The sequence below is a fragment of the Haliotis asinina genome, chromosome 1, assembly GCF_037392515.1.
Source record: "Haliotis asinina isolate JCU_RB_2024 chromosome 1, JCU_Hal_asi_v2, whole genome shotgun sequence".
NCBI lineage: Eukaryota > Metazoa > Mollusca > Gastropoda > Lepetellida > Haliotidae > Haliotis > Haliotis asinina.
This window is the reverse complement of record NC_090280.1, coordinates 89767210-89839298: the sequence shown is the minus strand read 5'-3', so window position 1 is coordinate 89839298 and position 72089 is coordinate 89767210. Positions and strand designations below refer to the sequence as shown.

Genomic DNA, 72089 nt, shown 5'->3' with positions numbered 1-72089 from the left:
TCCTGACGCGGCTGAAAGGTTTCTAAAGTGCTTGCAGGAGGAAGAAAAAATTATTAGGAATGTATTGTATAAAATCGCTCCAATGCGTATGACCAGAGCCGACATGCTAGCTCACGCCAGTAGCACTAACTGTCACGTGTGCGACTCACCACTTAACGGTGATTCGGTGAGAGATCACTGCCACATAACTGGTAAGTATAGAGGCGCCGCTCACAACGCGTGCAACCTCAAGCTTAAAATCAATCCTAAGACAATAAACATCCCCGTTGTCTTTCACAACTTGAGAGGATACGACTCTCACTTGATCATGCAGGCCATCGCGAAAATCGATGGTAATATATCGTGCATCCCAAACAACATGGAGAGATACATCTCCTTCAGCTTAAACGGACTTAGGTTCATTGACTCGTTTCAATTCCTCATGTCGTCACTCGACAGTCTGGTCAAGGCCAACAATACCTTCCCTATCACAGATCGATACACAGACGCCGAGACTAGACACCTGCTCATGAGGAAGGGCGTATACCCATATGAGTACATGGATAGCTGGGCTAAGTTCACAGAGACCAGACTACCTCCTATCGACTGTTTTTATAGCAAGCTGAATGAGGCGTCCGTCTCACGAGACGATTACTCGCACGCGATTAACGTATGGAATAAACTTGATTGTAAGAACCTTGGTGATTATCACGACCTGTACTTGAGGACAGATGTACTGCTGTTAGCCGACGTGTTCGAGACGTTTCGGCAAACATGTTTCAAGCAGTATAAACTCGACCCCGCATGGTATTACACCAGCCCAGGTCTGTCGTGGGACGCCTTACTTAAAAAGACAGGAGTTAATTTAGAATTGCTCACAGATTACGACATGCACCTATTCATTGAGAAAGGCTTGCGAGGTGGGATTTCCATGGTATCCAAACGATACGCGAAAGCAAATAATCAATACGTGAAAGGTTACGATCCTAACAAACCAACCAATCACATTCTCTACCTCGACGCAAATAACCTGTACGGCTGGGCCATGAGCCAGTATCTACCTACAGGAGGATTCGAATGGGTACCAAACATTGATATTATGAGCATTGCACCAGATTCGAACAAAGGGTATATCCTCGAAGTTGACTTAGAGTATCCCAAGGAATTACACACATCGCACAACAGCTATCCCCTTGCACCCGAACGTATGAAGGTTAACACAGACTGGATGTCTGAGTACCAACATAACTTATCAGGTGGTCGTGTGGCGGACGTTGAGAAACTCGTGCCTAACTTAATGAATAAGACCAAGTACATCGTTCACTATCGCAACCTACAGCTGTACCTGTCATTGGGTATGAGGCTGACCAAAATACACAGGGTGCTCATGTTCGACCAGAGCCCATGGATGGAGCCCTACATCAGAATGAACACAGACCTACGAAAAAAAGCCACCAGTGATTTTGAAAAAAATCTCTACAAGCTCATGAACAACTCGGTGTTTGGTAAGACTATGGAAAACCTGAGGAAACGCGTAACCGTGAAACTGGTTAGATCTAGTGAGGAAGACAAGCTCAGGAAATTGATAGCCAGTCCGGCATTCAACCGTAATAAAATATTCACAGATGACCTAGTTGCCATACACATGAAGAAAAGTCACATAAAATTCAACCGACCTGTTTACGTTGGGATGAGTATCCTCGATTTATCCAAACACCTGATGTACGACTTTTACTACAACGAGCTCAAGAAACAGTACGGCGACAGGTGCGAAGTGTTGTACACTGACACGGATTCCCTGCTGATGGAGATTCGAACCGAGGACGTGTACGAGGACATGAAAAAACACATCGATTTATACGACACCAGCGACTATCCTAAGACCCATACTATACACAGCACGGTAAATAAAAAGGTCCTAGGTAAGATGAAGGACGAGTGTGCTGGCACGCCAATAGCCGAGTACATAGGTTTGAGACCTAAGATGTACTCCATACTGAAAGCCGACAATAGTGAGATCCGGAAGGCTAAGGGGGTTAAGAAGTATGTGGTGAAACAACACATCAAACACACCAGATTCAAGGAGGCTCTGTTCAAGACCCGTACCTTTAGGCATAAGATGAACACGCTTAGAAGTGATGGGCATAAGATATACGGACTGACTATAAACAAGACGTCCCTATCGCCTATGGACACGAAACGTTGGATAGCTATTGATGGTATAAACACATACGCGTATGGACATGAAAAAATTTGAGGCTATTTATTACAGCCCGCGTGGATATTGGAAAGGAGCTAGCGCAGTAGATAAGCTATCTAAAATGGCACGAGTATCACCAGAGAAAGCCAAAGCGTGGCTTGAAAAACAAGCCCTGTGGCAGATCTATTTGCCGGCGCCACGCTACGTACCTAGAAGGAGTTTCGGAATTAACATACCTAATAGCATTCACCAGGCAGACCTACTGTTCCTACCTCATGATAAGAGGTACAAGTATGCCTTAACCGTAGTGGACGTAGCCAGTCGTTACAAGGAAGCCGAACCCTTGACCACGAAAGATTCAGCCAAAGTAGCCAAAGGATTAGAACGTATATACAAACGCAGTCCGCTGACGTGGCCAACAGAGCTGCAAGTTGACCCCGGACGGGAGTTCATGGGTGCCGTGTCACAACTGCTAGCCAAACACGATACGAAGGTCAGGCGTGGCACGGCCGGAGCCCATCGCAGCCAAGCCATAGTTGAGAGATTTAATAGGACTTTGGCTGAGCGCTTGTTCGGCTGTCAGTATGCTAGGGAGATGACCACCCCTGGAAAACGATCGACTGAATGGGTCACGAGGTTACCCAAGGTGGTGTCGGCAATCAACCATGAAGTCACCCGTCTCACCGGTAAGAAACCGGCAGACGCTATCAAACTAAAATCAATAGTTGCAGAGTCGGCCGCTCCATTGCGTGGGAAGGAGAAACAAATACCAGATAGGGCCCTAGTGAGGTATCTATACCAGCCGGGGGAACACGAGGGCGATAGCCGTAAGCGAGCCACCGATCCTATATGGTCAGTCAAAACTTACAACATAGATAAAGTGGATATGAAAGCCGACGAACCTAACTTGTACTACTTGAGGGGTGGGCCGGGTAGGGGGTTTGTAAGAGAAGAATTATTGATCGTACCGTACGGCACAGTGTTACCGCCTGCCAAGTCACGGTAAACGTGATGGCGTGGCTTTGTAGTAGGGGCAATAATAGCAAGAGCTAATAGTCCCACCAAAGCCTCATTTAGTAAATGAGGCTTTTTAGAGGGGGTTTTGAAAAGTGTTTTCGGACTATCATTCCCTATACTACTAGAGCTGTTTTGGCATTACTTGTCTAGTATAGTCAAGACTAGGCATTCCTTCGCAATGGTGCTTCATATTTGACATCATCATAGTCTGCCTACAGTGTCCATTCATCTGATCCACCATTTCATTTTTGTTTTTGGTTTTTGTTCTCCCAGCTAGTCAGATAGGCAGGACACAAGACCACACACCTCTACTTCACAGGTCCATTGATATGATTTTCAGAGCTGTTTCAGCATTACTTGTTCCAGTACGGTCAAGACTAGGCTTTCTTTTGGTAATCACCATAGCCTCCCTACAGTGTCCATTCATCTGATCCACCATTTCATTTTTGTTTTGGTTTTTTGTTTTTGGTTTTTGTCCTCCCAGCAAGTCAGATAGTCAGGATATATTCTAGATGTTCCAGGTGCATTAACAGAATAAAATAACATTTGAAACATATCTTTAGTGTTGTGTTTATATTCAAATCAAGGAACTGACAAACTCTGTCAAACACTCCATGATCAGAGAAAAGCGAAGGATAAAAAATGTCACGGATACACCTAAACAAGAATTACAGATCAGAGTACACAAATTTCAACTGCAGATGACACATATTCTGTCATTACTCACAAAAATTGATAAAATGCAACCTACATCTTACAAATTATCACAGAATGCACAGTACACAACAACATAAAACATTTAAGGTGAAGTCTATTGCAAAAAAAAAGACTGTTCATGTGTGTATATATTTACAAACAACACCGCACTACTTTTTTTAGGCATTTTAGAAGTTGTAAAGTGTCAAATAATTTCAACACTAAAATGTTACACACAATGTGATCAAGAACTTGACTATCCACAGCCTTTGTTTTTCCAAAATTGTACCCATTGTACAGCTGCAATACTGCCGATTCAAATATACTGGACAAAAATACTTAGGGATCTTTTTAATTTTGAAATTATGAATAATGATGTATTTATTCATTGACATATTGTGGAAGCTGTCAAAACCAGCGTCTGTCCAATCTGGTAAGTTGTCAACACAGGCGTAAAATCTCAGTCCCATTTGTGGCTTTCACATTTATCATCAGCTCTCCAATCTGGCACGTTGTCTAAAATGGATGATTTATTCAGACCCAATGAGTACCGGTTTAGATGGCTTCCACTGTACTGATATAATATGTCATAAAAATACCAACATCCTTAACTTATTTTGACCAGTATATACTCATGACATAGTCACAACAATACAATTCAAAATTTAGATGTGTAAAGGGTTTTGTCACTTCTATTTGGATATCATCATGATAATGTTATACAGACAATTAGTTTGGTATGGATATGTCTTTACAAGGGCCATGACACTTTTGATATGTGGAACTGGGAGGGTTGCAAATATTTTTTACAAAATCAAGACAAAATCCATTGTCTGGAGGTCTTTTTCCTGTAACACGTTTCATTTTATAACTCTCCAGTAGTCACTGCCCACTAAAAGCAGACAGTTAATCTAAGTGCCAATTCCTTCATATAAAATCACAAAAACATTTATGTAAATCATTGTAATACTGCTTTAAGAATTTGGAAGCAGCCAAGAGTTTTTCCCAAAAACATGACATAAGTTTTAAAGTCTGAAAAAAACAAACTGCCACATAAAATGGGACAGAACACTTGAACTTTCTTTACCAATTATTTACTCAATTACTTTGAACATTACAACTGAAGGGGGAATTAAGATTTTATGCTATTTCTAGCAATATTCCTACAACATCATGGCAAAGGACACTAGAAATGGATTTGAAACGGGGAATCAAACCTGGGTTTCATTGAGGCAATCAAACACTTTAACCACTAGACTACCCTTACGGCACTGAGGGGCCCAAACAGTAACCTATAACAATTCAGGTACCATACTTCCTCTAATAAGCACTAGTTCTGCGCACTTATTAGAGGAAATATGGTACATTGTATTATGTACCGGTTTATGTATAATAATACACTGTGTAAACCTCCACCAGGTCTTCTGTGTGAACTGACATACATACTGAAGTGTGACTGTTTACATAACATTATCCAATTTAAACTGTATAATGGGCAACTATGGTAACACTGATCAACTACAGCATTTATAAGTACTTACTGTACATGTCAAGACATGCTACAATGTTGCACAGTTCACAACAAACCATCTGATGATTTCACACACCTTTGATTTCCTGGTCCATCAAAATATTTTTCTCAAATGCTTCACATGAATTCCTATTCTGTATCACCTGTATCACCATCCAGTTTTTCAGAAGATTCTTCAGATTATTGTTTCACAAATTCGTGAAAGTTACATAGGTAACCCGTAAGTCAGGAAGATGGTTCATGGACTTCATCCAACTTCACCTTACATGTAAGTCTTGTTTAATTTTGTAATTCTAAGCAATGATGTACCCACAAGGGATATTGAAATCTGCTTTGACAAACTGGTAAGTTCAAACAAAACAGTATTTCCTAGAAGTGATGCAAGGCAAGAACAGTTAAGAACCAGTTCATCAAAGATGGTTTCAGTCTTACATAACAATACAACAATGTACCAGTGGTTAACAAGGTTTGGTGAGCATAAAACAGTGTATGAAATGACCAATCTGACAGCCTGTAACCAGGTAACTTTTGATCTGGGCTGGCAGCTTTTGGAGGTTTTTGTTTAATTGTGCAATTTGGTTAGACAAGTTATTACTAGTTATTGGTCTGGCTATTTTCCAAACATATTTCATACACTGCATTAGCATGCTTTTACATCATATCATCAAACATGTATATGAAATATTTCTGTCTGAGCACCATAAAAATATAAAAGAAACACCTACTCGACTACAAATGCAATTTCTGGTTTTACACATATCAGCTATAATAAACACCATATAGCACCAACTAAAACAGCTATAGCAATACACTTGTCTGACATATGGCTGAACCATTGATATAACATACTACAATACATGGCCATACAGCATTTTATCTTGCCTCACATATACATTTTGTCATGACACTGAACAACTTAAAGAATCATCATAATAATTACAAACAAACAATGTAAACAAAAATGCATAACTGCATATTAATTATTGACCTCTTCTCACTTAATCAAAATTGAGTATCGACTAATATTTTTCATTTTAGTTTTGGCCAACAACTTCTTTCAGCATGTAACACAACTGATGAAAAAACAATATGTAACACAATTGATGTGAAATGGCACATAACACATCTAAAACGATAGGAAATGCTGCTGATGTAAAACGGCACGTAAAACAATTGATGTAAAATGGTACGAAATGGAACGGATGTAAAGCGATATGTAACACAACTGACCTAAAAGAGCACATGACAAAACATATGTAAAAAAGGCACCTAACACAACTGACTTAAAATGGCACATAACACAACTGGTGAGTGAGTCTGGATATACGCAATTTAGCAATAATTCAGCAATGTCATGGGGGGGCACACCACAAATGTGCTTCACATCTTGTAACCACGTGGGGAATTGAACCCATCGTCCTACAACTGGTGTAAAATGGTATGTAACACAACTAATGTAAAACAATATGTAATACTGGGTACATATAGAATTTCAAGAGGCTTTTTCAAGACTTGCCTGGGCAAAATAAAGGCCAATAACACAAGCAATTATATATGGCGAGCGACTGATTGTAATGTAAAACAGCATATAACAGAACTGATTTAAAGGTATACTGGATACACACTGGACAAAACAATGGACAGGAGAACTGGTATTCAGTACATATATTTTGGTAACAAATTCAAATGAACGTTGAAAGTATAAAGCTGACCAAGATTTTGGCAGATTTTGGTGGGAATCATTGACTATTGGTGATATCAACATCACACATCTTTGGTAGGTGTTATACTCAAACATGATTGAACAGTGAGTGAGTTTAGTTTTATGTTGCTTTTAACAATATTCTATTGAAGGACACCAGAAACGGGCTTCACACATTTTACCCATGTTGGGAATCAAACCTGGGTCTTAGGCATGATGAGTGAATGCAATAACCACTCAGCTGCTCCACTGCCCCTCACACACTTCCAAACAAGTCATACATTTTGATAATGAAAATATAAAGGTTGAACTATATAGACTAGTGGAAAAGAACGTATAAATGTATACATACAAATTCATGTCGAAATACACTCCCCCTAATGAGCTTAATTTCAAGAATGACAAATAAATCACACTACATCTATGAATTCCCATTACACATTTGCACATCTACATATTTAAACAAGACAACTATGTATTTCCACTCTATGTAGTTCCTTCTGTTTTGTTTGTTTGTTATTTAATGCCACACTTAGCAGTATTACAGCTACATGGCGCTGGTGTGTAGATAATCAAGTCTGGACCTGACAATCCAGTTATCAACACCACTGATCTTCAGTAATTAGGAAACTGTCACGTATGTGTCAACCAAGTTAGCAAGCCTGACCACCCGATCCTGGTAGTCACTTCCTATGATAAGCATGGTTCATGACGATTAATTCTAAACTGGATCCTCGTGCGTTTAAAAGTGCATGTAAACTACAAGCAAACCACACAAGAATAAGATTGTAGCCTATACAGTTTTCCCAGAAATTATTGAGAAAATCGTTGTTTCCTACTACTAAGGGAATTTTAAAATAAGTGTAATAATGTACTCAGTATGGGAGACAACTCTTGTCAGCATGAGAATGAGCCTACTACATCAAAAGTTATCTCCCCTGGTTCAAGATGGCTTTGAAAGGGGTGTCACTGATGAGTTAGTGGGGAGACATGACATTCCCGTCTACAGTACACTGAACTGAATATTCAGTCAGGAGTTGGGACTGAGCACAAGACAAGGGCGGGGAGGCCAAAGATGTTCAGTACTATGGATCGTAGGCGACATGGTTAGACTGTGAGTATGCAGAAAGAGAAAAGCGTTGCGAATATCAGAAATGAGATGATTAACAAAGTCCTCAGGTTTGTAATAAAACCATGAGACAAGAATTACAAAACCTTAACTGGGTGCACAAAATAAATGACGATTAAACTTGAGTAGGGTTCATGAAAATCAAGATTACGATAATGTTTTCTTTTCAGATGAAAGCTGTGTCTAACTTTTCTCAACTTGTGAAAATTTGGACAAAAGATACTGTGAAATCTATCTACCAACGCCTAACAAATGTAGCCCAGAATTTCACGTCATCACATGGGTTGGTGCTGTTGTGTATTATCACTGGACATTTGGTGAATGAACGATTCATGACATCTTAAATGATCACCTTCTTCCATGTATGTATGAAGACATTTGGATTTTCCAGCATGGAAATGACCCAAAAGTCAGATGAAAGTGTTCAAGTTTTAGACTGACTCAGCTACAGCCCAGATCTTAATCCTGTTCAGAATGTGTGAGGCTGATGAAGACTACACTAAACCAAAAAGGACATCGAAATATTGAGTATAAATAGAAACAAATGGCCGAATATTGGGATATGCTGTCACACAATTTTCTAAAACTGATTGTGTATTGTAGGTCCTCACAAAGTACAGAAAAGACTATATGAGAAACCTATGTCAACACATTCATCTAAGTAAAACATTTGTAGTTTGTGTAAATGTCTTAGATATTTGTTGAAACAACTTTCTCAATAATTCCTGGGGCACCTAAAAGCATTCCCCATACATTATACAAGCATCAAACTGACCTCAAAAGGAACATACACTTTAACTCATAATAGCCCTAGTTCAATTTTACAAAAATATACAGTAACAGGTCTGGACAAAAATTGAATCAACATTTATATCTGCTGGTTCACTATTAACCATTCGCTGTAAAAACAGTGCACTATACAAAGGTTATAAACTAGTGTTTTGAAATAATACCAGTCTAGAGTAGATACATCTGTATTTCAAAACAGAATTGAGGGTTTTTGTACAGAGTTAAGATTGATAGTCACACTGGCAATATTTCAGAACGTGACTTGTTCTATCAATGAACCAAACATGATGTCACAAAGTGGAATCAGATGTAACAATGAAAATACAAAAATGCCTCTAAGTGAAAGATCACTTTGACAAATGGTTGTCAATAGACTACACTTCTCATATATTTTGTGAACATACATATTCAACATTGCACAGTAGTGAATAGGGGAGGAGCACAACACCTAAAAATACTCTTTAAAAAAGTAGGGGAACTTCCTTTTTAATTCATGAAAATATGGAGATATATCAGAGTCAGTCAATGTGGAGATGACAATAAGGAACGTCTTGAAGTGCATCAACATATGTACTTCCTTATAAACATAGTAATCACTTGTGAAAGATGATTGGTGTATGAAGTGATATATGCATGTGTATGATTTTCATTTTCAAACAAACAAAAAACGAGAGAATATACCAGATGACTGCCAATATTAATGGTCTGCAATGATTTATCAACCTTATCGATCAAGAGAGCATGTGAATGCAGCCTCTACATTGTGCATTTTATCCTGTGGATAGTGATTAGGGGTGGTGAAAGGTTTGTTAACACTTATACTTCCTATCCAAACTGAAAGTTCAGGTTCCCCTACTCATTTTAGAGCATATAACATGGAATGATCATAATAACAATATAAAAATGGGCACAGCATCCACTGTCTGACAGATGACTGTTGTCAGATAACGGGCTGGCTATCGATATACCACTGAGAAATTAATAATCATGACCTATATATCAATCAATGGTCAAAATTAAAAAAATAGAGCAAAAATGGAAAAAACATCCACAAGAAAACAAGATATTTCACATCACAGATGAGTGGGAAAACATATGTAGGGATTATAAACATCCTTAACACACCTTAGAAGCAGTCTTTGAATATAAACATGACCTTGTGTATCATTTGTGTAACACTGTAAGTTACAAGTATATTTATTTCATCTCAGTAGTTTAAGTATGACATTATCGATGACACAATTTTCATATCAATAATTAACAGTGTATGAAATAAGTCAAAATCCCAGCCAGAAATCAGGGCTAGTAATTTCAAAATGTTACCAGCCCAAAATATATATAACCAGACCAGACACCAAGAATTTACACAGATGTATGGAAAATCTACATATTTTACCAGAGTATCTGGCTGAAAAATCTAGACCATCCATCAGAAATCTAGCCTGCGGCTGGACAGGCCTATTTCATACACTGTAATTATTAATTATTCTTTCCACTGACAATATTTCCGGTTATTCATCCCAGTAGCCAGCACTAGTCAGAAGTAAACGATGAGTGTAATCAGGTGTAATTATACACCACAAGATAATAAAACATAATAACCTTCACAGTATTCACTGTTTTCATTGAATATAACTCACATATAATAAAACTGACCTCCGCTGAGGCCATGACCTCATACATATTCTTCAGAACCTTTTCAGATCAAGCTCCTCAAGAAAGACATACCAAGCCTCATGATAAATGCCTAGTTAGTGACCATGTGAAAAAAACATATCCTACATTTGGGATGACACTTTCCAGTAAAGTACATATCTTCAGCCATTTAGTCTCATCCAGGAGTCAAACCCATATTCTCAGAGTATACGGTACCAAATCGCCAGGACACAAAGTCAGCAATCTAACCGACTCAGCCACTGCAGCTTCCACAAAATAACTGGATTCAACTGGTAGTGATAACTGGTAGTGATCATCACATACTCCCCTGACCAGAGTACATTGTCACAGTTCCCATGGCCAAAAGCTATAAAAACACTTTACGGAGAAAGAGCAATCCAAAAGTAACAGGGTGCATCTGTCCACGTGTTTACATAAACAATTTACTCAGACTTTAGGATGCCTATTGATACAGATCACTGAAAAGTCAGATTTCAAGCGCACCTAAGGAGATGTAAGGGTTAAAAAATTACATCGCCCGATGCCCAGGACAAGTCAGTTTTCATTTCGGCAATCAAATAATGCTATCTTACTTGTCCCTGGACAACTAGATAATTTCCACTTATGGTTTGAAACTGCAATTAATCTTGGATTTAATTTCATACCTGCTCATAATGAAGCTATTAAAGTTCGCAATAATTATAAAGTAGAGGTAGTAGAGAGTGAAATTATTACTCTCTGACAAACAGTAGAGTAAACATTAACATCACAAATTGTGTCATAAAATCAGGGCAAGTGGAAAATTAGACAGGACAAGTTATATGAAGTCACTTGCCCTGTGCCAAGTGGCTTTTCAACATATTTTTGAACCCCTAAGTTGTGCATAATATAATAACCCTAAGATTTCCAAGCATCCCTTTCAAAACAAAGCCTCAAAATCACTTAGGCCATAGCATAATTCAGCAGTGAAACCTACATTATCTCAAATACACAGTGAATTTAGAAGATTGCGTCATTGTTGGCCCAATGTTACTGGGCCCTTAGTTCAGATAACTTTGGTTTCTCTGCTATGACCTTATTTTTTTTGACTGAATGTTGATTAAATACCTGATCTGCAGTACCTTGTTCTTATTAAACGATCACAGCTGATGTCTTGATGCCAGTTCCAAACTGAAGCAGACTCCCCAAGACATGTCCATGACTCCCACTCATGAGACCAGGGAGTCATGATGACTCCTACATTTTCATGCCTGGGGCAAACACTTATTCAGCCAGTCATTTCCAGCTCGGAAAATCTTGCACAGGAAATATTTTTTTCCCTTGGATTATAAAATCAACACATCACAAAAGAGATTCCTATCGCATTAAAGGCATGAGTTTGCTTAAGCACTAACTAGTTTCATATCATATATATGTGGTGTAGGTGGGAGTTTGGAAGTAAAATATTTGTTAAAGAACACAACACTTCTGACAAACAGATAGATAAATAGTTGACTAATAAATGGGAAGACATACGCTTTCAATACCTTCATGTAATATAATGTTCAATCAGATCTTGAGCAAGACATGTTTGATTCAACTCATGTCCATTAGACTGACTCAAACCATCATATAAAATATTGTAAAAATACATTCTAAAAAACAGCACCTGTTCCACTTTCTAAGGTAGAAAAAATTGTAGACTACCAAACACCAGAAAAGCTAGTATCTGAAACTTCGAACAGCTCATAATCAAAATAATAATATTGTCTGCATTTCATTTACGTTTGAATGCAGCATTCAGCAATATTCCGAGAGCATTCTGTAAATAATTAAGTCTGGAGCAGACAATCAAGTGATAGATGCAGTGAAGAACCCTATCAACAGTGTCTGAAGACAGATTCAGCCAAGTCTGAATTGCAGTTCATTTGGTCACCTAACATGGTCTACCATCATGGTTGTTTGGGAGCGACATTCTAACTCAGAATCCACAGAAGCGATGACGGTGTGGTCTAGCACGTCTTGTTGTTCTGAAAATCACTCCAGATCACACGGATATCCTCTGCCGTGTTGGAGTGACCTGATATGGCATCTTTATATGCACATCCACTCACATCCCGCTTGAAGAAGGTGAACCCTGGATTATTAACAAGCTTTGCATTTATTCGCTTTGCACATATTCCTGTAATGTATATATCCTCCAGCCAAAACATCCTGGTATGAAGAGCCATGTGATATAATTCATATACAACATCACCAGATATCACATAGGCAGTGCCACTTGTATAATCTGGATATTTACTCATAGGGAAGGCTGCTACTGGAGTATACCATTTAGACTTTGGATCCTGTATGGGCACAGCACCACTAACCACACTTCCTAGAACTGTCCTTTCATACTTCTCTTTCACAAGCAGGTTTATCAAATTGGGAATGTGAATAAACATATCATCATCACTTTTCAAAAAATACTTGGCTTCATGACAGAAACTGGACACCCAACGTAAAGCAGCGACAGACTTGATTGACAAATTTTGATATGAGTCTACAAAAGTTTCTTGGACGATATCATTATACTTCCGACTCTCCTCGCCTATTTTCACCTGTGTGATATTGTCTGCAAGTCCCAAAATGAAAACCAGGCGGATATCCGGATACTGTGACACCCAAGATCCCCATGTTTCACGGATTGCCTGTCTCTCTGGAAACTTCGCAGGGGCTGATTCTACAACCACTGTTAAAAAAATCGATTGATTTTTTCTTTCATTTCTGCATGCTGTCTGTGCTGTGAAAATGTAGTGATAGTTGTGTGTGTGATTGTAATCAAAGAAGCCACTCTCGAACAAGTTCAAGGTCACTCTGTTCCTGCTGATGATGTTAACCAGGCTATAGAGGACAACTGATGCGGAGATGATCAGACACAACAGACACAGAGGTTTGCGTCGTGATAAGCCACACAGCATAACTGGCCTGGAAGTTTCCACCTTGCTGTCCAGTCCTGAAATCATCAACACCAGTCAGTTAGCATATCAGCTTTGGCAAATATAGTCTGTGTTATAACTGCATCGGTGCCACACAAGTATAACAGGTAATACAGAAAACTGTTCTTTTGTTGGGCTGAAATAATATACAGCAGTGTATTCATACCACAAACATCAGAATTCACTTTAAAAATATGTACGTTCGGTTGGCATGTATCAAAAAAAATCATCTTCCTCACCTTATACCTTATGCACACTAATTTCGCAATGTCAACACAGAAGTTCCATGTAATTTAACTTCAGATGACATCTTCATGTAGCTACCATTTCTGTGCTGTTATTGTCTACAACTCATGCTAATTCAACTGGATGAATGAAATCATGTAAATGCACTTTCATTTGGGTCGAAATTCCAAGAAGATTTCTTCTCAATACTTCAACCAAGCTGACAGTACCTTTCCATGAAAACGTTTATCCTATCGAATTTTATTGTTAATGAATGGAACTAAAATGTACCAAACCGAGAGCTGTGTAAAGTAATATGTACCAAACCATGGCATGGAGTACTATTGCACTCCTATTGGTTTGTTTGTTGTTTAATGCCGCATTCAGCAATTTGCTAGCTATATAGCAGCATTCAGTAAAAAATAGAATCTAAACAAGACAATGATGTGATCAATAGCATTGATTTGTGAGGTAACACTGTTTCTCAGCATTCTAACAAAATACATCACGGATGATGAATACCGTAAACAAACTCAATGAAACGCGAACAGATCACTAAATATTGTTATGTTACAAACATACATAGCTGTACACAATTCAAATTATTTTGGGACAAAAATCACAGCTGGCTATTAGATATTATCGTGTTTCTAATGTTAATATAATTTCTTAAGTCAGCTGCATTATAACAGAAATACGCAAGAAATATTACTTCATGATCATCAGACATAAAATATATGTTGGACTCAGTCAAGCACAAAACACAACAGGATTCAATGTAGTAATTATATCCTAAAATATTGTTATTTCTTGGTTAGACCAGACCACGTTTATTTCATGTTTTTATGATCTGTCGGTTGTATATTTTCAAGAACAAGAAAAAATGTAAAAATGAATTGTTCTTGCCCCCAAAATAAAATCCTAATGGGTTTCATTTGGCCAAAAAAGAAACCTTACAAGAAAATTCTATTTTGGTTTGCTTTTTGATATGAAATGAAATGAAATCCAAGTTTATTTACAGTTTGAAAGCATAAGTGGACATGGTGGAAATTATCTAGTAGTCCATGGACAAGTAAGATAACATTATTTGATTGCCCGAAATGAAAACTGACTTGTCCCGGGTGTCGGGCAATGGGATTTTTTAACCCCTGCTAAATGTGTTTTGTATCAATGCACATGTATGGCACAAACGAAGATGCAACCAATGCTAATATCAATGAATCATTACACCATATTCACATACAGCACCTATATAGGGAATCGAGCCCAGATGTTCAGTGTGATAACCAAACGCTTTACCCACTAAGTTGCATCATTCCTGTAAGAGCTATAATAAAACATTCAGAATACCATGACAGGTTGGATCATCATGGCCGCCATTATGATGAGTAATCAAAGCTGACTATAAAACATAGTTAACCATTCCAGATATCATTTAAATTCATGAATGTTTAAAGGTTGGAGGACTGCCAGTGTACTACCATGAATAATGCATAAACAAAAATCTGCGTCTCACTTTTTAAAAATTCAAACATGTACGTATCTGTTTGAATTCTCACCAGCATGAAGCACAAACGGTCAAACCTTTCTTGACCCACGACAGGTTTATTATATGAGTTTACAAAACACATGGCAGAAGGAGGATGCGGCTGACCTGGATAAAAAATGACATACGATATTCCTAACAACTACCGGATCTGTGGTGTTCTGATTATCTGAAATAAACGAAGATTGGTGGCAGTGACCAAACGACCAGGTAATTGTTCACATTTTTTCATTATCGAAACTCAAGCTATTTTAGAACTAGTGTTTCAGTGTTGGAAACACTTGACAATGGAACACATCTTAGAAGTTGTCAGAGCCAGATAATGTATTTAATTCTTAGGAAGCTCGCTTCACTTACTAAAAAATCTTGACTGAATATTTCTGGAAGACTCCAGGAAGGTTATCATCATGAATGAAGTCATCTCTTGAACAATGTTTAAGTAGCAAGTTCCATCATAATACACTGGACATGAAATATACAAATGCAATTTGCACAGTTTCTAAATAGAACAAAACCAACAACAGAGAACTATATCATATTTATATGCAATAACAATCTAAATAGGAAAATCTGCAAAAATGACACTAACCAATTTTTTCTCTGATGATTGCTCATTGGTAATGAACCAATTATCAACTGTGAGATGTTCACCAGCAAAACTTGTGTGACAATGCTGCTCATGAATTTAAAGGTATTGAAATTCTGTATCACAATTTAAAGGTATTGAAATTCCGTATCACCTTAAACAATATTTACTTTGGGGTAAAACACCCAATCCGATAGAATGGACCCAAGTGTGAGTGAGTGAGTTTAGTTTTACGCCGCACTCAGCAATATTACAGCTATATGGCGGCGGTCTGTAAATAATCGAGTCTGGACCAGACAATCCAGTGATCAACAACATGAGCATCGATCAGCGCAATTGGGAACCGATGACATGTGTCAACCAAGTCAGCGAGCCTGACCACCCGATCCCGTTAGTCGCCTCTTACGACAAGCTGAGTTGCCTTTTATGGCAAGCATGGGTTGCTGAAGGCCTATTCTACCCCGGGACCTTCACGGGTCAATAGGCCAAAGATTCATACATTATACATATATACTAAAAGAAAGCTGTGAATAATCGTTGTGTATGTTCACTCACGGTAACAACTCAGCGGCTCAAAACACATTACAGGGGTTCACAATCCCATCATCTGACACCCAGGACAAGTGGGTATTCATTTCGGAGAATAAAATAATGGTATCTTACTTGTCAGAGGACTACTAGATAACTTCCATTTATGGTTTCAAACTACAAATAATCTTGCAACGTATGTCATATTTGGAATTTCACTTTCTTAGTAAAATACGAATTCTAGTACTTTTTTGGTTGAGTCCCATCCGGGATTCGAACCTGCTCCCTCAGAGTCAGGCACCTAATCGCCAGCACATAAAGTCAGCCGCCAAGCCCACTCTAAATGGCATTGTGTAATCATACAAATAATCTTGGATTTCATTTCATATCTGCTCATATCTGCAAGTGGCTTTCAAAATATTCTTGAACCCCTGCATTATCTCTAGACCTTTACATGCATACAAGCTCCTGATTTCCATGTATTACACTTAAGTTGTCCACTGGTCATGAGGGGAACATTGATTGTTGATGTATCCTCGATGTTTGAATATGTTTCCCGAGCCTGAACCCATGGGCCATCAAACCACAGGCCCAAAGGAATCAGTGAACAACATATTCATCTCACTGAACACCTCAATGTTAGTTTTGAATTGTTCACAGCACAGGTACAAAAGCTTTTGTAGTTATTGCAAGATTTTTCAGAAAAAAAAATTATTTAGAGTTATCTCCCTTCCATGGATTTGCAAAACATCAGTAATTTCCATACATCATATTTGAATCAATGTTATGCAAGATAAAATATTACTATCATGAAGTACCAATACTTAAATTAACAAGTTCATCATTCCCAGCAGGCTTCATAGAATATGTTACTTGCTCGTAAGTGGGGTTGAAAACATACTCTTCCAAAAAGGTAGGGGAAATGTACTTTCAGTGTACGATTGTCAAAACTGGAAGAGATATGGGATTGAATCAATGTTGAGGCAACAGAAATGGATGTTTTGAGAATGCATCACCACATGGATTTCATTCAAAGCAATGCTGTTTGTTCAGTTATCCCCCTTGTTCGGTGACTGGAGTATAACATGAAAATTTCAGGTTTACAATTTTCAGTCAGTTGTGAGTGATTTGACCCTGAAAACCCTGACCATGAACAGCTGCAAGAAAACTATCAGAAAAAATGATCTAGAGTGATTTATCCGCCTGTCTGAAAAACGTCAAGATTCTGTAATGACACCCCATGCACATGTAGGAGGCTCCCATGTTGTGTATGTACTTTCCATGCATTGTCTTTGCGTGTTGTGATAACATGAAATGATGCTGCATACACAAGATGAATGTCACTGTAACGTTCCTTAATGGGTTTTCTTTCTACCATACTTCAAAGTTCAGGTTCCCCTACTTTTTTTAAAGAGTATAGTAGAGGAGCACTCAGCCTATCAGAAAACGACATTTAAGTGTGAGACAAGAGAATTCCTCCTGCAATCTTTGCTTAAAGCGGCACTGATCCAGAGCAATTTCTGTGGACAGGTTGTTGCTTTTTCTACTATTTGTGACTGTTTCGTGACCTCTGCTGCACGACCAGCATGTGCTAAAAATAATCAGGCCAAACCGTAGATACATCCAAGATATAGTGGAGACTTATAATTTTGTTTACGATTGGGTGCATTCAGTATATGTTATTAAGTCTACACATATAGACACTACTTTTTGACAAATCCGTTGTGGAAGGTAAAAGTAATTAATCAACCAACGTGTTATGGGTTAAACCTTTGATCAATAGTTGTTTTTACACTCAGCTGATAATTCCTCTTGCTGCACTGCCAAATGAGAACCTTTGTCAGCTAATCTGAATAGTTCTACCACTAATTATACCAGTTATAAATTCATTAACTGACCATAAAGTAAATGATGACAAATAACATTTGTAGGCTTTTAGTAAAATTTTCTTCCAAACACAGGTTACAGCAAGGGAGAAGTAATCAATGTATTGCATGTATTCCAGTTAACCAGAAAACATTTATAGGTTGACACTGCATTGAGCATAAGCACGGAACTTCATTGTTAGTATGTTACATACGAAATATATATCAGAATCTGCTGTGTACATAGGAAAATAGGCATAATCAGTTTTTAACCTTAGAGTATTTTCAGATTTGTCCAGCAATGGCAAAGTGGTTGCTATTAGTATACTGATACACATAAATTAAATGTGCATTTTATTATCACAGGCAAAAGTCTGAGGCGCAACTACCATGATGAAAAAAGCCTGGGGATACACATGATTTTTGCAATGAAAGTTGGGCCAACCCTCAGTACTACCCAAATATAAAACTTTGCAATCTATCAGACTTAAACAAAACAAATGGCTTGTTACGTGCCTGTAGACATCAAATGTTCAGTTGACATGATTACATATCATGGTAAAAGCACAGAAATAGGATCAAACTGGATCAGTCACTATACCATCCAACCATTAGAACATCTGAATAAGCTTACACTGTTGGAGTACTTTGTTATAATCCAACAAGAAAATTACCAGGGATATTTTCAAATAATGGTATGTGATGGGCAACCACCCTTCTAATCATGTTAATGTACCACTGTTTAGGTTGAAGAAAGCATTGTGGCATGTTTTTAATATTTGTGGTGCTGTATTCTAAAGGTCTGCTAGGTCAAGAAATTTATGTTACCTTAAGAAATTATCAGAATTTACAATGTCTGAGCAACCAGCTCGTTATTGTCAAAACACTGTCGTTCAAGAACATGATACGTCAAAACATGACATTGTGGAATCTGTTGAAAGTTAGACTTAAAAAACTAAAAGTACATAATATCACAAACGATAACATTTTACATATACCTTGGTCTCATCCGGGATGATTGTATCACATTGCGGTCATGTTAGGAGAGAAAATGTGTGATGAATCCGAGAGCAGTATTGGCATTGGTAAAGGCTGAATATTTGAAATCTACGAACACCAGCACCGCCTATGTCAGGTTGTGTATATCCGTTTAATGGTGTTTCTGGATTATTTTTGCAGGTCAAACGTGACCAAAGTTCGAAAAGCCTCAATGGCTCAGTATGGCCTGCTCATGTCACATGTTGTGAAACGCAGCGATTGTTTATGACAGAATTTCAGAAAACGATCGATTGATTCGCGGGATGAGACTGAGCCAGACGACTTGTCTATCAGCTTAGAAAAATATATGCGACCGATTTCATGCTAATGCTGCAGTTAACACTTCGTGGTGTAACAGTTTGGGCAAATGTTGCTCGAGGATTGAAATTTACCATAAGAAATTGCTTTTGACATGCCGAGAGGGATTCATCAGGACCGGATACGCTTGGAGATTTTATCAAGGGCAGATAACTCTAAGGGGACAATATCAATGAACGACAGGTGAGACAGACGTTTAGTGGTTTATGACTGTTGTTTACGACTAGCTACGTGACAGTATCAAAGGTCGACACGGCAGTGGAAATTTGTCTCAGCTGATGTCGTTCTACACATGTCATATAGGTTTATCGTGACTCTGACAGTTAATGAGCTACTGCCGCGTACCAGTTATCGCCAACAGTGAGCAACTGTGACCTGGCTGTCGCCGTGTCGGCTGTAACGCTTGCGCAAGCTTGACTTGTTCGTTTCGTAGTATTTCACTACATAACTTCAATAGCAAAATGTGTTAGTTTTTCTTTTCAAATCCCCGTGGAACCATCATGTTTATGCAAACAACCTACTTAACCCACTTAAACTGGCCGTTATATCAAGGGCTGTTATATTTTTCTAGAGAGTATCTCGATGAAACCCTGATGAATTGTTTACTCTGTCAACTTCTTTCAGTTGATAACAACTAATTTTGTTTTAAAAAATATCACACTCATGAAATACAAGAAGTTGTTATCCACAAAGTGTGTCAATTTCAGACCTCTTCGGAAGTGCCCGTATGCTCATTTGATTCTATCCACGAGTGTTTCTTTACATTAATAAAATAATTTTGTTTTTGAATTAAATGTGGTATATGTAGCCACAGCAGTCCAAGTAAACTTAACCCCAGTGTTATTTGTTACATTCCTACACTGGATCTAACAAAACCAAGTAAGAGATCGCGTCAGGTACCCTTTGAGCGACCTATGACCGACCAGTCAAATGAGGCTACTGTTTAGGGTCACTGACAATGATCTCTCAACAAACGAAAATCTGAATTTACCACTGAAATTTGACCTGCAGTATATTCGCTTTTTGATTTCTGTTGACATGGTTACCAGTAGCTAATACTTTCCCAAACTGACATCCTTAAATATTGCCAAAAATGCTCAGACTTGATTAGTTACAGACTGCCTCCATATTGCTGGAATATTGCTGAAGTTGGCATAAAACTAAGCTCAATTAATCACTATTAGTAAAACACCTAAATATTATATTTATTTTACAAATTCACTGTAGGTAACATCCATCACTTGTTTATCATGATAACAATCCCAGACATCTTGTTAAAGACATGTTCAAGACCAGCCAGAAAATGAATATTCTGAATTTCAGATAAATCCAAAACAAGTCAAGCAGTACTTCGACAGTACAAAATGTATAAATTTAGTTTTGGGTAAAAAAGAAATTGTTAATTTTTGGTCATCGGGACATACTACTCTCTTCACAAAAGAAACTTGACATGCTATTTTGGAATTTACTTGCTTGGTGCATATAACTGATTTACGCATGACATCATTGCTCATTCTGTTACAATAAAATGATCACTTTACAAATTTCCAAAGCATGATTATCCAGAAAGTGTTTGGTAAAACTACAGAGGAATATGAAAGCCACATGCTCAGCGTATACTGTGAGTGTGTGATGTGATCACCAGGGGCATCAATAACAGCTTGGCAGCGGTGACCCATAGAAGAAAGGAGATGCCATATGCTGTCTTGAAGAATGTTTCGACTCTGTCCTGTGTGCAGTTCTTGTAGTGTCTGAGGTGGCAGATTATACTGTCGCAAGCGTCGATCAAGAGTATCCATATATGTTCAATGGGGCATAAATGGGGTGATGGAGAAGGCCAAGGTAACACCTGAACATCACTTTGATATAGGAAGTCCTGTCAAACGTGCAACCTGAGGTTGAACATTGTCATGCTCCAAAGATCGACTGTTGACGTTGATGAAATGAATGGCGTGATGTTCAACTGGTCTTCTGTCAGAAAGTCTGGCTTCTGATAACCATTTGCACACTGTCTGGACAGAGATTCGGTGCAGTCCATGGATTTGATGTGGCTTTGGTGTTTGAACGAAGATGTCTCAACCTGATGTGTAGTTATCCTGAGTGGAGATGGTAACTCTACTGGGTGGAGATGGTAACTCTACTGGGTGGAGATGGTAACTCTACTGAGCAGAGATGGTAACTCTACTGGGTGGAGATGGTAACTCTACTGGGTGGAGATGGTAACTCTACTGAGCAGAGATGGTAACTCTACTGGGTGGAGATGGTAACTCTACTGAGCAGAGATGGTAACTCTACTGGGTGGAGATGGTAACTCTACTGGGTGGAGATGGTAACTCTACTGAGCAGAGATGGTAACTCTACTGGGTGGAGATGGTAACTCTACTGGGTGGAGATGGTAACTCTACTGGGCGGAGATGGTAACTCTACTGGGCGGAGATGGTAACTCTACTGGGCGGAGATGGTAACTCTACTGGGCGGAGATGGTTACTCTACTGGGCGGAGATGGTAACTCTACTGGGCGGAGATGGTAACTCTACTGGGCGGAGATGGTAACTCTACTGGGCGGAGATGGTTACTCTACTGGGCGGAGATGGTAACTCTACTGGGTGGAGATGGTACCTCTACTGGGCGGAGATGGTAACTCTACTGGGCGGAGATGGTAACTCTACTGGGCGGAGATGGTAACTCTACTGGGTGGAGATGGTAACTCTACTGGGTGGAGATGGTAACTCTACTGGGCGGAGATGGTAACTCTACTGGGTGGAAACTCTACTGGGTGGAGATGGTAACTCTACTGGGTGGAGATGGTAACTCTACTGGGCGGAGATGGTAACTCTACTGGGCGGAGATGGTAACTCTACTGGGCGGAGATGGTAACTCTACTGGGTGGAGATGGTAACTCTACTGGGTGGAGATGATAACTCTACTGGGTGGAGATGGTAACTCTACTGGGCGGAGATGGTAACTCTACTGGGCGGAGATGGTAACTCTACTGGGTGGAGATGGTAACTCTACTGGGCGGAGATGGTAACTCTACTGGGTGGAGATGGTAACTCTACTGGGCCCAGTAGAAGATGGTAACTCTACTGGGTGGAGATGGTAACTCTCCTGGGTGGAGATGGTAACTCTACTGGGCGGAGATGGTAACTCTACTGGGCGGAGATGGTAACTCTACTGGGCGGAGATGGTAACTCTACTGGGCGGAGATGGTTACTCTACTGGGCGGAGATGGTAACTCTACTGGGCGGAGATGGTAACTCTACTGGGCGGAGATGGTAACTCTACTGGGCGGAGATGGTAACTCTACTGGGTGGAGATGGTACCTCTACTGGGCGGAGATGGTAACTCTACTGGGCGGAGATGGTAACTCTACTGGGTGGAGATGGTAACTCTACTGGGTGGAGATGGTAACTCTACTGGGTGGAGATGGTAACTCTACTGGGCGGAGATGGTAACTCTACTGGGTGGAAACTCTACTGGGTGGAGATGGTAACTCTACTGGGTGGAGATGGTAACTCTACTGGGCGGAGATGGTAACTCTACTGGGCGGAGATGGTAACTCTACTGGGCGGAGATGGTAACTCTACTGGGTGGAGATGATAACTCTACTGGGTGGAGATGGTAACTCTACTGGGCGGAGATGGTAACTCTACTGGGCGGAGATGGTAACTCTACTGGGCGGAGATGGTAACTCTACTGGGCGGAGATGGTAACTCTACTGGGCGGAGATGGTAACTCTACTGGGTGGAGATGGTAACTCTACTGGGCCCAGTAGAAGATGGTAACTCTACTGGGTGGAGATGGTAACTCTACTGGGCGGAGATGGTAACTCTACTGGGCGGAGATGGTAACTCTACTGGGTGGAGATGGTAACTCTACTGGGCGGAGATGGTAACTCTACTGGGCGGAGATGGTAACTCTACTGGGCGGAGATGGTAACTCTACTGGGCGGAGATGGTAACTCTACTGGGCGGAGATGGTAACTCTACTGGGTGGAGATGGTAACTCTACTGGGCGGAGATGGTAACTCTACTGGGTGGAGATGGTAACTCTACTGGGCGGAGATGGTAACTCTACTGGGCAGAGATGGTAACTCTACTGGGTGGAGATGGTAACTCTACTGGGCCCAGTAGAAGATGGTAACTCTACTGGGTGGAGATGGTAACTCTCCTAGGTGGAGATGGTAACTCTACTGGGCGGAGATGGTAACTCTACTGGGTGGAGATGGTAACTCTACTGGGCGGAGATGGTAACTCTACTGGGCGGAGATGGTAACTCTACTGGGCGGAGACGGAGATGGTAACTCTACTGGGCGGAGATGGTAACTCTACTGGGTGGAGATGGTAACTCTACTGGGCGGAGATGGTTACTCTACTGGGCGGAGATGGTAACTCTACTGGGTGGAGATGGTAACTCTACTAGGCGGAGATGGTAACTCTACTGGGCGGAGATGGTTACTCTACTGGGTGGAGATGGTAACTCTACTGGGTGGAGATGGTAACTCTACTGGGCGGAGATGGTAACTCTACTGGGTGGAGATGGTAACTCTCCTGGGCGGAGATTGTAACTCTATGTTGACCTGACCTGAGTCAGTCATTAGCATTCCCAGTCTTGTTGTGTTGGGTCCATAGGTTTGAGATGGTCTGACTGGACATGCTGAAGTGCCTTGCCACTTCGTGCCACAATGCCCAGCCTTATAAGCGACCGATGATGTTGTATTGTTGTACTTCTGTCAGTGACTTTCGTTCTCTTGTTGTCCATAGTGGCTTAATGCAATGCATGTGCAGTACTATTGATGAGGCTTTTTAAAGCCTACAGTCATAGTTTGTACACAATTTCATGATCCACATGCATTTCATGGAGGGTGCATTTTAGCAATACACTACAGAAGTGTGAGTGTAACTTTCCATTTTGTTCAATGTTTGTGTTTTCAAACGTTTAGTCGTCAAGGACTTGCTATCGGTCTACCACCCATCCAGAACCTTACATTCTGCCCAGAAGGAGAAACTGCTTGTTCCATCAACATAAGCAAAGTTTGGAGATCGAGCCTTCTCAGGTGCAGCACCCATCCTGTGGAACACAGTCCCCCTTGACATCAGGAACAGTGATTCTCTCCCAACTTTTAAGAGAAAACTCAAAACATTTCTTTGCTCATCTGCTTACGAAACTGTGGCAGATGATAGGCATGAAAAATGCTGGCATGTCATGCAGAGTTGTCATCACAGCATCATCACCCGTTTAGTTGCCAAACATAATCAAACCAATGATGTCAATGACAGTCATAGATGTCGTTATGATAGTTACCATTGAGTATCCAAAGTAGCAGATCTCAAAAATAGTGGGTGGTGCTTAACTTTTGTGCATGTGAATATACGTCATCTTACGAGTTAACAACTGAATGTTTGACATATGCATGTAGAGTATTTAAAAACCATATTGGTGTGATGTATGTTTGCATTTTTATCCAAATCTGTCAGACGAAGTGCATGAAGCATCTAAGGAATTGAACATGCACATATTACTCACTGATCTCTTTGCTTGTAATGCAAGTTTTAATTATGTTGGAACTGAAAGTTTTGAAACATTCTGATTTTATGATAAAACTTTGGATTGATTCAAGAATTTTCATGTAGTAGTTACCTGAATATTAGTTTCTTTGTTAATGGTTTCCAGGAGATTGCCATGGAAATGGAAATAGATGTGATTTCTTAACTGTGCATACTTTACACACATCAAGTGATATCTGCAAGAATTACTCTATTGTTATGCTTATAAGCACTTTGGAATTAAAGCAATTTAGCACTTTTGCTAAATGCAGTGACACATTTCTAAGTAACAGTAACAGATTTCTCAGTGAATTTGTAAACCTTTTTTGTCATGTGGAAAAGCATCAGACTTTGGTTTAGACTGTCCAGATTTTTAGATCCCAGCAGAGGACTTGGAAATTATGTAGTCACTGTGTTAAAAGCCATTTCATTTCACTTACATGTCTCTTCTGTATGATTTCTTTCAGCCACATGTAAATGTAAGCTATGTCTGAAAAGCAGCCATATGCTCTGGGTATTGACATTGGCACTACATCAGTGAAGGTGTCTGTGCTGGACATAGTGTCACATGAAACCGTCTGCTCAACCTCCTTGAAGTCAGCAGCAGAAACTGTCAGCGATGTCGGCCATCTTGGATTCGAGCAGGACCCAAACAAGATTCTTCAGGCATTGAGTGAATGCATCTCAAAGATCCCAGCAGGTGCCAAAAAGCAGGTTGTCGGAATTGGAGTCACAGGACAGATGCATGGCATCATGTTGTGGAAGGGCGAGGAGGTTACCGAGGCAACTGATCTCGACACAAAGGTAATTTATCCCTTGTCTTCCAAACTTACATTGAACAGGATTCAGCCAACCTAAGCTTCTTGTAAGTGACTATTAATATGAAATGGTGTTTCACACTAAGTAAAATGTATCAGTGGTCAAAAGGGTAAGGGTTCATTTCTTTTTTTTTAAAAAAAAAATAAAAGCCACTTACAACAGGGAAAGTGACTTTAGGAAAGTAACTTGTCCTGACTAATTTTCCACTTGCCCTAATTGTAATCACATAATCGAGACGATGTAATTATGAAAGAAAACATCAACATGGTACTTGATATTAATGTTTACTGGACTATTTATTGAGAAGTGATAAATATCAAAGAAAGATAACTATACTTTATTATCAGTGTGAACTTTAGTAGCTGCAGTTTGAGATGAAATGAAATCCAAGTTCATTTGTAAGATACCATTATTTGATAGCTTGAAATGAAAACTCACTTGTGCTGTGCATCGCCCGATTGGAGTTTTGAACCCCTGCCAAAAGGCCTGAAGGTAGAAATGTCCAGAGATTTGTTCTCACAGACACAATGGTGATGAAAAGGAGTCTGCCCATGCTTGCGGTACGAGGCAACTAATGAGATCAGTTGGTTAGGTTTCAGAAAGGACGGGACAGAAGGGAAAATACTGCGATTCAGGGACTAGAGACCCACTAACATTTCATAAAACCTGCTTGGCATTTGTTTGTTGTTAACACCACACTCAGCAGTAGAATTAGGGGCTCACATATTTAGACTTGTTCACAATTAAAATGATCCTGTTATGAGGTGAAGAAGGGTTTCATATCAAGTTGAAAATTAGACAGCTTCCACTGTACTTAGATACACCTCCTACTCTCAGACACGATGTATTGATTCCATGCTGACCAGTCCTTGTTTAGTCTCCTGAAAGACAAACGCCAGCCAAGGTTTGGTTTGTTTGTTGTTTAACGCTGCACCCAGCAATAATCCAGCTGGTGGTTGGGGGGTGCGGGTGGGGTAGCCTAGTGGTTAAAGCCTTCACTCATTGCGCTAAAGACCCTGATTCGATTCCCTACATGGGCACATTGTGTTAAGCCCATTTTTGGTGTCCTCTACCCTGATATTGCTGGACTGTTGCTGAAAGTGGTGCAAACCAAACTCACTCACTCACTCTTTGAAGTAATCGAGTTTGAACCAGACAATCCACTTTGCAATGCCTCCCATGACTGGAATAACAATGAACTGTGACTTGAATCAGCATTCACTGTTTCAGTTTAGATCCTCTTTGGACTTGAATAACAATGAGATACAGTTGAAGGATCATGTTGTCAATACAAACATAAGTAAAGTAAGTTGAGAGGTTGTCACATAGCTGATAAACAGTCCTGTTTTAGTGACTTACACCAAACGTTTACAGACATGAGCCTTGGTCTATCATTCATTTATAATCCTTGCACATTTGTTTCATGAAAACAACAGACCAATGCAATACATCTATTTAGGCATTCCTCCACGGTTATCTGACAGGAAGTGCAGTTAAAAAAACTGAACCCCAAAGAATTGTCTCAAGTTGTGTTTTCCATAATTTCCTTCTATCCACACACCAACGTAACTTCAAAACTTTGCTTAATGCAAATTATGATATGAAGAAACTTTTGATATGCAGAGGTTTTCACTCTTGAAACCAAGGTGTGATAAATGGCTGGTAGAACAGAGCCAGCATGCACTTCAGGTGCAACTCAGCAATGTTCCTCACTAGTCAGGAAATGGCTGGTGCTTTTCCACCAGTCGTTTGTCACCCCTTGCACAATGCATGAAAATGTTGCACGAGATTTACTGAAACTACTGTTTCTGTGACTGATCAGAAGGCATCATATTTCAGATCCTGTTGGGTACACAGGTTTCAGGACCCCGTGTCCCATTTATGTTTTGTTCACTTATCCTTATTTTGAGTTATTTAATCATTTATCATTCTAACTTGAACCCAAACTGACTGTATTAGTCTCTCACACTCCATGAATCACATTATTTTCTCTACTGCCTAGGTCTCCATGCAGTGGCAAAGCCCTAAATGAAGCAAGTCTAGATTTCCCCAGGTTCTGAATCTCCCACCTTACAGGGGCTCCTTTTCAATTTAAATGGGATTACTTGTTACTGTCACAATTATATATATTCACAGACTAAGCATTAGTCTAGATGTCAGTGAGCATTACTCATTAAGACTCCTCAAATGTACAGCCCAACACCATGTAGCTGAGCTTTACCTCTCATATATTGTGTTTCAGGGTTGTGATCCACAAGCATTCATAGGGCAACAGCGTTTATAATCCCATGGTAAACTATAGAGTTACGACAGAGTGCAACGTGACAAATTTTTTGTGGACCAAGAGACAAGTTATGAAAACCAGTGGACCCATTTCAGCTGACCTTGTGTAAAGTCTGTTTATATGTCAGGCCATCACCAGTCCTCTCTACAAATGGATAGACCAGTGCTGCACCCGCAAATTCCTGGCCACCCTCCCATAACCTCGTCCCACCTACACTGACCCTGTGTAAAGTCTGTTTCTATGTCAGGTCATCACCAGTCCTCTGTACACTTGGATGGACCAGTGCTGCACCCGCGAATTCCTGGCCACCCTCCCAGCACCTCGTCCCACCTACACTGACCCTGTGTAAAGTCTGTTTCTATGTCAGGTCATCACCAGTCCTCTGTACACTTGGATGGACCAGTGCTGCACCCGCGAATTCCTGGCCACCCTCCCAGCACCTCGTCCCACCTACACTGACCCTGTGTAAAGTCTGTTTCTATGTCAGGTCATCACCAGTCCTCTGAACACTTGGATGGACCAGTGCTGCACCCGCGAATTCCTGGCCACCCTCCCAGCCCCTCATCCCACCTACACTGACCCTGTGTAAAGTCTGTTTCTGTGTGAGGTCATCACCAATCCTCTGTACACTTGGATGGACCAGTGCTGCACCCGCGAATTCCTGGCCACCCTCCCAGCACCTCGTCTCACCTACACTGACCCTGTGTAAAGTCTGTTTCTATGTCAGGTCATCTCCAGTCCTCTGTACACTTGGATGGACCAGTGCTGCACCCGCGAATTCCTGGCCACCCTCCCAGCCCCCTATCCCACCTACACTTGCATTGTGTAAAGTCTGTTTATATGTCAGGTCATCACCAGTCCTCTGTACACTTGGATGGACCAGCGCTGCAGCCCTGAGTTCCTGGCCACCCTCCCAGCCCCGTCGTCCCACCTACATCTGGCCACGGGGCATGGCTGTGCCACACTGTTCTGGCTGACTCGACACAAGAGGGAGGTCATCACTGACCAGGGCTACAACTGCAGCGGGTCTGTGATGGACTATGTCGTAGCCAGACTTTGTGGCTTGAAGAAGCCCATCACTTCAGTCCAAGTGGCAGCTAGTATGGGATACTTCGACACAGTGCAGTCATCGTGGAACACAGACATGTCAGTCTAAGTCTGAAATCATCTATTTGCACTATTTTTTAATACCTTCACAGTCTTATTATTTTTAATATGTTTTCAGTCTGAGCACTGATTATGCTTGTAACAAGTTTTGTTACTTCCAGTAAAAGACACTATGACAGCTATAAGATGTTGGAGGATTCGTTGTTGCCATGCACTGGGTGCAACCTTTTACTGAAGGTAACTTGCACCAGTCATTTTGAACCTGCACTGGTGCATGTTGTAAATAGTCAAATCGCACCCTGGGCACTATGAACATAATTGTACATCCACCTGGATGCGATACATATTTTTCTGTGCTTGTTCTATGCAGTTGTGTATAAGATCAGTATATGAAATAAGCTCAAAACCCAGCCAGACAGGATGGCTCATAACTTCTATATGTTACCTATCGAAAAAGGCTTGAACCAGACCAGACACCAAGATATGGTGCATTTACTCAGATGCATGAAACATCTAAAATTTTTACCAAACTATCGCACTGGCTAGCTGTAAATTTCGACCTTCTGTCAGAAATCAAGCCTGTCTCGGATGGCCAGACAGGCCTTATTTCATTCAGTGATAAGATATTTATTTCTGCATCCTCAGTATTATTGACATAATTGTACATCCATCAGGATGCAATACATATTTTTCTGTGTTCATTCAATATATTTGTGCATAAGAATTAAGATGTATATTTCTGCATCTTGTAAATCTTTGTCTCCTCAAAAGCTTTTCTATTTTCTTTTCCAGATATATAAAGGAATATGAATGCTGCCTACATACAGTGTATGTGTGTCTTCATTTCATCTGACAGTAGGTTTTACTTCAATTTGTCAGACTGTCTGAGAATGGCTTCCCAACCAACCTTTTGGCGGAGGTCGTGCCAGCAGGGGAGGTTGCTGGTCAGCTGCAGCATCGATGGCTGGACATCCAGCCACACATCCCAGTCTATGCCGCCCTGGGGGACGTCCAGTGTGCCTTTCTGTCCATCCTTCAGGAACCTGACGATGCAGGTAATATCATTTGTGTCCCAGAAACAGGCTATAAAACGCTTTGTTTCATTTTCAAAATAATCTTAAGAAAAAACTGAAATTTCATGTCTATCTTTTTTCTGAATTTTTTTGGTTTTTAAGATTTGGCAATCTGTAAAACAAGCCCAAAACATTTGTATGGTCTGATGCTGTGTCACAGGTTTACAAATGGAACTGATTCTGAAGGCTATTTAAGATGGTGGAATGGATAAGAAATGAGTGATTCACTCTTTGAAGTTTATCAAGATGCGCAAAGACAAATCAGCAGTAAATTTACATCGTACTTATAAGCTGCATTATTATATTGACCAGACACAGAAAAGATTGTTATTTTAAGGGTTATAATCTGTCATATGCTGTGTTACAATCTCTGTAGTCCTCAACCTGAGCACATCCATTCAAATGGGCTATGTTGTCAAGGGAGACAACTCTTTGAGGTCTGACTGGCTGAAGGAGAAGCCCTGTACACTGGATTATTTCCCTTACTTCGGTGATGATTACCTTGCCTTAAGTGCTGGTCTGAATGGAGGCAACGTATTGCAACACTTTACATCAATGCTGCAGCGATGGTTGTCAGAGTTTGGTAGGTGTGCTTGTGCAACTTTATGGGATTGTCACTTTACCTGACACCCATGAAGATCCAGGTTAGAACTTATCTTCAGTAACACATGCTTGTCGTAAGACAGTTAACGGGATCGTGTGATCTGGTTTGCTGACTTGATTTACTTGATTCACACACATAATCATATCCCAAATTAGTTGATGAATGCTCTGGATGTTGATCACAAGATTGTCTCATCCAGACTCGATTTTTACACCACCGGTTCCATAAAGCTTGAATATTGCTGAGTGCAGCACTATACAATAAACAAACCATACCTACCCTAGCATATGCCTGTAAGAAATATTGAAAATTTGTATGGGATAATTTTGTTTTACAGATGTAAATGTAGTAGACTTTAAGAAATATTAAAAATTTGTATGGGATAATTTTGTTTTACAGATGTAAATGTAGCAGACTTTAAGAAATATTAAAAATTTGTAGGGGATAATTTTGTTTTACTGATGTAAATGTAGCAGACGTTAAGAAATATTAAAAATTTGTAGGGGATAATTTTGTTTTACTGATGTAAATGTAGCAGACTTTGGAAAGGTAAGACACTGTCGTTTTGCCAGGTAAGCCCTGAGCAAATAGATACTATAATGGGCAACTACTCTAGCAGATGGATCTCACACTCTGTACAGTAACGACTTTGCATAACACAAGCTTGACCACAAGGATAACAATGATGAGCAGTTTAATGCTGCTTTGGTGAGTCAGTAGAATGACCCCAGTAAAGCAAGCCTCAGACATCTTCCATCTCTGGGAATGCCCATGAGCTTGGGTAAGGTGCTGCCATGGTGCGTCACCTGACGAGAGCTGGGAATGATGTAGTGTGTACATTATGATGTAACAATAGCAGTATGTGTATTTCACACATATGCTTAAGAAATGGAAGATTTATGGATGTCAACTTCTTTATTGCAGCATTTTGGAGCTTATTCAGAGTAAAGAAGTTGACATCCTTAAATCTTGTTTTCTTATGCATTCAACTTCTAAATGCCCTTCAAAGATTTGATTCACACAAGTATGCTAACAACAGACCTGTTCTTCCTGCAGGATTTGCTTTGTCAGAAGCTGATCTGTGGGTTAAGCTCAATGACATGGCTTTAAAATCGGAAAGCTGCAGCTTGTCCATCACACCAACCCTGTATGGAGAGCGCCACCTACCCTCCCTGAAAGCAAGCATTACAGGAATAACCAGCAGCAATACCTCACTTGGTGAGGTGTACAGAGGCCTGTGTGATTCTATCATAGACAATCTACATACACTGATGTCAACTCAGTTTCTGACAGAATTGGGCCGGGTGAAGCGAATTCTTGCAAGTGGTTCAGTCATTACCAATAACCCTATTGTTCGATCCAGACTGGAGCATGTGTATAAGGCTATTCCTATTTTGTATGGACAGGCAGGTGATTCAGCCATTGGAGCAGCCAAGATTGTGAAACACTGACTTTCTGCATAAGTAATAAAGATTACAAAAATACCTTTTTGCTTATACTTATAACATAAAGTGAAAACCATCCATGCAGTGGCCAACCTTGAAGATTGACGCCTCGTGAAGATCGTTATCTTGTGCCCTCATCATGTCACATCAGATTTACCAAGGCACCAGATCTTGCTCAAAGTCTCTGGAAAACATGAGTGCATTTGCAGCTCATCCGCAATCATCTCCTCTGGGCCTCATGCTTCTTGTTTATGTACATACAATTCACTGATCCACCCCTGTCACTTTTCAGTGCTCCAGATTTCCATTTTGTAATGATGTCACAACTGTTTCTAATTGAAAACTGTTTGTAATTAAAAACGGTCAAAGTAAAGTTTATAACAATGTAGTGATTCTTATCTTCATTTCTTTCTGTTCAGTGGACTGTTTCATTAGGTATTACTAAACTTTCATTACTGAGTATATTAACCTTCCATTGTGAAAAATGCTGGTGAGAAACGAACTGTGAGACAATAGTCATGGTGTTACGCCACCCAGACATTTGCCATTTCACTGTGACTCTGTCCTGACAGGTTGGTTTGAGACTTTGTGACAGGCACGAATCATGATGTGACTTGTCCATGAGAAACATACTAACAAACTCCAATCTTGGTGTGGGCCCATCCTTGCAGACACTGATACTGGTGTGACTTCATCCATATAGACACCGATCTTGGTGTTGGCCCACCATCACAGACATTGATACTGATACTGCTGTTAGTCTACCCTTACAGACTGCAACCAAGGTGTGGGTCTATCCTAAGAGACACCGATCCTGTTGTGGGTCCACCCTTAAAGACTCCAATCTTGGTTTGGGTCCACCCTTAGAGACACCGATGCTGGTGTAGGCTAGGTCCAGCCTTACAGACACTGATACTGGTGTAGGTCTACCTTTAGAGATGCTGATCTTGGTGTAGGTGCACGTTTACAGACACTGATCTTCGTATGGGTCCACCCTTACCGACACCAATACTGATGTGGGTCCACCCTTAGGGATACCGATCTTATTGTAGGTCCACGCATACAGACACTGATCTTGGTGTGGGTCTATCCACAGTGATTGAAATCTTGGTGTGGGTCCACCCTCACAGACACCGATACTGGTGTAGGTCCACCCTTACAGATTGTAACCAAGGTGTGGGCCTAACCTTAGAGACACCGATCCTGCCATGGGTCTACCCTTAGAGACTCCAGTCTTGGTTTGGGTCCACTCTTAGAGACATTGATCCTTATAGATAAGGACAATTATTCCCCTTTTTCATGTCTGCGGTATGTATCCTGTTGTAAGAAGTCTGTTAAGGAGCTCTGAAAGAAAAGTATACAAGTAACGTCCTCCATATTTCAGGTGTTCGTACGATATTCGTATGACAATCTCATCTCTTGTTTGTATTACAAGGGAGAAGCCACATTAAATGAAAAGCCGAGAACAGGTAGGGCTGTTCTGACTTAACGCTCATCACCTACCGCACGTGCAAGTGTTTCACTGTACCAACTACTGCTCGTACCCCTTGTAATACATACAAATACGAAATAATAGCGATTTGAATCAATGATCGTTTGTTAAACAACTTTTATCCTAAGTTGAATAAAATTCTGGGATTTACATGCTCAGTTGGCAAGGTAGAACTACCAGGATTCGCAGTCTAAAATTTCACTTTATTCGATTTACTTTTTGTTCATCAGTATGTTTTCACTGCAATCAGACTGTAGTCTGCTTCCCAGTTAGGGCTGCAACGATTCACTCAGACCTCGATTCGATATCATTTAAGTCTCAGAGTTTACTTAACGAAACATCACTCTGAAAACCAAGATTTGACTAGGAAATCAGGGCTGGAAATAACGTAACCCTTTTCAAACAAACATGATATGGTGTTTAAGCACAGAACAATACTCCAATAGCCAATCGTAATAGTGATGACAGTTATCAAAAGTCAAAACTAAGGCGTCAAATTCGATTTTCGAAGAATCGAACCAAATCATTAGAGCTCTGTTCCCTGTATTCCCTGTCCCTGAACCAGGGTTTCTTTCTTTGTTTCGGTTTTTGCATGTTTAGGTTTTCCTGAGATTCAGCTAATGGAGGCTCCTCTTCTATTCCAGCTGATTGTCCACGAATTGTCGGGTAACTAGTTAGTGTGTCCAGAGACCATATAATAGATCTATTATATGGTCTCTGGTGTGTCTCACAGTCCCCGGAACACATTATTGTCTCCTACTGCCTAGCCCTCTCGGCAATGCTAAATCCCTGAATGAAGAAAGTCCAGATTTTCTCTCTATCTCTGGTCTCCCTGGGGCTCCTTTTCAGTTTAAATTAGTTTTAAAACTATAAATATTCAGAGGCTGAGTATTAGTCTATGTGACTGATATCCGGCGTAGTCCACTCATGTACGCAGCATCTATCATCCCGCTGTGATACTAAAACTGACAGCTGTTAGTGTGTTAGGCTTTCGCCATGTTGTTCTGTGTTTCTCATCTCGACGTGAAATGATACAAACCATTCTTTTGATCGAAGATCCGGGCCCGATTCTCCACATTGTTACTACAGTAAGAAAAACCCGTTTCTAGCGCACTCGCTCGTGATGTACTGGAATTTGTTAAAAGTGGCATAAAACTATATGCTCACCTTCATTTATATACGTACGTGTTCCTATAAACAGTGCTCCTAAACAAAAGCGACTCGATCTGCAGAGACTATTACCAGGTTATTGCACCCCACTTTTAGATTTCATGAAATCATTAACACATATGTTATTTTCGCCTCTTGCTTGTTGAGATTGGAGATGAGAAACACATAACAAGCATGGTTGGCTTTACAATACATACATGATTAGCATACAATGTTTCTATACCGTCCTGCCACACCTCGTCAGCAGTGAAACCACATCTTGTGTGTTTAATGGAGTTCTGACGGTGCAATACGAACCGCGGACACCAACACAGAGACAAGGCTCTGCGATAAGGTGATCAGTTAGCGGCATCATGAGATCTAACTGATATTGTAAAGTTCAGTTATATTTTAGCATGAGTGGCGTAGGGTATGGTGTTGGCGGTTTTACGGCGTCACCGGCTGAATTCAGAAGCTATAGTTTGTGTCCACCATCGCTCCCATTCCTGATTTCGTGACATGAAATATACAATGACTTTGGAAGCGTGTGTAGTTTAGGATCAGGTATACAACTGCACGGAAGGACAGACAGGTGAATATCACTCATTTGACTGGACATCTGTAGCTGAGTACAAGATCAGACTGATCAGAGGCTACTGTTTTTGTCAATCATTGCTCTGAATCAATATATGGTTTCTGACACGAAATAGGTAATGACTGCAGAAACGTATGTTGTATAGGATCAGGAAATACGACAGAGAGTAAGCACTGTGCTGAAATATAACTGAAGACCATTCGTCAGACAAATATTCAACCCACGACAAGGCTATCGCCTTTTTCTGCAATGACTCTAGACCGACGCCTAGCCCTAGGCATCGACCTTGGAACATCATACGTCAAACTGAGTTTGATAGACATCGTTACTGAGCAACAGGAGTTCGAAGTGTCCCTTCCCTCCAATGCACATGTGGAGAGCGATGTGGGTTGCGTCGGGTTTGAGCAGTCTCCGGCGACCATCCTCAGCATCCTGGAGGAGTGTATGCTGAAGTTGCCCAGCAGCCAGCAGATGAGGGTGGCGGGGATCGCCGTGACGGGGCAAGGAACAGGACTCATCATGTGGCCCGGGGGGCTCGGGTGTGACATCCACCAGGAAACCGGGCAACTGACTGCAGGTCAAGTATCTCTGAGGCGGTCCTGTGTGAGTGAGCGAGTATGGTTTTACGCCTCTTGAGCAATATTCTGGCAATAACGGAAATGATCTTCGCAAATTGTATCTGAATATTGTGGGAATTGAACATGGGTGTTCAGTGTGACGAGCGATGGTTTTAACCATTAGGCTATCCTAAAACCCCGGGATGGTCTTGGAGTATTCCCAATCGTTTGGGACTTCATATCCTTATCTTGTCCAAAACATTGAAGCACTTAGGTATTTTCTCAGCGTAATTTATTGAAGGAGCACACCATGTCTAGAGATATAGGCAGTGTTGTGGCTCCTACTGCGCAAAAGTACTTTTATTGACAGGATGACAAATAGGTTCCATCCACCCGCTATTCATCAGTCGGGTCTTCTGGCCAGTGTTTGATGCTGGTCGAAACATTATATGGTTCTTCGGAGTGATACAGAGCGTTATTCGCCATACATCTTTGGAGATGATGTGAAGGAACTAAACTCAAAACTTTTTGTTGTTTAATGCACCATTCAGCGATATTCCCGCTACATGTAAATAAGCGAGTCTGCACCAGACTATCCAACAACTGGCATCATGAGCTTTGATTGGGACATACAGCAACGAGAGAGACCATGACCTCCCGATCCCGTTAGTCTGCCCAACAAGCATGGGCTCCATAAGACCAATTACAACCCGGATCTTCACGGATTCCGCAAAATATATTTGCATAACTTTACAAAAATAGTTTCTGCAAACTGTTTGGATCGATGATTTGTGTGGTAGGATTAAGTGTCTTACCCTGCGACTGTGACAGGCACAAATGTCAGAATAGCCTCTACCAAATTAACACTTGAACTTGTACTTTACTAACAAAGAGAATACCAAATGTAAGATACGTTTCATCTTACCACATCCAAAGAAGGGGACCCTTGAAGGACCGGGGTAGAATAGACCTTCAGCAACCCACACATGCCATAAAAGGCGACTAGGCTTTTCGTTAGAGGCGACTAACGGGATCGGCAGGTCGGGCTCACTGACTTGGTTGACACATGTCATCGGTACCCAGTTGCGCAGATCGATGCTCATGTTGTTGGTCACTGGATTTTCTGGTCCAGACTCGATTATTTACAGACCGCAGCCATATGGCTGGAATATTGCTAAAGGGTCAACTCACTCATTCACTCACTCACAAGGGCATTGTGCACTGACGAAGACGTAGCAAATTCCATTTCGATCCAGGCAGTTGCAGCAACTTGTATAGTTGGATGGACAGACGCTGTACGCCCGAGTTTTTGTCGTCCCTGCCAACACCAGACTCCACAATACCAATCAAAGTAGGCATGGGCTGGGTCACGCTGCAGTGGATACTAAAGCATCGGCCTGGACTGATACAGGAGAAAGGCTACGACTGCGCGGGGACGATAGTCGATTACGTGGTTGCTGGCTTGTGTAATAACAAGACATCTATAACATCTGAGCTACTGGCCTATAACTTTGGATATTTCAACACAAGATCTTTGTCCTGGAACACAGACATGTGAGTAAAAATGTTATGTATATGACACGATTTGGACGTGTGTGTATGTGTACGCGCGTGCGTGCGTGCGTGCGTGCGTGCGTGCGTGCGTGCGTGCGTGCATGCGTGTGTGTAACTAATAGCGTGCAACTGTTGTTGTTTCAGTTCGTTTTCCCCTTTTTATATTCGTGCGGTTGGCAAGGGATCTTTCCTGGGAAAGCCAACATTTTGTCCGAATCTTCACTGTTTCTGAAAAATGAAACGAGAACTATCCCTGATTGTTAAAGCTCAAGAAGTATATCTACAAACAGTGACAACATTTTTGAAACAAGTATTGTCGTTAGGACTTTTTCATAACATGCATTTATGCATGCAGATGGATGGATCGTTAACATACGTTCATATGCATGTTGGGTAATTCTCGACAGTATATGTGATAGTAAAAAGCCACCACAAGTCTACATTCTAACCAAAACAGATCATACATAATACTAAAGAAACGATTATCTCGAGCTCTTCAATAAGAAACATCTTAGTCCTGCGGTGGGGTAGCCCAGTGGTTAAATCGTTCGCACGTAACGCCGAAGGCCCGGGTTCGATTCCACATATGGTTACAGTGTACAGAACCATCATCAGCCACGGCACCCCTATTTCACTGACTCCTTGACTTTACGTCAGATTAAGTTGTTCAACACACACAAAATCTCTTGACACGGTGTATTTCAGATTAGCCCAAGCCGGATTTCCTATTCACATGCTACCCTCGCTTGTTCCGAGCGGTACTGTAGTCGGGCACCTGTCCCGACCCTGGGGCCAAATACAGGAGGGAGTGCCAGTGTATGTGGGTACGATGGACACCCAGTGCGCAGTCCACTCTGTACGACCCGGCAAGCACGATGCAGGTGAGGCAAAGGAAGATAATTACTTCTGTATGTCCTAAATATTATTATATAGCCTGTGTTTTCCTACTGAAGTAATTCTCTTTAATACGTATCTGCTTCCAGTTTCAAATGTATATGTTTTGGCCTCATGTGCAGAAAATATTTCTGCACAAATCATGTTAGCCTGTGTGTTACAGTATGGCTGAATGTGATAGGTAGGTTATTGCTTACGCTCGCTAGTCTCACAGAGGACCTGGGTTCGATTCCACTCTTGGTTACAGAAGTTAATTCCCATTTCTTTTGCTTCACACCATTATATTAATCGAAGATTTTTAAAGGCATGCTCATTCAGTACCAAAGTTATGGAATAAACGTTACTAACACAACACTAATAACCAACAATATATCAACATTTAACATTGGCACCGAACTGGACTACCCAACCCATTTGGCTACCACTCACGCCTTGGATATGTTGCGTTGGATCTGAACTCTTGTTGAGTGACTCCTGCCAAATGAGCTAAATCTTGGTTTCTTTCATGAAAACTTTTCATTTTCTAGTGTTCTATATCGGAACGTCTTCTCAACTTGGCTATGTCATCACAGACCCCGACTTCGACCCAAGCAAGCGTCCTCCAGACACGCCCCCAACCCTGGAATATCAGCCCTACTTCCACGGAGGACTCTATGCGTCATGTAATGGGCTGGACGGGGGCAATGTCTTGGAGTGCTTTGTCAGGATGATTTGCAGCTGGTTTCAGGATTTAGGTTGTTATGATGATCTGATTATACAGATTCGGTATGATATCATGGAAGGGACTCTCAGTACTGGCATGTGTTGAGTCCATGTGAATCCATGGTCAGAATTCACACAATTAAACAGCGTTCGTCGTTCGTGTGTAAATAAGTTCCTGTCAGGGTTCAATTACCACATGGGTACAAAGTGGTCAGCCTAATTCTGACGTGATCGTCTTATTTTGTGCTATCCTGATACATTTGATGTATAAAAACATTGAAAAACAATTTTACGTTTCCAGGTGTAACCATCGATGAGAATACCATATGGAAAAAACTGCCTCAGCTCGCATTGGATGCAGAAAACACCGACCTAGAAATAGACCCCACACTGTTCGGATCATATGTCCAACCTTCACCTTCCTGCAGCGTAAGGGGGATAACTACCGACAACATAACCTTGGGTCAGTTTTTCAAGTCGCTCTGCTTCGGCGTTGTAGATGAAATCAGCAGTCGCATGGATCCTAAGTATCTCAAGGAGAGAGGAATCACAACTATACACACTGTTGGCCAGGTTGCAGCAAGTATACCATCCATCATCGAACGCCTTCGCGAGTTGTACGACGTCACCATTGTTGTTCATGACACTGAGTGTAGTTCTGCTGTTGGAGCTGCCCTTGTGGTGAAGTAGTGAAATAGTAGTGAGTGAACCTGAGGGTGGTCAGGTGGCTTTAGTAATAGTTCAGCAAAATCACGACATGGGACACCAGAAATGGACTTCACACAGTACGCATGTGTAGAAACGAACCCGGGTCTTCGGCGTCATGAGCGAACGCTTTTACCACTTGGCTACCCCATCGCCCATTATTAGTGAGAAAAAGTCTGCAGGTTGAAGATAATCTTTTCTTTAGTGCCACATATGTTCGATTCCATGAAGAATCTAGGCTTGTGTCTTTGTACCACCACTAATACTGTATAATTACCCGATGTGTAATATATACTCCTCTGTGTTACGTTAGTCTCAGCTCTATGCCACTACATTGCCTAAAAAGTGTTTGTGCACTTGTTGAAATTTCGCCATGAAACCTGATTGTTGAATCATACACTGCCGTCGCACCAAAACCGTATTATTTGTAAGCCATACATTCAATATTCCGGCAAATGTTCACCAAAAACAGAAAACGATGAACACAGTCTTGTATTGCCTTCGACCGTTTTCAAGGCTTCACCGCCATGCTTCTTTTTATTTAACATGTTAAATCAAGAATGACATACGTAATACATTCCCAAATTAATCACAAGAACTGCGGCTATGGTGAGGCAGAGACTTATGTTCTACTATGTTAGTCAAACACCCTACATATACACAATGTGTAGTCTATTCAAAATCATTTTCGTGCCTTCAAGTTATTTAAGAAATCTTTCTTTGAAACATCCTCTCTTAAGTAATGAATTATAATATGAACGAGAATTTAATCAATCAAAAAGTAAATATAATACATACAAGTCCGTATTTACAGATGGATTCAAGGATGGTGGCACAGTTGGATCACTGGATCCAGAACAATACTTTCTCAACTACCAGCTCAATTTTCACAGCTGGTGCAGCCATATCAACAATCTTGCAATGTATAAATAAACACCTCAAATATAAGCAGTATATATTCTATTCAGACTCATTTCGTGTCTTCTATTAAAATATTTCTTGCAAACGTCCACTTTTAATTGAAATTGTTGAATCTTTTTAGAATGATCTCACTACATTCCAGTACGACATCGTCTTCTCTTGGTCACCCAGACAAGATCGAACATCTGGTTTCATATGGTCGATTTGGCTGTCAAAATAGCGCTCAACACATCTGTGACACCACTTCCATTCCATACTCCGATTGCAAAGCGATCTAACGCAAAAGAGGTGGGACACTCAAGCAGATATGAAAAAGTTCCACAAACTTAAACCAGCTATCCAATCACTTATACCCTTTTGGGTTGTCAGTTCATCCCAACGAAGCGGTGAACTCTTAGTGACACTCTTTACAAAATCCAACACTGGACAAGGGACATCAACGGGTGATTTAAAATTTACATGTCCCTGGTGATTATAAGTGTATTCACCTTAGGGGGTGTGAAAGTCAAGAGAATACTCTGTTGGTAATACTTTCTGCCATAGTTTCCTTCCAGACATTCGTTTTCCACCCGACCTCCATCTTGGGAGCTTGTATAAGTCACACGTGTTGTTCTCAAAGATGAAGTGGGTAGTCGCTGACGACTCTCTGCATGCAATAGCACAAGAAATGTCTGATTTAGCAGGGAAAGATTCTTTGATCTCCAGATTGATTGCCTGTAGAGAGTATCGGAAGAGGCCATATTTCTTTTCCGCTGAAATGCAGTGTTATTTTATTTATCATCATCAGTGAGAAAATCAAACAAACTTCAGGAAAATACATTGTTATAGCCCACTATAATGTAATTTGAGGAACTGAGTGATAAGTCACTTTATGGGGTCAAAAAGTATACGTTGATTTCTTTTAGATTTCAGGCTCCCTGTGTTTGCAAGGATTTAACACCACGGTGAGATCACTGCAAAGAACACAGTGATGTATTTCTAACAGCTGAAACTATATTGGTGCAGTCTTCTTGGGGTCATGTGCGTTTGTATAAATGGCACCGCGTGCGTTTCCCCCGTAAGGTGACATAATACACTCAAAGGAGAAAGCATTTACGTTTTCGGGCTCAGGGAACATACAAACATAGAGGTATATCAACACATTTTGATGACCAGTGAATTCCTCTTGACCAGTGTACAAAATTTGTATCTTACCGAACACTTCACTTCACTATTGATTTTGAACAGTTTAAGCACGGGTGGGGGAGGGGGAATGTACAAAGCCTATCGCAAACAGTGTGAAAATAGGCAATTGTTTCGAGACGGACGTCTAGTAATTAATCCTGGAGAACATGTAACATCATGCCAGGGACGAAAGGATCGTTCTTTCAGGGAGGTTGCGGGACATCTTGTGCCAGGCAGATTTCATGGCGTTACTGAAGACATACATGAATGAATCTACTGTCAGCAGTTCTAAGAATGAAGCACTAAGAATAACTCACGGACACAGTGAGGCACATTGACACTATATCGCGAAAGAAACGTTCCCTCAATGGTACAGCCCACCCATCCTTTGCTGCCCATGTTCATATAGCCTGGCTCGCATGTGAAGTACATGGTGTCCATCCAGTGGGGCGTCTGAATGGAAGCTACTGCATGAGAGTAGAGAAGATTCGGATCGCCACAGGTTATATCTGTAAATGTTAACAGGATCTGGCTACAAAAACATCTTTCGGGTGCCAGTTTTCATGTATGTGATTGCCATTAAAGGCGACTATGCTTGTCGTATGAGGCGACTAACGGGATCGGGAGGTCAGGCTTGCTGACTTGGTTGGCACGTCATCGGTTCCCAATTGCGCAGATCGATGCTCATGTTGTTGATCACTGGATTGTCTGGTCCGGACTCGATTATTTACAGACCGCCGCCATATAGCTGTAATATTGCTGAGTGCGGCGTGAAACTAAAGTCACTCGCTCACTCATGTATGTGATCACTGGTTGGTACGGGGATAAGAATGTGAATACTGGGGTAAGGATTTCCACTGAGGGTTTGCATATGACTATGAGCGTAGGTGCGCGTGTTCGTGTGAGTATGGGTGAGGGAGGGACTTCGGCCTTGGTGAGACTTTGACTAAGTGTGTCATCATTGGTGGAGGAGCTTGGTTTGAATGTTAGTGTGGGTATGAGTCTGAATGTTAGTATGAGTATGTATGTCTGATAGTGTGCTGATGTGGGTTAGCACTGACTGAGTGAGTTTAGTTTTGGACCTCACTCAGAATATTCCATTTATATGACAGCAGTCTGTAAATAATCGACTCTGGACCAGACAGTCCAGTCGTTAACAACATGAGCATCGATCTTAACAATTGTGATATGGTGAATTGTGTCAACCCAGTCGCCGAACTTGACCACAAGATCCCGTTACTCGCCTCTTGTGATAAGTATGTGTTACTGAAGATCAACCTGGATCCAACCAGCCTCCTCAAGGGTTGGCAGTTTTTGAGTTTATGTTTGAGACACTGTATAACATTTCGCTCTTCACTTTTAGAAAACGTTTTGAGGGACTGCCATTTCATTTGATTGTCGAAAACCAATGAAACATTGTCCTCTTTTGTACATTAAAGCAAACTGGAAATGTTCTGGAAACAAAAGGTCAATTAAATAACATGACCAATCTTCGCCAAGCAGATTTACAGGTGATATAACTTACATGAGACAATATTCACCTGTATAATCTATAATGTGTGTTGTGATATCTCAGTTAACGCCTTCTCCTACATGTTTCAGTTTTACGTTAAGGGAGAAGACATTGATATATATCGGAAACCAAGGCTACTCACTGGCTCTGAGAGAACAGGTATAAGGGCACACAATATCCCGGATGTTGACGTCTTTTTCACATCGTCCTGTCTTGGCATACGAACCGCATTGACAGTCCGACTCTCCAGATTCTCCTTTAACAACAATTCGTATGCATACTAAACATATTAAATGCCGATTACATTGGGTGACTCTATCGACTTCTATCCTTTGAATATGTCGTACTCGCTGGCGTTGTCATTTCTAAAAGGAGAAACGTGCCTTTCGTTGATGATGAGCCTAACCAGTGTAACTTTGCCAGGATCACGCGAACCCGATTTGCTGCTCGAATGCACCCGACATGTCCATTTGATATACGAACTGTTATCTCACAGACGTTTCCATCACTATGTGTTTTATGTAGAACGCACCAAAGAAAGAGCAACGACTGTGGATTTAAAGCTCTGATGAATTGTTTATTGTGTATTACTTGACGAGTGTACATTATACACGTTTAGAAGCTTAAGTGAGTGAGTGAGTTAAAATTTATGGTCACGTCGGCAATATTTCAGCCATATCATGACTAACAAGTTGTAAATTCGCCATGAATAAATGTACATTTACATAAACCTGTCGACGAAGGACAGTAAAATAAACTAGACTATCACAGTACTTGATAAGTACACCTAGCATCTATCTCTAAAATTGGATTGCAAATTCAGACAAGACGGTATAAAAATGGGCTATAGATTACCAACAACTGAAGGTAGATCACCATACTCGCGACCATGGGGACTTACAGTACCTGCATGGACCCTAGTTGGATTTATATCATCCCTCAGCTGTTAGCAATTTAGACATATCTAGCCAAACATTAACAATACAAATATGCCAAGATTAAGAACAGTGGAAAGTTTAAATTTACTGTGAATGTTTTTGGACTTACGTTCCCTCTCAGGAGGACAATAGTTTTATAATACTTCAACCCCCTTTGAGGGTACAGCCACTAACAATTCTAGTGAAAACTAATGGCACTATTCGGACAATAAAATATAAAAACAGGCTATAGACCGCCAACAACTGAAGGTAGATCGCCATACTAGGGACCATGGGGACTTACAGTACATTAGCTTCCAGCATGGGCCCCAGCTGGATTTACATCATCCCTCCAGCTGTTAGCGGTTTAGACATATCTAGCCATAAATAAGAATACACACTAAAAACAATACCTATTCCACGAATAAAATGGTGGGAAGTCTAAATATACGTAGGAATGTTTTGGGATTTACATACCCTATCTTTAGGGCAATAAGTTTACGGTACTTTAACCCCCAGTCACAAACAATCCAAGATACTAATTCAAACTTACAAAACTATAAAATTTATCTATTTACAATTCATTTAATAAATCTAATTCTTTTACAAATGCAATTTAAATAAGATTCTTCATAGTTCGGGCTTCTAAAAAATATTCTTTGTGAGGGAATATTCAACACTATCAAGCAAGACATGCTTGACCGTGATTCTTTCATCACCAGGGATACAAAACGGAGGATTCACCTTTCAATAGGTATGCATGAGTATACCTTGTATAGCCAATACGACATCGTCGGATGATGACACTTCAAATCTCGGCTGACAACCTTGGTGGGTGTAACCAATGTAAGGTTCTATTGCATTACGTGTCTGGTAATTGACCAGTAACAAGATCATTTTATAATTCAATAATTTCTATTAAACGTGGAAGTTTACAAGATGTGTTTTTGATAGCCTGAAGACAAGAAAGAGAGTCTGAATAAATTATATACTGTTTATGTTTGGGATGTCTTTGGACATATTCAAGAGCTGTTAATATAGCATCAGCGTCAGCTTCAGCTGTGAAAATAGAGCTGCTATCCGTAATCTAGAAGATATTGTTCTGGATCCAATGGCACAAGCCGCTGCCCCACCGTCCTTGGACCAATCTTTACATAATGACTTGTAATTGCTATATTAATTTTGTAATTGATGATATTCATGTTTATACTGTAATTCGTGGGGTTCTGATTTGTTAAATGTAGTTAATGTTAGGTCGACTTGTGACCTAACCAACTGCCAAGGAAGAGAAGAAAGAAGACGAGGAGCTATATTTTCCAGCTCAATGCTGGCCGAAGAAAGAAATGGTTTAATTCTGTGCTCAGGAGGCAGAACAAGAGAAGATTTCTTGTTGTATCAGTCAACATAAAGGGAATTGAAAACGCAGTTATGGGCAGGGTTAGATTCATTAGAGTATAATTTGGTAATGTATTGTAAAGACAATTTTATACGGCGTTGTGTACGAGATGGTTCATCGGCCTCAATGTAGAGATTGTCAATAAGTGAAATTCTGAAAGACCCAAGACAAAGTTTTAAACCTTGATGATGGACACAATCAAGATTGCTTTTGCAGGCTCCACTATATACGATCAAGTCATAATCGTGTTTGGAACGGGATATAATCAGTCGATGATGAATTTTTGGCAAGTGTTTCGCCAATTTTATTTGCAATTTTAGACATATCAGTAGTTAGATTATCACCATCTTGGTGATGGTGTACGGGAGATTTTAAACCTCTACCTTGGACATTGGCCTGCTTGAATCAACTTAGGAGACATCATTTCTGGAAGATTGTCCTTTGTTTTGTTTGAAGGTACGACGCGCCTCTGCACTGAGTACGAGTGGAGTCGCAGAGGACTTTGGTATGCACTCATTAGCTATTTTATTTAAAACGTCAGGAAATGTTTGAATGGGATCATTTTTATCACTGAAATATTTTGTTTCGCATACAGTTTGATACAAAGAGCAGTTAGCCTTCGAAACGTTCGATCTTGTACACGAAGGAGAATCTGATGGAGTAATTTCTGAGAGGATAGTTGGGAAGTGGTTACCTCCACAAAAGTCATTATGAGCAGACCAATCAAATTCATTCAGTACGGTAGAATCTGCAAGAGACAAATCTAAATAAATCTAAATAAGAATAAGTGCCACTTGCAGGATGCAGATGGGTGCTTCCGTCATCGTTAAATGTGCACTGGTCATTACTCGAACTGAAATTTTCAAGTATTTTACCTTTAGCATAGTGGGCTCTGACCATTTACGTCAGCCATACAAAGACATGGAGTTGGTCATAGAGTGACTGAAGATCAGTTTGTTGTAGTCTTGAAGGAAGCAGAACATACAGAGAGCACAATGTAACTCCCAGAGTTAGTCGCAAAGCAACAGCTTGGAGATTACTGTTGAGTGTAACAGAGCTGTGAATACCATCCCGTCGTGTAAGGATAGTAGAACCTCCAGTGGTCTTATCCCCCTCAGGGGAAAAATAATGATAAAGTGACGGAAGTTAAAATTATCTGTCTGTTTCAGCTATGTCTCTTGCAAACAGAACGCCGATGGTGCTAAGTCCTAGATTAACAACGGTAATTCGTTATAGTTTGTTCATAGTCCTCTACAGTTACACTATATGTTGAGATGAACCTATCTCTTAGGTGGATTAATAGGGGATCTGCCCGGAACCTTTTTCGAAGGCGACTAGCTATGTACCCTAGAATGGACGGTTTCGGACACGTCCATGTCCTCATGTGATCTTATCATCTGATCTTTCTGGAACGTTTAAGTGAGACTGAGTCATTTGAGATGCCCCGAGAAGATGTATCACGGGCAGAAGATAGTTCTGGGTTTGGGTTACCTGACTCATATTATGGTTCTCTGGGACCATAAGTATCTATTTTACTGTTGACCTTAAACTATCAAACGTGCTTTGAAGATAAATGAGAAGAAACTGCCGTCACCTACTGTGACAGAGGGCTGGCGTATCACATGACCGGCCACATTTCGTCCAGTCCACATGGGGGTAGAACAGACAGTTGGTGGCCCAAAATGCTGGACACGACTTGTGACTGTTCAGACAGGAAACTGGAACAGAAGTGATAAATAATCGTAGCTGTCATTTTGGGTTTTCCTGTTCTTGAAAGTCCCATGACGTTCACTGGTCTTTCGTAATATTCACACGCATGTCACTACATCCCAATATAACTCCATTAATCTCTAAGGAACATTTGGGAAAACCTGCTGTATGCAGAGATGTGAAATCCATTGCGTACCCCGCTATTTCTTTGAAATGTGACTGCAGCTTCTGTGTCTGCCCTTTGTATGGATCTCTACCGGTACCCGGCGGATATATGTAACTGCCATTTATCATTTCCTCATTTTGAAATCAAAAGAGATCAAATGAGAAGCGGTTGGTGTCATACTTCAAGCGTGTCCCAAGATGATACGTTAATCTAACGTCAGTGGTAAAATCAACAACGCCATGCACTTTTGTTACATTGATACAGACCTACAGATATAAGTTACTTGCAGAGTCCTGTAAAAAATGTCTTGTTGGTACTTCTGCCCATTTATCCATTGCTGAAATATATCACAACTCCATTTATATGTATGATAAGAGTGCCATTTATGCCATGTATGCAAAGAGGGTCATTTATTGCATGGCAAGTCACGAAATAAAGTCAAAATGAGTTATGCAGATGTTACAGAGAATATGTATGTATACTTGCCTACCTGAACAGTTTGGGAATGTAATTTCATCCCGGGTGCCGTCTTGTTTACATTCTGAGTCTCCCCATGTGTCTTGTCCATTGCATCCTATGCAGGAGAAATACACTGAGTGCTTGTACTTCAAACTTCCCACCTTCATGTAACCAGCTGGCACTTCTACTGGACACTCCAACGTTGTCGAATTGACTGAACAGATGTGAAAATTGAGTATCAAAATGCAATGTGTAACAGCCATGTAACGCCTCTAAATTGGAGATTTGAAATTACATGATACACTGAAATATTCAGCGGCATACCGTGATCAAAATGTATAGTCCGATCTTTCATGCTGTAAGTGTTGAGGAAACCCTTTTCTGACGCTCCTACATGACATGCAAGTCAGAGATAACAACAGTTGTCCATAGAAATTGTTAGGAGGTCCTGTAGCACCATGGGAAGTGTTAGAAGGTCCTGTGTTTGGTTGACCAAGTAACATACAACGTCTAGGCAACTGAAAAAGGTCGCCATAGGATCCTGAAATAACTGATAATGAGTAAATGCTAAAACTTTACCTGTGTTGTTGTAAGCATTGGCTGGAATCGAGATATATTGCAGAAGAAAAACTGGGAGAACAGCATACACGGCCGACAGGCATTCCATCATACAGATCTTTGAGTCACATTCTCAACCACTTCCTTCACGCTATTGGAGTAAATAATTCAGAGTTAACCATGCTGTTTTGTGTTTCAACGATATTCTTTACTGTGTATTGATTGTTTGTATGAAGAAGATTTCAGTAATCAAGACAACAGTTCCACGCTTTGGCTTTGTCGCTGGAATATATTGTCACCTTACAGATATGATAAACGTGTTTGCTGATCATCCCAAAGGTGAATGTGAACACGTAATAAACTGAATGATGTCAGTGCCACAGAACAACCACAACACTGAGCATTCAGACAACCTGTAAATCAATGTCAGTGGGGTGGCTGATTGGTTGTTTATGCCAGCTATGTGAAGAACTAGTTTTCAGTAGCCAATGTTTACCATAAGAGGCGACTAATAAACTCTCGTCACACTTGCTCATTTGGTTGACATATGCCATCGTGTCCCAGTTACGTACAAGGGGGTTCATGCTCTTGCTTCCTGGATTGTATGGTCCAGATTCGGTTATTTACCGACAGCGGCCGATAGGAACCGTATCCATCCAAACCAACTGGTGTTCCATGACCTTTCCAAACCTGTGTGCATGGAGTAGGCGTCTTGCTCGAAGTGTGTGGGAAGCAAAAAATCCAGAACCGTCTGTAATAAACAATACAGAACGCGTACCTTTCTAACAAAGCGACCCGTGAAGATCCTGGTTAGAAATGATATTCAGCAACCTGAGCTTGTTGTAAGAGGCAACTGACGGGATCGGTTGGTTTGGGTTGATTGACTTGCTTGACACATGCCATGGTATCCCAGTTGAGTTGCTATTGATCACTGGATTGTTTGGTCCAGATTCTACTATTTACAGACTTCGCCATATACCTGGAATGTTGGCGAGTGCGGCTGTCAAACAACAAAAATACTTGTTGGAAGCTTGGGCTGTTGCAATTTCATATTTGATACAGGACTATCTACGTGGATAGAGGTTGTGTCGTCCCTGCCGACCCTAAAATTGACCATTATCTGCACCACCAAGGTCTAAGACTTTTGTTTAGAGCTTCTCTTGACGGTCTGTACGTCGACGTCATCTCTTACACAACGTCGTATAAAACTATCTTGACACTATACGTTACTCTGTCTAATCTCAAAATGCATATAACTGTGACTTCAATCCCTTCACTGGTAATAATAATTAATAATATAATTTTTTGCCCGGGTTTTACATAGGATAGTTAAAACAAATTAAGCACGGAAACACGATCACCGTCACCTTAAAAACACACAAATCAACAGAACGAGAAGGATAGACAGTGTACACTGAAAGAGACTAGTAGATAAATGCATTTAAATTGTGGCTAGGTCATCTAACATTCATTTAAAATTTAATACTAACAAGTTTAGGTGGTTTATTTCAGAAAAGAAATATAAGCCATAGGCCCACATTACACACTGTAGATTACAGAGTGAGATGTATTATCATGATGTAGACTGACTCAGTGACACAGCTTTAAGATACGTGCATTTGATGACTGCAGTAGATTTTTATAGTTTTCAAGTGTTGGATATTCATACACATGTAAATGTGTATACAGACGTCTTAATGGTATACAAATAAGTAAAAAGTGACATTCATCTTTTACACATGGCAGTTGACAGATACTACATAATGTCATGTCTAGCCTCACCAGTATACCTGCGCTTTCAGCCATGACTGAGCTGAAGGATCAAGGAGTAACATACGTCAAAAGGTTTACAACCCGAAGAAATAATGACCCTGTTCAAACAAGTACATACCTCTATTCATTTTCGGCCCTAATGCCTCTAAGTCAATCGGGGCAGGTTACTTCAATCTGAATTATATATATCAACAATTGGGCATTTCTTCTGCATCAGATCATGGATATAAGATCTAATGGTAGCTTTATGGGTCCAATGACAGTGTCACAAGATACAGAGTCACCATCCTTGGATCTATCTGAAAATATGGATTTGTATACGTACAGGCTGTCAACAGGTGAAGTTCGAAAGAGGCCAAGACAAAGTCTTAGACCTTGATGATGGACAGAATGCAATAGTTTTAAGCTGCCTTTGCGGGCTCCACCGTATACAATGGAACCATATTCTAGCTTCGAATGGACAAGAGATCTGAATAGGTGTAGGAGAGTGCCTTGATCCCCTCCTCATTTTGAGTCAGACACGACTTTAAATAAATTGAATGCCTTCAGGCATTTAGTTTTTAAGGACTTTATATGTGGAAGAAATGTTAAATGGAAGTCGAAAATCAGACCTGAGAACTTGGCCCTCCCTTACAACTTTGATAGGGGTGCCATTTAGAAATAATTCTTTGTTTCTTTATGTGGTTTATATTTTCTACAGAAGTGTATACAATTTGTTTTTGACTTAGACAATTTAAAAACGGTTTCAAGACACCATTTATTTATTTTGTTCCATAGTTGGCAAATGTTTGTAACGACAAGAAATATTAAAATCATCCACGAAAAAGTAATCCATCAATTGAATCATTTAAAACCTTGAAGAGACCGTCAATCTTGATACTAAAAAGAGTGACAGACAAAATACTGCCTTGTGGAACACCCTGATCCTGATTATAATGGTCAGTTAAAGTAGAGCCCACTCGGACTTGAAATTGTCTATGTTTGAAAAACTGGTAAAAGAGGTAAACGACCCCTCAAACCAAAATCATGTAAATCCTATACAATACCATGCCTCCGGGTGGTATCGTACGCTTTCACAAGATCACAGAATATCGATACTGCATGTTGTTTATTTACTACTGCATTTGTAACAAATGATTCTAGACGTACCAAATGATCAACGGTACTACGATTTTTCCTAAAACCACATTGAATATTGGTTATAAGGTTATTGGTTTCAAGAGTGAAACCATCAGTGTGAATGTGGCATGGTTACCTGTGGTATTGTAAAACACGTTCTATACTGTTCTCTCATACAGAGTAGTAGAAACGATTGGATTGAGTCACTTGACATGCTACATGTTAACGAAGACTCAATTATGTTCGGTAATCTACCGAATGTATATGCCCAAGAGATTGAGCAAGAAATGTGGTTTAAATGTATAAAATTAATTGCACACTCTGTAAAGCCGTGCCTGTATCAACTAAAATACTTGTATTAAGTTTGACTGTGACACTCTGTAACCTTTACATACACATGATCGTATATGGTACTACCTGCTGTATCTTCAACTTCGGGTGAAACAAAAAGTATCTATCTCTCTGCTTCAGTCGGGATGTAAGCGTTACAGGTCTATAATCATTCACACAGGGTGGCTGGAGTTTCTTTGGCACAGGAAATATTTCAGACAGTTTCTACAACTTGGGTTATCTGTTTGAGAACTGTACTCTCTCCTTAATCTGGTCCTGCCAACTTCCGAAGACAACGGATGACGTCATTTTCCTTCATGATGATGTCATTGTCCTGATGTGTTAATTGTGTTAACTGATAAAGGATGTTGTTTGTTTCTTGAGCTAAGCAATTACACTCAGATCTGGAGTAGCAGGAGCTTAGGTCACTGGCAACGGTATTGTCATCTGCACACATTACTTGATCATCGTCTTGATACCTTGCCACACCTGCCGCAAATTATTCTGTTTGAACTGAGACTTAACCTTGTTAAACCTATTCTTACACTAATGTCGGTTTGAATGTTCTTCACCCTGACTTCATCCTTTACTTCAAAGGCTCTCTTTTTCTCGCTTAGTGGCGTTCTTAGCTCTTTTGACACCCACGGCTTATTGTAAATTAGGTCTTGATTTCTTTGACAGGTATTACTAAATCGTCTCAAAAATTATGTAAGACGTAGTAGTGTTTGCTAATTCATCAACAGTTTGTGCATTCACCGGGAACACATCCCAATTCGTGCACTTTAAGCAGCCTTTCAAACACTCGAGAGAATACTCTGCCCACACTTTTATAGTTTTCTTCATTGTCTTTCCGATCGTCATTTTCCGTCTGTAGTCAGGAGGAAGATACTGTTATGGTCCGTGGTCCCTAGGGGTACTTTGCTCGCTGATATGTACGCTTTATATGTACATGTACGCGCCACCACGATAACTGATGATTTATACAACAAAAGCCTTAAGGCTATTAAACATCTGTCCACTTTTAAATGAAATTAATGAATTTTGATTCATAGAGTGTGATCTTGTACTGTAATTATTAACTGTTTTTACATTTAGTCGAATGAATACGTAGATATGACTGTTGGCGGCTGTACCCTCGGAGGGGATTGAAGTAGCCTAAAATAAGGGTCCTCCTCCTTCTTACGAGAATGTTAATCGTAGAAATGTTTGTAGTTATAATATATGGCTAAATTGTTGAAAATTCGCCAACACCTGAAGAGATTATGTAAATCAAGTTAGAGCGCATGCAGGTAGCAAAAGTAGTGAAAGCATGCATGGTCTCTAGCGTGGTGATCTACCTTCAGTTGCTGGCGATCTGTAGCCCGATTTTATTTTGTATTGTTTTCAAATGATTTAACATTTTACACTGAATCCAAAGTTGTAAGTGATTTGTGATAATCTATACTAGTCGGCATACAGTCCTTCATTGACAGTTTTCAAACCTTTTATGAATATATTTATTCTTAGTACATAACTATTTGTGGTCACGATATGCCTGCAATATTACTAGTGTGACGTAAAATGATAACTCACTCACTTTTTGTTTTGGGTATATCTGATGGAGGATGAGGTAATGGCAGTCTGGAGAAAAGTGTGTGGCACCTTTTATAGAGGCATTACTTTCAGTTCAACCATTGAATGAAATACATATACCGTTAAAAAATAAGGTATACAACTGAAGCTGTCTAAACCGGCATCTGCCCAATCCGGCAAGTTGTCAATATCAGTATAAAATATCAGTTCCGTCCGTGGCATATACATATATCATCAGCTCTACAATCCGGCACGTTGTCTAAACTGGATTATTTCTTCAGTCCTGAGGAGTGACGGTTTAGACAGCTTCCACTGTATTTGATTTACAAGATTGATAAAATGCCAGGTGAAGTGATGAAGCCAGGAGGAAACTGATAATGAAGAGAAATTAAAGGAAAATCTGACAATTTCTTCAATTTCTTTTAGAATTGTTTCATCTGTATGTATATATGTTACTTTTTCTCATATGTTTCAACGCGTAGTATGTCATCGACGTGATTACATACATGCAATACTTTGACGAAATGATGAATGACTAAGGCATAGTTTAGTTCGAACTTCTTTAGTTGGTTTCACAAGACATGACAAACAAGTACACATGAATGAGGTGAGCGGACTTCCAGCTCAACCCCAGGGCCTTTCCTACGAGCGGCATAATCCTGCTCGCGGTCGTCCCTACACAGACAGTCGGAATACCGGACTCAGCACTCACATTCAGTATACATGTGAGTTTACACATATATACAGTTTTTAACAACAATGGACAGGCAAAGATTCAACAATGGACAGATAGAGAAACAATAGCACTTCCTTCTGCAGTCGGTGTGATGACAGACGCAGCCAAGGGGGATGACCAATAAAGGTCATACATGTCTTACATAGTAATTAACGGAAGTGACAAAGGGAAACAGGGTAGCTGACAAGACAATGCACGCGTCGGTATTGATATGGATTAAGAATTTAGATTAAATAACAACGGATAAGTCCCATGTGGCTTGGTTACATAGTTTGGGATTTTAGAAATATTTGGCTGTCCTGAATTGATCACTATAACATATGCACTGGCTTTGACTTGTGGTATTCCCGCAAAACTGAATCCCCCCTTCTTGCTTTGAATCGTATGTGTAGATAATCTCTGAGGTTCACATGAACCAAATGGTAACTTAGTCCAAAGCCACAGATGATAATGATCCAGGCTTATGTTTTCGAGTACATTAACATAAATACATTGACCTTGGTCACAATTAGTTTGTTCACAAAGACTGACGAGGCTTTATTAAGTTTTGAAGGTTTTTATTACTAATGAAGATACACTAGTAAATTACATATAATCCCAAAAAATATTTTTTTATAGAGCAACACACGGGTGACCGTGAAGAAATTGTACCCCGTGGGAAAGTCGAACCTGGGCTCTGCATGACAGGTCAACACTTTGATCACTATGCATCCCGATCGCATCGTCTCCCGGAGATCAACATGACCGTCTGCTATGGTATTTGTACAAATCGAAATATGTTATATGTGATGGACTGTAACTTTTATACACAGGAATGAAAAAAATGAATCCAGATTAAAGCAGATTAAATTGTATCTCGTGTCATAAAATGGGCTTTCGAATTAAGATATGTATTAAACTGTATCTACACAACGTTATAAAATGGATTTCACGGTTACTCGGCATGGGCAAGGGATGCACATAGGAACATCATCCCTTTTAGGAAGAGTGGGTAAATGATTCATATCTTATCGTCACATCGGAAATATTTCAGCCATATCGTCACGAGAACATTTATTTGGTTTGTACAGTGTGGTCAGTTATAAAAACCTGTCGTCCAAGGACAATAAAACCGACTAGAATATCACAACAACATCAACATATATGTCTAAAATAGGACTTCAAATGAGAACAATACAATATAAAATAGGGCTGAGGATCGACAACAACTGAACGTAGACCACCACTCTTGGGACCTTTTATGATTGAAAGCATGGGTCACGTGGGAATGCCGTATTGATGTCACGTAACCAACACTACCACAACATCATCTCATTGGCATGGGATACTGATACTATTAACACTGGCTGGATACTGGCTTGTTTCCCGTCTGTTCAACCAAATGAAGCAGTGAAGTTTGAGTGACACACCTTGCATGACACACTTCAGAGGGTCGTCACTATGTATTTGTTCGGTTCAGTATATACACTAATCGGCCTTAGATCCCAAACGCAGAACCAGTAACACTTGACACAAAGCTGTATTCTCAGTTAGTAAATAGGACCAATTTTGCAATGCCTGTGTGCACAAAAGCTGTCCATGTGCAGCAGGACTTTGATGAGTCAGTTGTAACGGAAAGAAACTTGTCTTTAAAGGGGGCACTGATGCGGAGCAATTTCCGTGGACTGGTTTACACTTTTGTTATTGTTTTTCTCCCGTGAGTACCCGGATGATATCCCAGAATTTGTGACTGGTTTGTCCGTATGCAGTCCGATAGTTTAATTACAGACAGATCAACTAAGGTGAAGTCATTTTTACTCATTAATGTTTTACGTATTATGAAAACAAATGAAACACTTTGAAGGTTAATCATCTGCCAGTGGTAGAAATGGTAAAAAAAACTATTACGACGGAAAAATAACGAAGCCAATGTACGTCTCTATATTTGGTCTCATAACCCTAATTAGTTTATTGTCATAGTAGTATGATTTTGAAAATTAATAAAAGAACACACGGTGTGCTTATACTTATAGTAAATTTCTAACATAGCAGCAACATTTATACATTGTATAGATTGCCAATGTGGATCCTATTCCACACACATACGCGATCTAGTGTGTGTCTTCTGTCATACAGATTCTGCTGAATGCTACAACAAATAAATTAAACCAAAATGCAAATAATGAATATAAAACCGATTAATTTTATAGCAACAATGTCAGGCTACTACCTTGTTCAGGAATGTATCCATCAATATCCACATAAAAGAACGATATTCCAAGCTGGTAAATAATCCTGCTCTGTGTCGTGTTTCTTACAACAGTCTAATTTGCCAAAACGTAACACATCGTTTCACGTCTTTCACATTGGTGAAAACCTGTTAAACCTCTCACTGGTCACCCAAGATAGCAGACTTGGCAACTTATTGTATGATGTCCGCCACTCAAAGTAATTTAGTTAACCAATAATGAGCAATCAATCAATCAACGGAATCTTTAATTCTTTGAAGGGAGGATGTTGTTTTTACACTCGCACTTTACGACATGGTGTAGTCAGTATAGATAAGTATATCCACACACACTGCCTTTTGACAAATCCGCTGTAGAAGATAAAAGTAATTAATCAATCAGTGTGTTAACGGTTTATCCTTTGATCGATGTTTGTTTTTGTAACTCAGCTGATAAACCCTCTTGCATCACTTACATGCACATATTACATAACATACATTTTCCACTACAGACCTTAATACATTATGTTGAGTATTTACTCCAGACAGGAGAAATGCCAAATGGGAACCTTTGTCGAGTAACCTAGTGGTGTTACTACTAAATATACCTGTTATAAATTCATTAACTGACCACCAAGAGAATGATGACAAATAACACATGTAGGTTTACACCATCAAACGCGAGTTACAGCAAGGAAGATGTAATCTCTGTGTCGCATGCAGCCCGAAGACACTTATGGGCCGAAACTGTTAAGAGGATACAAACAAAACATCGTTACATAAGAAATGCATACAGGCATTTGCTGTCTACTTGGGTAAATAGGTGTCATCACTTTTTTCACGTAAGAAAACTTTCAGATTTCTCTACCAATGGCAAAGTCATTGTTTTTAGTTTACGAATTCAAATAAATTAACTGAGTGATTTTATTATCATAGATAATAAACCAGGGTAGCTACCATAGCTACCAAAATTTACGTGTGATATTTGCTATCACAACTGGGCCAACACTCAAAACTATCTGAATATGAAGTTTTTCAATCTTTTGGACTGAAACTAATAGCTTGCTACGTGCCTGTAGACATCATATTTTCACATGACAGGATTAAATATCGAGGTAAAAAGCACAGAAATAGGATCAAATTGGATCAGTCACTATACCATCCAAGCATCCGAAAAAAACTACACTGCTGGGATATTTTGTTACTATCAGACAAGGAACACATGGCTATTTTTATATAACGGCCTCCTGACTGTTTAGGTGAAGAAATTCTGCTAATGTGGACCGGAGCCCAGTCCCTTTGGCATCACGGTCGAGGGAGCGGGCGCTGACCAATTTGCAGTTTGGTTTCGTAATTAGACCGTCGGCGAGAAACATTATTCGCTCCATATCAGTGTCCCTTTAAATGTGGGTATAAATAATTCCGCACTTGCCCTAAAAATATACTTGTTTCCTTTTTGTTCTGGCAGACATCTAACGGGTTTCAGTAAAAATCTATTCCACTATTGTTTGACGGTGTTGGGAGTGGTTTCTGTGGAGCATTAAAAACAAACTACAACACAGGCCACAGGTTAATGATCATTTACGTCACATATACCTGATGGTATATTAGTATACACACCTTAGAGGGTGTGAAAGTCAAGGGAATACTTTGTAGGTAATACTTTCCGCCAAAGTTTCCTTCCAGACATTCTTTGTCCATTGGATCTCCATCTTGGGAGCTTGTATAAGTCACACGCGTTGTTCTCAAACGTGAAGTGGGTACACGATGACGACTCCCTGCATGCAATAGCGCAAGAAATGTCTGATTTAGCAGGGAAAGATTCGATGATCTCTAGAGTGATTGCCTGTGGAGAGTACTGGAAGATGTCATATTTCTTTTCCGCTGAAATGCAACGTCATTTTTATATATTATGATCAGTAAATGATAATAATAATATTTGCATTTATACAGCGGCAAACTCCATTCTCCAGGTGTATGCGCATATCGCTAACAGTCAGGTGTATTATTACCCCGGATAACCCAAGCGGCCTGTTAGGTGCTAGATAGTTATAGTCACATGACTTTATCTCACCGGGTAGCCATTTTCTGCTAGATGAACAGAGGCACTTTTGAACAAACTCACGTGCCTAAGGTGAGACCACATGTGCCATATGTTTCGTTGAGGGGCAGGACTGAAGTCCTAGAGACTCTCAGAGTCAAGCTGCTGGTCACCCATCTGAGCACTGTCCGCCCCCATTGTTGATTACCTTCACCTTGACCTGAGCTCTATGCACAGAACCACACGCCACCACAAATGTATCGAACCAAATTCAAGAAAGCAAAGACGTTGCTACTGACCACGAATATATAGATTTGAAAGTCACGAGCTGAGTGATTAGTCAATGTGACCCTTACATGGTCAAAAAGTATACGTGGATCTCCTTCAGAGAATTCGGGCTCCCCCGTGTTTGCAAGGAAAAGTAATTAAATTTACAAGCAACAGATTGAATTTCATCCAACCGTTGAAACTACACTGGCGCTGTGTTTTGGGGCTCATGTGCGCTCGAGTCAATGGCGTCACTTTGTTATATAGGCCTATATATTACTTGTGTTTCCTCGTATGGTGAGATAATACACCCCAAGGAAAAAACATGAACGCCTTCTCCAGTAAGTTCTTATTCGGGCTCAGAGAACATAAACAAACATAGAGGGTAGGTCAACATTGGGCCCCTCGTGAACAGTGAACGAAGCATTTATTATACAAAAAACTTAATAGTAATTTTGAACTGTTTAAGCACGAGTATCGAACTGTCAGTGGTTCTAGGAATGAAACATTGAGAATAACTTACGGACACAGTGAGGCACATTGACACTAAAACGCGAAATAAACGCTCCCGTGATGGTACAGCCCACCCATCCTTGACTGCCAATGTTCATATAGCCTGGTTCGCATTTGAAGGACATAGTGTCCATCCAGTGGGCCGTCTGACGGGTAGTTACTGCATGAGAGTAGAGACGATTCGGATCGCCGCAGGTGACGTCTGTAAATGTTAACAGAATTTAACTAACCCTCTTTCAGGTGCGAGGGTTTATGCTTGTGGTGACTGTTTGTTAAGGGGATATGGATGTAACCATTGTTTAGCAGGTCATTTTCTGTATCGTGAATGATTGATGATTTGAATGGGCGTAGGGATCAATAAGCTTTCGTTTGAGAGTTTTGATGTGCGCGTTTGTGTGAGTGTGGGTGAGGGAAAGGACACTGAGTGAGCGAGCGAAATTAGTTTTATGCCACACTCAGCAATACTCCGGCTATATAACGTAGGTCTGTAGTAATCGAGTCTGAACCAGCCAATCCAGTGATCAGTTGTATGAGCATCGATCTGCGCAATTGGGATACGATGTTCAAAACGTGTTAACCAAGTCAGCGAGCCTGACCATCTGATCCTAATACCTGACTCTTTTGACAAGTATGGGGTTACTGAATACCAACCTGGATGTAATTTGGGTCTTCATGGATTGGCATTGATTGAGTTTATGTTTGAGGCTCTATATAACTTTTCGCTCTTCTGGTTTAGAAAACGTCTTTGGGGACTGCCATTTCATTTGATTCTCAAAACCAGCTGAAACAATGTCCTCTTTTTACAATAAAACAGGACACCACATGCCAATAAACAAACAAGGCTAATGCTTTCAGATTCAGTGGGAATATAACTTACATGAAAAAATATTCACGCGTCTAATCTACAATATATGTTGTAATATCTCAAGTTAACCTCACACTGATCAACCCAGTGTGGTAAAATATGTAAAAACAAAACAGAAAATAAAAACTATCGCTATTGTCTGTCAGTCTGAAACCGAAGACTACTCACTGGCTCTGAGGGAGCAGGTGTAAGGGCAAATATTTTCCCGGATGTTGGCGTCCTTTTCACATCGTCCTCTCCTTGCGTACTCACCGCATTGGCAGTTAGACTCTCCAGATTCTCCTTCAACAAGAATTTCATACTAAACATTATACTGGGATACTCTATCCAGTTCTCCTTTGAAGAGGTCGTATTTGTTTGCATTGTGTGTTTGTTTTTGTTTTGTTTTAGTTTTTTTCGGTTCGTTTTTATGTATTTTGGGGGGTGGGGGGTGGGGGGTGGGGTTGTTTTGTTTTTTTTGAGGTTTTGGGGGTTTTTGGGGGATGGGGAGTTGTTTGTTTATTTGTCTGTTGTTTGGTTCGTTTGTTTTGTTTTGTTTTTGTTTTAACCGAAAATCGCCGTTAGGTGATGATGTGCCTAACCAGTCTGACTTTGCAAGGATCACCCGAACCCGGTTTGCTGCATGTATGCATCATGATAGAAAATAGTAGCGACTAAGCTGTTTCCAATACATATCTCTGCTAAAGGCAGGGTCAGCTGTGTGACTCCCACAATACATATGCATATGCCTATTATCACTGTCCAGTAGTGAGTGAGCGTGTTTAGAGTGTGGCACTCAGCAATGTTCCCGCTGTAATAGGCGATCTGTAAATAAACATGCCTTGACCGGAAAATCTTCACAATTCACGACCTTCACAATTGGGATACATGTGTCAGCCAAATCAGCGAGCCACGGACCACCCAGCATTCGAAATAATCGCCTGAAGACAAAGTACTGCTTGTTAGTGCGTCGGTCCGGCAGTTGGAAATATTTGCATGCCCTTAGGGTATATATTAAATTATGTGGTAATTTCTTTTCCCCTTATTGTTTTTATAAACGTTAGAGAACCACCCATGATCCATTATGTTACGATAACTTCCAGTTCCATTTCCTGGTATTTCAGTAGATTGCGCAGAGGAACAGCAACTCCAGTCTTTTAATAAAATACACATTTCTTTCATCGGTTTGGCTTGAACAAAATCGGTCCGCAGATTTCATTCAGGGCCTGTAGATTTTAATGCCTGCCGGCCTGCCCTAATGGCCTGTTGACGAATCAAATTATTGCAAACACTGCGACCAGATACTGTTAGTAGCCTTTGGGCTACTAAAGATCAGTTTCAACCCGGGTGTTCATGGGTCCGCCACAGTCAAACTTACTAAATATAACTTAATGGTCAGTTCACGACGACCTTTATGTAAGGGACCATTTTTCAACAGTGCTGTAACCTGCAATACCATGTCATGTTTTTGTATTATCAGTATGGAATTTTAAAAGGGCAAAAAGGCCGTTATATGAAGCGTTTTGTGTTGATAAGATTAAATTTTATGTTAATGATTCAGATGCTATAAAAATATTGGAATATAAATGGAACATCACAGCTGACGGTTTAATCCTCTGCAATTTCACAAACCATGGTACAACAATAACTGCAAACAAGTTTATAATAAAAGTAACAATTCCAAAATTACCAAAACCAGCAAGGAAAAAAACCTGATAAGTTCTTTTCAGATAATGGGGGAGATTACAGAGGCAAATTTCCATTCAGGAGCTGCAGATTCCTTTTTAACATGCTCATGATACTGTGGCAGGAGCTGATACCATCAACTCATGAAATATTTACCAGAATCATGCTTAGAGACTCCTTTCAGGATTTTTTTTATGACGTTTCGACAACGGGGACATTTCCGTCTTCACGGGGTGATGTTATTTGCGTGCAGTACCTAAACATTGACGTGATCATTCTGAGTAGTATGGGGAATGATAGTTTTATACCAGTCCCACACACGAATTTGATGATGTTGTTGTTGTTGTCGGGCATGTCGATACAGACGTCCGTCTGTCCCACGTTTCGGCAATCCTCCCGTGTGTGTGTGTATGTAGGCGTGCAGGCACCAGTCACAGAAGTGTGTTCTTTTCCCTGACGTGTTTCATTTGGTTGTTTGGTTATGCAACAGTCGTCTCCAAGTTGTTATTGCCATGTAGCAGTGGATGCTCATTACAATGCGTCTGGGAATATGTTCTGATGCGTTACTATTCCAATAGACGACTGTTTTGTTGCCTTCATATCCCAACACGCTGATGGTTAGTTTTTCATGTTTGATGATCTGTGAGATGGGCGTGGGTTTGTCTATGCAGTCAAGTCCATTATCTTTGGTACAGCTCAATGTGCATTGGCTGAGGAAAAGAGAGCTCTCAGCGAACAAATCAAACAATCGTCGTTTTTATTTGTATCCTGTATTTTCTTGTAGTAAGGAGTCTGTTCGATGTATGATCACCTTTCAATATTGAATCGCACATACAATCTCTATTGCATTTTTGTTCAGAGAAGTCAAGGATGACAATGATATTTCTGGCAAACCTGCATCCTTCACACACGTAATTCACAACACCTTGTCGGATTGACTTCATGCATCATTTCCTGCTGCAGGTGTTCCTAAGAAGCGCATACTTGCAGTGATACAGTAGAGGTTACATCTTTACGCACACACACACACACACACACAGAGAGAGAGAGAGAGAGAGAGAGCGAGAGAGAGAGAGAGAGAGAGATTGAGGCCCATGTTGTTGATCACTTGATTGTCTGGTCCAGACTCGATTATTCATAGACCGCCACCATATGTCTGGAATATTGCTGAGAGCGGAGTAAAACTAAACTCACTCACTCATTATTTTGCGATTAATACAGTCGCGATGGAAATCAGTTCCCGATCTTTCTGTTCCCTGGAAGCCATGCAATACAGACACAGAGTGGGTTTGTCACTGATAGAGTCGAGTCACTTTCCGGTGAGCAGGTAGTATACTTTCATGGAGGCCAGGGTTCCTGAAAGTTCTCACTGCGTGGTTTTCTTGCGCTGGTTGGTCGTTGATGAAATCTATTCTCTGCACTTCCACTTCGGTTTGATCGTGGCTTGTTTGAGAAGCGTTTTTATGCCCGGAGTAATATACATATTCTTTTGTGGCACTTGGCTAAACCATCTTTTCTACTCAAGGTCACTTTACTTACCCACGGTACCTTTTTAAGGACTCTTGGTGACTCATATTGGTGGTGTTGCCTCCTCCTGTGGGGTCATTGTTTTCTCCTGCTGTACATTATTTGTTTCTATAACTTGACAGTGCTTTGCTGTGATATCAGCCGTGGTTATCATAGCCAAAACCACGCTTTGGCACAGCAAACAACTGACTGCGTTCTGAACGAGCTCAAAGTACGGATCAATCTCATGCGATTCCCAGATGTAAAGTCGACGTTCCGGGGGAATGGGAAGGAAGTTCAATACTGTGCTGGTGTATGTCTGAGTCATGGCTGAACCAATGGTTTTCGTCATTTCAGCGTTGAGTCTGGTCTCATACCTCGAGTACAGCATATCGATTTCTTTGGCAGGCATTTATGAATTTTATTAGGAGTATGGTCCCCCAAGTATTGTTTGTCTTTGCTCATCGAGAGCACAACCAGTTTCTTTCGCTTGTCGCTTTTATTATTATCTCAGTTGTTGGCGGTATACAGACCGTTTTATGCTGTATCGTCCTCTATAGTTAAACTGTTTTGGAGTTAATTACTAGTTTTAAATATCCATCTGTGATAATCTAGTTGTTTTACTGTCCTTCGTTGAGAGATGTTTTACCATTTTTCCATTACCACATGAAATGCTTGCATTTGGTCGAACCATAAATTCAGACGGTATCGATTTGTATTGAAAATGCGTCTGATTTCACGGCGCTTCACTGTGCACGTATACAACACTGCCGCATTATTTCAGCTTGACACAATTCACAAGGAAACGGTCAGGCCAAACACCAAATTTATGACACTTATAATGTCTGCTTCATCATGTCCTGTGCTTTATCGTTCAAAACTAGATGTCAAAAGTCAAACCACCAGAAATTGGCTCTCTGCTAACCTCCCCACAAGACTGTCAATGCTGGAAATTTATGTTCGTAACACTTTGAAAAAAGGCTTGACCACAATCCAGTCCCAAGTGATGAAAACAATGTTCCAAGGAGTCCAAAGTTAGCATGTACACAAAGCAGCATTGTCGCTCTTCCGTCACATGCTGGGGTGGAGACACGTACACGAAGGCATGAGCTACACTCAAAAAACAGTCTTTGATAAGTTACAGGTCCCATGTCTATCAGAAAAGGATCTGTTCTTCGATTCTGTTGGGTTCAGATTTGACAACCAGTCAAGTATTTTCCACTGTCACTTCAAATTTCAACCTTTCTCAAAATGTAAACACTGTCTCGTCCGCCATTTCGAACTGTCGCGCAGTCAACAAGTACATCCAAGAAAATAAGCAGGCCAGACCCTTCTAATTTGTGGCCAGGGAGGTAGAGTAACATTACCCACAAAACAATAGGCTGGTTTTCAGTCGTGAAGAGTTAGGATTATATGAATCAACCTCTTTGGTCTTACGCTATTGTATTGTATTGTGTGGACAGAATATTTCATATGTCGCAATTCGGAAAAAAATACGAACAGCACCTAGGACAGACGAGTTCAAATCATGTTTCGTCCTATGTCGGATTATGCAGTGTCTTCTCTTGTTTGAAACTGTTCATGCTTGGTCGTGGGAATGATCAAAATGCCTTTGATCAGGCTGACACATTCATGCTGATGTTTCACCGCATGTCCTTGATGATCTTCCGGTGCCGGAGCATGTGATCGTACAGGATGGACAGCTTTTGCAAGTACTGGTTGCGAAGCTCCTGCGCCGGTACAGGTTTGTGAGCATGTCAAACTCCAGCGAGATGTTGTGGAAAACGTAGCTAGCCTTGGTGCCATAGTCGTTGAACGTTTGTATTCCAGCCTGTTGCCCAGCTCGAAGTCGAGCGGAATGCAAAACCGGTTTCTGTAAGCTTCGGCAATGGCTTTGTCTGCTTCTGATATGTCATTGAGCTCTTCTTGCAAGTGAGTAGATCTTGCAAGTGAGTAGATCCCACAACTGTCATTCGCACTGCAGTTATAGCAACAAATTCCTTGATATACCATGTTATCGCATGTGCTCGTGTCTCTCCAGAGGTCCGACAAATGTTCATGCTAGGCTTCTGCTGATTTTAATAGTGGTTTTCTTGATGAAAGCTCGATCCAAGTTTGCCATCATCGTGCACTTTGTGGTTCGTGGACTCCAAACTGATTTGCCTCAAATGGGTTGAAGTACTGTAAAATTATTGTCCTCCCGAGAGGGTACGTAAGTCCACAAACTTTATAAAGTAAATTGAAACTTTCCACATTTTTGTCCTAAAATATATGCCTTTTTAATGTATGGCTAGATTTCCTAAATTACTAACGGCTGAAGGGATGATGTAGGTCCATGCAGGAAGCAAATGTACTGTAAGTCCCCATGGTCCCTAGTATGGTGATCTACCTTTAGTTGTTGGCAATCTATAGCCCATTCTTATATTGTATTGTCCCCTACAGTCAAACTGTTTTAGATTTGATTATTGATAAATGGATATCTGTGATATATACTAGTGGTTTTACTGTTCTTCGTCAACAAGGTTTTAGTTTCTTATATTCATTCATTCCCTAGTATGACGATCTACCTTCTGTCGTTGGTGATATATAGCCGTATTTTATATTGTCTTGTCCAAATAGTGATATAAGTTTTAACTTTCCTCACTAGTTTTAAATTGTAACTGTGATACTGTAGTCGTTTTACTGTCCTTTGATGACGGGTTTCCATGATGTACATATCTTCCCTTTCAGTACTTAATGTTCTCGTCACGATATGGCTGAAATATTGCCGATATGGCATTCAATATTAACTCACTCACTCACTCACTCCAAAGTGATTTGAAAAGCATGGCCCTAAAAGTGCCAAATATGATTTTTTTCTGTTTGTTTCAGGTGACATTTTACAGTTAGAAGTGTCTTTATACGTGGCTCCAAAAGTGCTTTAAGTTTTGTGGATTTGAATGCTTTCAGATGTGAGGTTGTGGAGAAATTACGTGGCCTCAAATGGACTAATCGTTTAAGAAAAGCAAGATTTATGGGTGTCAACTGCACGTTGTGAACAACATGACATTTCAACGTTTCAGAGTGTACATGTTTGCTCCATCGCTATGTCATGAAGAAGTAAACACACTTCGAAACATCGTGGATTTCTTTCCTGCATTATTCACCTAAATGTCCTTGAAGGATTTGATCAATATTTTACTTGGAATTCTTAGCAGAGCCTCTGGCTCTGGGTGACCATTCGTTTGTCACATAATGGGACATAATGTTATAAATTCATCGTAAAGGTCTTACACATTTTGTGAGATTCTAGTCAAGGATTTTAGTTATAGGAGGTCATATAAGATTTTAAGTTCAAGTAGTTCACCTAAATCATGTTTTTGTTTCATTTTGGAATGTGTTGTTAACACACGGTGTTTTTTTCTTGCCTTCATGTAAAGTACTTTAATTTCATTGGTCAATGCAAGAACTTTCCGTGTCACCCCTCCCAGGAGGGAAACATATACCCCTCTGCCACAGAACACTCTGTGCCTAGAGGAGCTGTATCTCTAACAATGTGGCGCCATAATATGACGCATGTAGTGTCCGGAGTTGGAAAACTGTTCGATTAGCGCTTTTTGAGTTCCCTATGTACACATTTATTTCACTGACTTTGCCTGACTTTCATTGAATCCTTCGAGCACCTAATATAATTAACCGTTTTTTAAGCAGTTTTAAGCTTGTCGGATTATGTGGCACTCATTTATAATCCATTCAAAAGTCTCACCTGCTATCCAGAAACAGGAAACCAATCAAATATTTTTTGCCTTAGAAAAAGTCCTTTATATCTGCACAAGATCTTTGCCAAGGAAGAGTTCTGTGTGTTGCTCACAGAGTTTGCAAAATACCACAAAATGAAGCAAGAAATTTGAATCAAATCTCGTAAAACCACTGCCTTCAGCAAAAACCGAGAAAAATGTTCACAGAACAAGGGAAGCCACAGGCCCGGCGAGCGTTCCTTACCAAAACCAAAGATCAACAAAACATAGGTAGTCGAATCGGTTCAACTATGAACCTTGGATAGTTTGTCGGGCAAACGATCAATTCTCCCACCTCGCTAAAAATAACCTCAGTAACTCAGTAACTATTAGACTGATCTTCTTCAAATTTTGCATGTGTATCAATGAAGCTTTCATCAACCCAGGGTCATATTTTTATTTTATCTGGAGTCTTAATTAATTAAGACTTATTAGGGAATGGCCCAAACCTATCTTGGCAAACTACTTGGCAACATGGGATTTCAAAATATTTGCAGGATTTTGGATTGCGAGGATGTTAGCTTCAATTTACATCCAACGTTTTAAATGCCAGGCAATTTGAAGTATGAGTGGGAGTGTGTACATTCCACATAATTTGAAGTATACCTACGCACTCTTACTGCCGCCAGTGACCGAGGGTTTCTTTAACTGCATAAATCCTAGTTTTAAATTTCTATCTGCCATGACCTAGTTAGTTTACTGTCCTTTGTAGACAGATCTTACTACATAACTGTATTTATTATGAAAGTATATACTGCTTTAACGCCGATGTGACTCTAAGTATTACCTCAGTCCACACAGTTTCTGTACGTATATGTGTTTACTCTTATTTTACCTCGTTTAATTCCAGGAATAAACAGATATTTAAAATAACAACAAAAATGTATTTCGAATCTAGGCAATCATTTTATGAAAAGGAGATGGTGCTCTGGACCTATAACCATCTATTTTACTGGTGACGTCAAACTATCAAACGAGCCTTGAACATAAATTGCAGAAATGTTCCGTAACCTACTGTGACAGAGGGCTGGCGTATCACACGCCTGGCCACACATCTCCCAAGTCCCTGACGGGTAGAACAGACAGTTTGATGTCCCGAAACGACACGACTTGTCACTGTTTAGACAGGAAACTGGAAAAGAAGCGATACATTGAAAGCGCTCGCACATCATCGAAGCTGACCTACACCTTGAAGTTGTTTGTTCTTTGCTTTGAAAGTTCCATGACGTTCACTGATCTTTCATAATTTCACTTTGAAAAATTGCAATCGACTTTCACATACATGTCACTACAGCTAATAGAACGTCATCAATCTCACTGGGGAACATTGGGGAACACCTGTTTGATCTAGAGAGGTGTAATTCATTGCGTACTTTGCTATGTCGATGTTATGTGACTGCAGTTTGTGTTTTTGCCCCTTGTATGGACCTGTACCTGGACCTGGCGAATTTGTCTAACTGCCATTTAACATTCCCACAATTTGAGTGAGTGAGTATAGTTTTACGCCGCACTCAGCAATATTCCAGCCATATGGCGGCTCCCACAATTTGAAATCAAAAGAGATCAGATGTGAAGCGGTTATTGCCAAACTGCTAGAAGATGATATTTGTTTATTTGTTTGCCTTTACGTATTAGCTTTACCTAACCTAAGCTTTAAAATCATTAACGCCATGCAGTTGTGTTGCACTGATGCAGACTCGCAGCGATAAGTCATTTGAAGAGTATCTTGTTGGTAATTTTGTCCAGTTACTCATTGCTGTAGATGGAGACACAGAAATCTATCACAATTCCACTAACATGTTTGGTAAGAATGTCGTTTACATACGTGATAAGATATGCCTGCATATCTCTGTTTGGATAAGTTACAAAGAATGTTTGTACTTCATTAAGTACTTGCCTACCTGAACAGTTTGGGAATGTAACTTCATCCCGGGTGCTGTCATGTTTGTATGGTAAGAAGGTCATTTATTGCATGGCAAGACTAGAAATAGAATTATGCAGATGCTATACTTGCCTACCTGAACAGTTGGGAAATGTAATTTCATCCCGGGTGCCGTCTTGTTTACATTCTGAGTTTCCCCAGGTGTCTTGTCCATAGCATCCTAGGCAGGAGAAATACACTGACTGCTTGTACTTCAAACTTCCTCTCATCTTGTACCCAGCTGGCACATCCACTGGACACTCCAAAGTTTTCAGATTGACTGAACAGATATGAAAGTTGATGTATCAGAATGTAGTGTATAAAGGTCATATAAAGCATCTAATTAAATTAAACCCAACACGTTATCAAAGATATGAAACGTAAAGCAATGTCCGGAAATGAGAGTGAGTTGATGAAAGCTGATCATTGTTTCAAGCTGTCTGCCGTTCCCTGCAAATTAGTCGCACAAACGTTTTGGCAAAGATACGTGGCGCCATTAACAACTAATATTCTGATCTTAAGTAAATCATATTTAAAGAAAAAGTTGGTGGTCGTTTCCAAAACTAACATTACAGTGACGATGGTTTCCCACACATTTTCCTATTTGACTCAATTTTGTAGTGACAGTAGTGTAGCCTGGTGTCATCCTGAAGACAGGTATTTGATTAAAAAAATAGTTACAACATGTGAACACCATTTCTAGTCATACTGCCGAACTACTGGCAAAAGTGCAACAAAGCCTTGATCTCCAAATATTCAGGGTGTGCTACAGTATCAATTCATCTTTTTAAAAAACAAACATTCAGGCCGTGGTTTACATTTTGGTATACAGACATCATTACTGTGATCAGAAGCAAACTGCAGTCATCCCTTCTCCGAATTAACCACAAGTAGTCCCCAATTTGAATCAGTTAAAAGATCTATTTAAGTTGGAGATGCAGAGGGAAAGCAATCAAATAAATGGATCGCTATAAGTCAGTGGTGACAACGGCTGTTCATGGAAAGTGTTCGAAGGTCCTGTCGTACCACGAAAACAGTAAGCATACCCTGTCCTATCAGCAGAATGAAAGACAGTCAGAGTTTTGGTTGACCAAATCAGCAATCAGATACAACGTTTTGGCAACAAGAAAAGGTAATCATATAATTCTGATGTAATGAGACAATGAGTAAATGTTAGAACTTTACCTGTGTCATTGTGTGCATCGGCTTGAGTTGACATACACTGCAGCAGAAAGACTAAGAGAACAGTGAACGCGGCCGGCAGAGTTCCCATCATCCAGACTTCTGAGTTACATTGTTAACCATTTGATCACTCTGTGTTAATAATTCAGAGCTAATCGATGAATTTCTTGTACGGATCAAACAAATGAAAACTTGAAAAAGCAAATGGTCCTGTGTATGTGTAGTTACCCGTGTCATGTGTAAAGTTGGAAAGTGTTCATTGATTCAGTGTACTGAACTGACAATTTTCACGGATATCAGTTCTTGAACTGTTGTGTTCTTTAAGATGTACTGATTTATTTAAAGCGGTTTCTGTGGAAAAGACATTAACTCCACACGCTATTATGACAGCAACCTAACTATTGTCACATCATACAAAAAAACATATTTTGTTAATTTTCTCGAAGATGTGTGTGCACACGTCACGTCCCTGACCATCCTTGCGTCACAGAGCAATCACAAACACTAAGCTAAGCTCTCAACAAAAACAACGTTCAGTGTGCCTTCAACGTAAGGTAGGGTCAGATCTTAACATTCAGTCATCCCGCAAGTCAGTATCACTGTAGTGGTTGATTGGATGGTTAGTTGTTTTACGACGCAATATTCCAGGGCTATGAAGAAATGGTCTTCAGTAACCCATGCCTGTCTTAAGAGGCGACCAATTGGTTTTGGTTGGACGGGTTCGCTGAATTGGTTAGCATGTCATTGTATTCCAGTATCGTAAATCGATGTTCATGTTGTTGATCACTGCATTGTCTGGTCCAGAATCGATTCTTTACAAACTGACACCGTTAACAATCCAATCGATAAGTGTTAAATTACTTTTCCTTAATACCACGAGGTTCATGAAGTCATTGTGAAATCTACATATAATATTTGGAGCTATAAAGTGACTTTTCACTTGGTTCGTGACTTGTCAATCTACATTATCGGATGTAATAGCAATGTCTTTGCTTTTTTATGTTTGTTCGATACATATACTCACAGATATTGGGTTTCAGAGAAAAGGAAATGTGGCCTCCCCCGATCTCCTCTGCCATTGTTTCTGCAGAGATCATAAAGCATTTACATGCTAAATTAGGCTTCTATTGTGCTATTGCATGCAGGCAGTCGTCATCGTGTACCCACTTCATCTGTGAGAGCAACAAGTGTGACATATGCAAGCTTCCTACGTGGACACCATGCAAAATGTACGGAAGTAACCTCTGTCAGAAGGTGTTACCAATGCAGTATTGTCTTGACTTTCAAAACCCCTTATGTGTATACTCTACATATATACCGGGACCTGTATCGTAAATTGTCGCTCACTGTCTTTCTTTCGCTTTTGCACGAAACCAGTTTGATATAAGTTATTACATGGCTATTTCCTTTAGTTTCGTCTCGCAGAAATAAAAACTTACAAAAACAATTTCTTGTCATTCTTTTGGAACAAGTAACCAAGGTCAAGACCTTCTTACAATGGACACGGAAACACCAGCTTAGG

The 72089-nt window shown here is 40.3% G+C and overlaps 5 protein-coding genes across 7 annotated transcripts; 2 read left to right on the top strand and 3 right to left on the bottom strand.

Annotated features, from left to right (window-relative positions):
* Nucleotides 1-11851: 11851 nt before the first annotated feature.
* Nucleotides 11852-19905, bottom strand: LOC137255067 (beta-1,3-galactosyltransferase 1-like). Its single transcript, XM_067792574.1, has 2 exons — nucleotides 19840-19905; nucleotides 11852-13676 (listed from the first exon to the last, which is right to left on the bottom strand). Exons 1-2 carry the CDS (start codon nucleotides 19859-19861, stop codon nucleotides 12691-12693), a joined length of 1008 nt encoding a protein of 335 aa, XP_067648675.1. The 5' UTR covers nucleotides 19862-19905; the 3' UTR covers nucleotides 11852-12690.
* LOC137255031 (sedoheptulokinase-like) lies at nucleotides 15566-33033 on the top strand. Of its 3 annotated transcripts, none has more exons than XM_067792571.1 (6): nucleotides 15566-15640; nucleotides 25779-26115; nucleotides 29262-29560; nucleotides 30401-30576; nucleotides 30971-31177; nucleotides 32255-32729. In XM_067792571.1, exons 2-6 carry the CDS (start codon nucleotides 25798-25800, stop codon nucleotides 32647-32649), a joined length of 1395 nt encoding a protein of 464 aa, XP_067648672.1. In that variant the 5' UTR covers nucleotides 15566-15640; nucleotides 25779-25797; the 3' UTR covers nucleotides 32650-32729. The 3 variants fall into 3 exon arrangements, with proteins under 3 accessions (XP_067648672.1, XP_067648671.1, XP_067648673.1); XM_067792570.1 differs by lacking the exon at nucleotides 15566-15640 and adding an exon at nucleotides 19753-19948 and having other exon boundaries at nucleotides 32255-33033; XM_067792572.1 differs by lacking the exons at nucleotides 15566-15640; nucleotides 30971-31177 and adding an exon at nucleotides 19892-19948 and having other exon boundaries at nucleotides 32255-33029.
* Nucleotides 33034-36128: 3095 nt separating this feature from the next.
* On the top strand, nucleotides 36129-40276 carry LOC137276935 (sedoheptulokinase-like). Its single transcript, XM_067808589.1, has 5 exons — nucleotides 36129-36456; nucleotides 37693-37990; nucleotides 38696-38871; nucleotides 39412-39546; nucleotides 39888-40276. The coding sequence occupies exons 1-5, from the start codon at nucleotides 36129-36131 to the stop codon at nucleotides 40274-40276; spliced, it is 1326 nt and encodes a 441-aa protein (XP_067664690.1).
* A 1425-nt stretch (nucleotides 40277-41701) lies between these two features.
* On the bottom strand, nucleotides 41702-49207 carry LOC137284066 (uncharacterized). Its single transcript, XM_067815733.1, has 6 exons — nucleotides 49117-49207; nucleotides 48569-48751; nucleotides 47801-47920; nucleotides 44032-44145; nucleotides 42694-42885; nucleotides 41702-41964 (listed from the first exon to the last, which is right to left on the bottom strand). Exons 1-6 carry the CDS (start codon nucleotides 49205-49207, stop codon nucleotides 41702-41704), a joined length of 963 nt encoding a protein of 320 aa, XP_067671834.1.
* A 9245-nt stretch (nucleotides 49208-58452) lies between these two features.
* On the bottom strand, nucleotides 58453-70658 carry LOC137276926 (uncharacterized). The gene is made up of 6 exons (XM_067808577.1): nucleotides 70571-70658; nucleotides 69483-69665; nucleotides 68480-68596; nucleotides 60686-60799; nucleotides 59663-59854; nucleotides 58453-58715 (listed from the first exon to the last, which is right to left on the bottom strand). The coding sequence occupies exons 1-6, from the start codon at nucleotides 70656-70658 to the stop codon at nucleotides 58453-58455; spliced, it is 957 nt and encodes a 318-aa protein (XP_067664678.1).
* Between the last annotated feature and the right edge of the window lie 1431 nt (nucleotides 70659-72089).

Excerpts from the sequence above, each read along its gene's own strand:
- LOC137255031 (XM_067792570.1), top strand. The coding sequence starts at position 25,798 with ATGTCTGAAAAGCAGCCATATGCTCTGGGTATTGACATTGGCACTACA. Across the intron at positions 26,116-29,261 it reads CAACTGATCTCGACACAAAG|GTCATCACCAGTCCTCTGTA; the intron begins GTAATTTATCCC and ends TTTATATGTCAG. Across the intron at positions 29,561-30,400 it reads TCATCGTGGAACACAGACAT|ACTGTCTGAGAATGGCTTCC; the intron begins GTCAGTCTAAGT and ends TCAATTTGTCAG.
- LOC137276926 (XM_067808577.1), bottom strand. The coding sequence starts at position 70,658 with ATGGGAACTCTGCCGGCCGCGTTCACTGTTCTCTTAGTCTTTCTGCTG. Across the intron at positions 69,666-70,570 it reads CGATGCACACAATGACACAG|TCAATCTGAAAACTTTGGAG; the intron begins GTAAAGTTCTAA and ends ATATCTGTTCAG. Across the intron at positions 68,597-69,482 it reads TACATTTCCCAACTGTTCAG|TTTCCTGTCTAAACAGTGAC; the intron begins GTAGGCAAGTAT and ends CTTCTTTTCCAG.
- LOC137284066 (XM_067815733.1), bottom strand. The coding sequence starts at position 49,207 with ATGATGGAATGCCTGTCGGCCGTGTATGCTGTTCTCCCAGTTTTTCTT. Across the intron at positions 48,752-49,116 it reads CAATGCTTACAACAACACAG|TCAATTCGACAACGTTGGAG; the intron begins GTAAAGTTTTAG and ends ACATCTGTTCAG. Across the intron at positions 44,146-47,800 it reads TACGCCAGCCCTCTGTCACA|GAGAATCTGGAGAGTCGGAC; the intron begins GTAGGTGACGGC and ends TTGTTGTTAAAG.
- LOC137255067 (XM_067792574.1), bottom strand. The coding sequence starts at position 19,861 with ATGTCAAAAGCAATTTCTTATG. Across the intron at positions 13,677-19,839 it reads GTCAAAAGCAATTTCTTATG|GACTGGACAGCAAGGTGGAA; the intron begins GTAAATTTCAAT and ends TGATGATTTCAG.
- LOC137276935 (XM_067808589.1), top strand. The coding sequence starts at position 36,129 with ATGACTCTAGACCGACGCCTAGCCCTAGGCATCGACCTTGGAACATCA. Across the intron at positions 37,991-38,695 it reads TTGTCCTGGAACACAGACAT|ATTAGCCCAAGCCGGATTTC; the intron begins GTGAGTAAAAAT and ends GGTGTATTTCAG. Across the intron at positions 39,547-39,887 it reads CGGAGGACTCTATGCGTCAT|GTGTAACCATCGATGAGAAT; the intron begins GTAATGGGCTGG and ends TTACGTTTCCAG.